This window comes from Nicotiana attenuata, unplaced genomic scaffold (assembly GCF_001879085.1).
Source record: "Nicotiana attenuata strain UT unplaced genomic scaffold, NIATTr2, whole genome shotgun sequence".
NCBI classification, from domain to species: Eukaryota; Viridiplantae; Streptophyta; class Magnoliopsida; order Solanales; family Solanaceae; genus Nicotiana; species Nicotiana attenuata.
Window position 1 is genome coordinate 106616 of NW_017670886.1, and position 72089 is coordinate 178704.

At 41.3% G+C, this 72089-nt stretch overlaps 2 long non-coding RNA genes across 2 annotated transcripts; one reads left to right on the forward strand and one right to left on the reverse strand.

Annotated features, from left to right (window-relative positions):
• The first annotated feature begins 25194 nt into the window (after positions 1-25194).
• LOC109244214 lies at positions 25195-27228 on the forward strand. The gene is made up of 2 exons (XR_002070678.1): positions 25195-25728; positions 26939-27228. It is a non-coding gene; the product is annotated as an uncharacterized LOC109244214 (long non-coding RNA).
• A 10989-nt stretch (positions 27229-38217) lies between these two features.
• On the reverse strand, positions 38218-39096 carry LOC109244210. Its single transcript, XR_002070677.1, has 2 exons — positions 38873-39096; positions 38218-38775 (listed from the first exon to the last, which is right to left on the reverse strand). It is a non-coding gene; the product is annotated as an uncharacterized LOC109244210 (long non-coding RNA).
• Positions 39097-72089: the final 32993 nt, after the last annotated feature.

Genomic DNA, 72089 nt, shown 5'->3' on the forward strand with positions numbered 1-72089 from the left:
CTCAATTGTTGTCTTAAATAAAATCTATCTTCATAGCACTTGAGCCCACAAGTCGTTACTAACTTTAAACCTTTCCGAAGATCATCTTTCTCGAACCATCACACTAGGAACACCAGTTCCATCCTGAACCACTGCATCCCGTGATCTATGACTGTCGCTTCTTCATTATTGACCCGCAATATCCTGCCCCAAAGGCGAATTGAAGAAAACTATAACACTGGAAACTTAACATATCCAATCGATGACGATGATACCACGTTGCTGATGAAAACTCCACCACACTTGAAAATACCAAGTCTCGATACATCATCAACCCAAACCTGAACATTCTCTGTCCGATTGCCTTTCCCTTGCCGGGAACAAAACACCGAATCTCTAGATCATGCACTGAGTGAACCTCCCTTCAAGTCATTCACTGCCTCTACAAGTAGGCAAACATCCTACCATCATAACAATGCCGCGGAAAATTGTTCATAAGCATCATGGCAATATGTGCCTAACCTCAAAGCTCCCAGAAGTACCGCTATTGAGCCAAAACAATAGAACATTCTTCCATAAGGCGACGATAATAGTCCCATCAACGATACCGGGGGAAAACATCCCACACCACATCTGTAGTACCATTACAATTCTCCATCTCTCGATTTCCAACAAGCGATTCACGTCGCGTAAGATTGAGTAGGAAGGAATCAAAGGCATAAGCCTCACAGGAATCAAATCACACGATAGGGAATCAAGAAGGGAAGTACTCCTAACATCCCTGTAGCCTCCCGAAGATAAGTGCAGACGTCTCCGTACCGATCCGCTGACTCTACTAGACTTGCTCATGACTCGTGAGACCAACGCGAACCTAGAGCTCTGATACCATGTTGTCACGACCCAAAATCAACTAAGGGTCGTGGTGGCGCCTGACACCGCTGTTAGGCAAGCCAGCTGAAATACTTAATCAAGTTCTTGTTTCAATGATTTTTGAAAACACGTCTTTTATACGATTTAAAACAACACATCAGTATATTTTTCAGAATTAATAATGAAATATTTAGTAACTCTAAAGTTTCTGAATTTAAACCCAAATACCTATCCCAAAACCCGGTGTCACAAGTACATGAGCAATTTCTAAGAGATAATCAAATAAGTGCAATAATTGTCCGGAATACAGTTGGACAGAAAATAAATAGAACTCTGAAGGAGACTATACTAGCTGCGGAATCGCCTCGGGAAATACAGCTCACCTAGTCTCTGTGTCAACCATGCTATTAAGCCACTAAGTCACTGGCCACATGTAGACCTGTGCAACAAAAATGCACAGAAGTGTAGTATGAGTAAGTAAACAACGTGTACCCAATGAGTATCCCGCCTAATCTCGAAGAAGTAGAGACGAGAGGTCGACTTTAACACTTACTAGTGGTCAAATAATAATATCCTAAATATGAGGAAGTCATGGATTTATATAGCAGTTTTAACATCCCAAAGCGGGTAAATTGGTAAGCACCTTTTACAAGTAATAAGGGATTTTCATGATTTACTTTTCATTTATCTTAGCAATTTATGTCAGGTTAAAAGACAATATCAACATTTGAATATTTCAGGCGAGCAATATAAGCATGTGCAAATCATGCCGAGGTCGACGGCCCGCTCCAACAGAAATGTAAACTGTGCACTGCCGAGGGTCGAACGGCCCGTACCATAGATGCATCTATTTAATCTGCCGAGGCGTTCGGCCCGTTCCAAAAATAAACTCATACCCTGCTCGCGAATCATGCATGCGACGCAGGTACACATCGAAAATCATGCGCAAATAGCCAATTAGGAATTTATCCTGGAACAATTATTCAATTAAAAGCAATTCTCCCTTAATCAATAAAAGAAGTTTAACCCTTTTAGAAATTCCTTTACAAATTCTATATGATTTAAGCAAATTCAGGATGTTAATAAGTTTACAAATAATCCACGTATAACATGCTTTTGGGTCCTAGACTACCCGGACAATAGCATATAGTAGCTACGCACGGACTCTCGTCACCTCGTGCGTACGTAGCCCCCACAAATAGGACACATAACCAATTAACTCACCTATGGGGACAATTCTCTCTTACAAGGTTAGAACGGAGACTCACCTCGCTCCAAAGATCCATAATCGGCATTCTACATTCTTCCGAAGGCTTGAACCAACGCACAATGCTCAAAAACTAGCCAATGATCGTATAAATCCATTAATATGTGCTCAATTATACTTTACAACCCAATTTATAATAATTCCTAACCCCGAACGAAAAGTTGACAAAAATGCCCTCGGGCCCATGTGCCCGGAATCCGAAATTTCTTGAAGATAAAGCTTACCCATGAACTCACAAACTCAAATATATGATTTTCTCTTAATTCCATATCCAAAATTGTGGTTAAATTCCAAGAACAATAGTTTTCTAGGTCTTCCTCTAACCCTCCATTTTCTACCCATTTACATGCTAAAATTTATACATAATCAATGTATTTAACTCATAATAGGTAGGATTAACTTACCTCCAAGTTGCTAGGTGGAAGCCCCTCTCAAAAAGCTCCAAAACCGGCTCCCATGGAAGAAATGAAGTGAAAAATGAGCCTAAGCCCGATTTTAAAAGAACACAGCCGAGGCGACCCTTCTATGCGATCGCAAACAAAGCCCCGGGATCGCGTAGACCAACTCTGCTGCCTCCCTAATTCCTTCTGTGTGTTCGCATGCAAGACCCGCATTCGCACAGACCAAATGCCTCACAGCCTCCAAATGCACACTGTGCGATCGCATCACTAGCCCTGCGATCGCATAAGCCCCAGCCTTCCTCCTTCGCGATCGCATTGCACCTCTCGCGATCGCATAGGCCAAATTCCATCTCCCTCACTTCTGCCCTATGCGATCGCATACCCTCTCACGCGATCACATAGGGTAAAGGCCTGCTGCACTTATACCAGAAAACCAACAGTCCTCACAAGGCGAAAATCGATCCGTTGAGCATCCAAAACACGCCCGAGGCCCCCGGGACCTCAACCAAACCTACCAACCAGTCCTAAAATACATTACGGGCTTGCTCGAGGCCTCAAATCCAATCAAACAACGCTAAAAATATGAATCGACCTCCAATCCTAGCTTTATGAACTTTAGAACTTCAAAATTCAATATTTGATGCTGAGACCTATCAAATCACGTCCGATTGACCTCAAATTTTGCACACAAGTCATATTTGACATTACGGACCTACTCCAACTTTCGGAATCGGATTCCGACCCCGATATCAAAAAGTCCACTTCCGGTCAAACTTCCCAAAAACCTTCAAATTTCTATCTTTAGCCAAATGACTTTAAAATAACATACGGGCCTCCGAATTCACTTCCGATCGCACTCCCAACTCTAGAATCACCATACGGAGCTACTCCCAGACTCGGAATCCCAAACGGACATCCATAACAATGAAATGCACTTCAAGCCAAACTTAGGAAATTTCTACCAAAATGCTGACTTCCACAATAGGTGCCAAAACGCTCCCAGTTCATCCAAAACCCGATCCGGACATACGCCCAAGTCCGAAATCATCATACAAACCTGCTGGAACCTTCGGATCCTGATTCCGAGATCATTTACTCAAAATTCCAATCCTAGTTCATTTCTTCCACTTTAGGCTTTCAAAATGAGAATTCTCTTTCCAAATCCACTCTAAACTTACCGAAATTCAATTCCGACCATGCGTACAAGACATAATACCTGAAATGAAGTTGCTCATGGCCTCAGACTGCTGAACGACGTGCTAGAGCTCAAAACGACCGGTCGGGTCGTTACATGGTAATTATAGTAACTACATTCCTTCTGTTGTCCAGTAATTCCTTGACACATGTACCTCTAACCTGGGTCGTGATTCAAAATTTTTAGGTTCAACCAAAAGCTTGGAACTATCTAATATAGAAGTTATGGGAATTTTTGCATTTGAAATCTAATATTTGGCTAGCAATTGCCTATTTTGCAATTGAAATGGATAAAGAAAGTAGGAATGGACAAGGATTTTAACAAGGAAAGAATCAATAGCACACCAAGAGTGATTCAAAGAGGAAACCATTAGCAATGGTTTCAAGGCAGTCTTTAACAAGGGCTCATTTAGCTTGGGACTAATACGAGATACAACAACAACAACACTCAGTAAAATCCCACGAGTTGGGTCTGGGGAGGGTAGTTTGTACGTGATATTACCCCTACCCCGAAGGAGTAGAGATATCGTAGGAAATTCCAACATAACATAAAAGTAAATATCTTCATCATGAAAGATGCATAATAACACTCCAAAGTTTCTAGCCATTTCTAGCCTCGCATTCTCCTGAGCGTCAGCCTCCTTAACACTGCACCAAATAGTAGAGACAGAGTATATCTCATCGAGAAGACTGCTGGTTGGGTATTGGTGCCAGTGGCGGAGCCACATTCAACCTAGGGGTGCCAACCGACACCCCTTTGCCGGGAAAGTACACAACATTGCTAGATAAAAAAATTTATTTTATGTATATTTACTATATATTTACTCCCCTTCATTTTACGGTGTATTTAAATTCTGATATATTGATACCCCCTTAGTGAAAATCCTGGCTCCGCCACTGATTGGTGCACCTCCCACTCAACTGCTTAACCAACTTGTCTATGCCTACACCAACACTTCCATGGAATATAGCTTGAAAGATGTAGGCAGGTACTATTGCAGCAGATTTAATAAAAAATACAAATGATCATGTTAATAGTGTTCTTCTTCTTCTGATAAGTCTGTTCCATAATGTTGATGCCATAAGCATATCATACTTTGAATTATAGGTCTAAAACGCAAGTTTTCTAAAGGACATAGGGTGTGTTTGGTAGGAAGAAAAATATTTTCCGAAAAATATTTTTCAATTTTCCCATGTTTGGTTGGCTTAAATGTTTTGGAAAATATTTTCCTTATGAACTCATTTTCCTCATTTTCCTCCAATTGGAGGAAAATATTTTCCTTATCAAGAGAAGGGAAAACATTTTCCAAAACTCCTTCTCAACCTTCCCCACCCTATTCCCTACCCTCACCAACCCACCCCACACCCCCATACTCACCCATCCAACCCCATCCCACCCCCTCTCTCCAAAAAGACTGTTTTTTTTCAAATTTCAGTTTTTTTTCCATCACCACCCACCCTACTTACCCCGCAAAAAAAGTTATTTTCTTTTATTTTTTTTATAATTTGAAATTTCTATTTTTTTCGTTTTTCTGCACCCCGCCAAACCCCACCTCCACTGCTCCCCCACCCCCCTCCCCCACCCCGCACAAAAAAGTTTTATTTTTTTGTAATTTTCAAATTTCTATTTATTTTTGTTTTTCTGCACCCCCACCCTACCCCACTGCCCCCACCCCGCATAATTTTTTTTTACTTTTATTTTTATAATTTCAAATTTCCATTTTTTCGTTTTTCTGCATTCCCCTTCGCCCCAAAAAAAATTTATATATTTTCAGTTTTAATTTTTTCATCTTTCGGTTTACAGGTTCGATATTTTACAAGTTCCAAAGTTATGAGTTCGAAGGTTTATATGTTTGGAAGTTTATGGGTTTAGAAATTATAAAGTTTACGAAGTTCGAAAATACGTATTTTCGAAATTTTAGTGGTTCAAAAGTTTATGAATTTGTGGTTTCGGAATGTTTATTGTATCTAAATTATTTATGAATACTCTTGAGAAGTTATTGTCCTTAATTTGCGTACCAAACCTCGAAAATTGAATAAAATTACTACTTGTTTTTCAAGAAAATATTTTCCAAGAAAATATTTTTTTGGAAAATATTTTCCACGGAAAATATTTTTCGTTATGCCAAACACACCCATAATCTTCTAACTTAAAACACTAGAACATGATTTCTCATAAATCTCAAGACATAGAAACATTTAAAAACTAAATATATACAAAGCCTAGTAACATGCTTTCTACGACATCAAATTTAAAATGGACTATAGCTCGAAGTCATTAACCTTTTGCAAGGCAGTAAATTGGGGTTAGGGTCTTTGATCATCTATCGCACTCTGACCTCGAACTCGCTACTTCGGGCGGCGTCAATTACCAGTATAAAATAAATTGCCTTTGTTCAGGATTGGAAACCAACAAAAAAGCAGAGAAAAGGAAGAGCAAACTATAGTTTTGGAGAATCAATGAGTTATGAGAAAAGGGAGGCGGCTGTGAGGAAGGTGCGCGGTGGCTCCGAGTTCCCTGAATTCTTGCCAATATGAGTATTTATAGGCAGATTTTCGAACCTTAGGGTTTTTGAGGTGCGGTTTTTATTAGGTCAAAGTAGCCGTTTGAAAATAGAGAATCAAATCCGTTGATGTCAACTTCCTTAGTACCAAAAGTTAGAATTTTTCTCAAGAGCAACTTTGGCTCTTTGTGTCAGGAGCTTCATTTGGTAGAGATGAGAAGAATATCACACGAAAATGGAGGAAACAAGGTTTGGCATAGTTGATGAAGAGTTGGATTTTTGTCTCAAAAGGGAAAAGGGATGTGGGACGCAACTTTTGAGATAGACGTAGTGTTAGGTTTAGGGGTTGAAATTGAGAGGGATCTGGATAGGGGAAAGTGCACGGTTAGCCACTAATAACACATGCATTTACTTTTAAGCCACTGTTTAAAATGTCTTTAGTCTTTAGCTGTGACGACCCAAAGAGTCATTACCGGTTTTCTCCCTTTTTTCGCGCTTCCGAGGCCTTGGAAACCTCACTTTTAGTCACCTCGATTTGCTTGCGCAGTCCGGGCGCGTAGCCGGAAAGATTATATGTTAAATTATGTGAAATTTGCTAAATTGTGGCTTTAAAATGATTAAAGTTGAATTTGGTCAACATTTTGGATAAACGGACCCGGACCCGTAATTTGACGGTCCCGGAAGGTCCGTTGGAAAATATAGGACTCGGGCATATGCCCGGAATCGAAATCCGAGGTCCCAAGCCCGAGAAATGAAGTTTTGAAAGAAATTGTTTTTCTGAAATTAATATGAAAATTTGAAAAGAAAATGGATTAGAAAGTATTGGTATCGGGCCCGTATTTTGGTTCCGGTGCCCGGTACAAGTCTTATATGTAGTTTAAGCGCTTTCTGTGAAATTGGGTTGAAATCGGACGTCATTTGACGTGTTTCAGACTCAAAGTTCTAAAGTTGAAGGTTTATGAAACTTGGAAGAAAATCATAGATTTTAAGACTTAATTCAATGTTTTTGATGTTGTTTTGGCGATTTGATCGCACGATTAAGTTCGTAGGATGTTGTTGAGTTAGTGTGTGTGTTTCGTTAGGAGCCCCGAGTGCTCGGGAGTGATTCGAAGGTGGTTCTGGGTGTTTTTGGCCTTAGGAAGTGTTGCAGAATTTCTGCAGTCAGTGGTCCAGTTGTTCCTTCTATGTGATCGCATAGGCCTTTCTGCAATCGCATAGTGTGAGTTTTCCAGGTGCCATGTTTTGTTCTATGCGATCGCATAGCTTGATCCGCGATCGCATAGCTTGGCCAATCCCTTCAATGCGATCGCATTCCTCATTCTGCGATCGCATAGCATTAAGCCCCATCCGGAAAGTTAGCCCCTTTTTCTTCTATGCGTTCGCACCAGTACCCATGCGATCGCAGTGCTTCACCCCCTTTCCCATATGCGATCGCAATCCTCCTTCTGCGATTCCATAAAGCATTTTTGCCCAGTGATTTAAATTGTCCAAAAAACAGAATAGTCGGGATTATTTCACAAAAGCTCACGAGTTCACCTTCTCCACAGCCCATAGGTGATTCTTAGAGCTCTCCATCACCAAAGTTTCTTGGGTAAGAACTATCTAACTCGTTTCCTTCATTTTCTATCATCATCTATTGAAATCTTAGGCCTAAAACATGTAATCTAGGGTTGAAATTGGGGGAAATGGGTAGAGTTAGGGCTTTTTAATTTTCTTTTATTTAGACCTCGTTTTGGGGTCGAATTTGAAAATAAATTGTATATTCGGGCTCGTGGCGGAATGGGTAACATGGAATTGGTTCGAACCTCGTGTTTTGACCAAGCGGGCCCTGGGTCGATTTTTGGAGTTTTGGGAAAAAAGCTTAGAAATCCATATTTAGGCTTTGGGTTTAGTTTGTTTAGCTATTATTGATATTATAAAGTTATTATTTCATAGATTTGATTGAGTTGGAGTCGAATTCGAGAGGGAAAGCGGTCGTTATGGATTGATTTAGCTGTGGAAGTTGAAGTAAATATTTGATCTAACTTTGGCTTGAGGGAATAGGATTAGAGTATTGTTTGCTAATTGCTAAATGCTGAGTACGGTGTATAGGTATGGTGACGAGTATCTATACGCTGGTGTCTAGCATGACCGTGAGTCCTTATTTGTGCTTATTCGGATTTTGTTGTGACTTTTTCCTTGTTTAATAGATGTTTTCTATATAATGTGAAGAGTATGAGAAAGAATTATGAATTTTAAATTCTTGGAGCGCTGGCTCGAATGATAAAGTAATTATGGAGTAAGAAATGAAAGAAAGAGAAAGAGATGTGATTATCTCCCTTGCCGGGATGTGAAAGTTGTTGTTGTTGTTCCCTTGCCGGGATTTAACTGTTTACTTGTGCTTTCCCTTGCCGGGATTTCCATTACTGTTGTCTATCCCCTCGCCCCATTGTTTGTGATTGCTGTTTGGGTAAGGATGAAGGATAAAGCACGATGGGTGATGCCGTGCACGATTGTGATGCTTACGAATGCACGAAGGAACATTCCGTGCCATGACATATTTACTAATGCACGAAGAAACATTCCGTGCCGTGATATTCTTACTAATGCACGAAGGAACACTCCGTGCCATGATATGTTTACTAATGCACGAAGGAACATTCCATGCCATGATATAAGTGTTTATGTGAGGAAAAGCACGAAGGTTTATTCCGTGCACTTTATATGATTGATTGTGTGAGGAAGAGTGATAAAGCACGATGGGTGATGCCGTGTACGATCATGATGATTATTAGTGCATGAAGGAGCATTCCGTGTACTTTATATTATTGATTGGGTGAGGAAGAGTGATAAAGCACGATGGGTGATGCCGTGTAACTGTTGATTTTTCTGCTCTCGTTGATTATAGTAGTTGTACAGTTTCATTTCCTACTTGTTGATTTTATACCCGGACTGTTACCTCCCCTATAGCATGCTCCCCTCCCTCTTGACCGGTTAATTTCTGTATTCTTTTCTGTTGCATATGTATATATTGAACTGCACAGGTTTGTTTGGTAGCCATGTCTAGCCTTGTCATTACTTCGCCGGGGTTAGGCCAGGCACTTACCAGCACATGGGGTCGATTGTGCTGATGCTACACTCTGTGCATCTTTTTGCACAGATCCAGGTGTTGGAGCAGCATTTGAGTAGCAGTCTAGGAGCGAGCCTTCTGTTCAGAGACACCGAGGTAGCCTTGCAGGCGTCGGCATGCTGGAGTCTCTTCTATTTTCTCTTCGTTTGTTATCCTTGTACCGGAACAAACAATACTATTTTTTTATTCAAACTTTGTATTTAGTATTCTATAGACGTTCATGAGTTAGTGACTCCAGGTCTGGGTAGAGGTTGTATTTGAAATTTCGCATTTGTTTTCAGTTACTTATGATTTAAGATTTCCACTTCTTATATTAAATGTCTCGTTTTCGTTATATTGTTGATGTAGTTAAAAGAAGTTTTTAGTTAATTGGCTTGCTCAGCTCCTAATAGTAGGCGCCATCACGACTCCCTATGGTGGGAAATCTGGGTCGTGACAAGTTTGTATCAGAGCACTAGGTTACATAGGTTTCACAACTTACGGACAAACTCAGTAGAGTCTGAGGGATCGGTACGGAGATGTCTTTATTTATCCCCCAGAGGCTACAGAGTTAGGAAAACTTCACATTTGTTCTTTCATGTCGTGCGTTCTGTTTCTCAAACACCGATTGAATTTTACTCTATTCTTTCGTAGATGGCGAGAATACGCGCTTCCTCTTCTACCGCTCAGCAGGCCGAGCCCCCAGCAGCAGTTTCCACGAGGGGCAGAGGCCGAGGCCGTGCCAGAGGTAGAGGCAGGGGCAGAGCTTAGCCCCTAGCAGTAGTCCTAGTGGCGGAGCCTCAGATTGATCATGACGAGGAGGTTCCAGCCCCAGCAGTTCTGGTGGGCCCAGCTCAGGTCCTAGAGGGGTTCATAGCCACCCCAGTCTTCAGGACGCTTTGGTCAGGTTGGTAGGCTTTGTGGAGAGCGTCATTCGAGTGGGTTTTCTTCCAGGGGTTCAGCCAACGGTGGCAGGTCAGTCGGGTACAGTGGCTCAGGCCGGGAGTGAGATCACTTTTCAGGAGGCGGCCAATGTGGGCCGTAGAGTTGAGGTGGTACTGCCACAGGGAGGCGGTCATAGGTCGGATAAGAGGCCCCGTCATGCAGGCAGATTCAGTGGTACCTCGTCTTGAGGTAGATGTACTTATGGTAGAGGCCATCCTCCCAGGCCCTTTCAGTCAGCTCCCCATTTAACTCATGGTACTTCAGGTGGTTATTCAGGTCGACAGGGTCAGCCTCAGTTTCCTCAGCTGCAGCGTTCGTGTAGATGTTATGGGTGTGGTGAGTATGGTCACAACAGGAGGGTTTGCCCGAGATTGAGGGGTGCACAGCCGCAGCAGTCGAGGACTTGCCATACTTGTGGTGACCCGAGGCACATTGTCAGATTTTTCCCTCGAGCTTCGAGCAGCTCTCAGTATCAGAGTTCTCGTATTAGGATTCTGGCACCAGAGATTCCTCAGCCTGCCCAGCCAGCCAGATGTGGAGGTAGAGGTCATAGAGGTGGAGCTCAGACCGCCAGAGGTAGATGCCAGCCAGTAGCCGACCGCCCTAGAGATGTGATTCAGGGAGGTGGGGCCCAACCCCGGTGTTATGCTTTGTCAGCCAGGCCAGAGGCTGAGTCATCAGATGCTGTTATTACAGGTATTATTCTGGTCTGTGATAGAGACGCTTCAGTGCTATTTGACCCTGGGTCTACGTATTCATATGTGTCGTCCTATTTTGCACCCTACTTGGTTATGCCTAGCGATACCTTGAGTATTCCTGTTTATGTATCTATACCGGTGGGTAATTCTATAGTGGTCAACCGAGTTCTTTGTTCCTGTGTTGTGGTGTTTAGGGGTCTTGAGACCCGTGTTGATTTGATGCTCTTAGATATGATGGATTTTGACGTTATATTAGTGATGGATTGGTTATCCCCGTATCATGCTATCTTGGATTGCCATGCCAAGATCGTGACATTGGCTTTACCAGATTTGCCCCGTTTGGAGTGGAGAGGGACCCCAGGTCATACCACTCGCAGTGTTATTTCATATGTGAAGGCTCGACGCATGATCGAGAAGGGGTGTTTAGCTTATCTGGCGTATGTTCGCGATTCCAGCGCAAAAGTCCCTTCTATTGATTCTGTCCCTATTGTTCGGGAGTTCCCCGAGGTTTTCCCTTCAGACCTACCGGGTATGCCGCCCGACAAGGATACCGATTTTTGTATTGATCTGGCTCCGGGCACTTAGCCCATTTCCATTCCGCCGTATCGCATGGCCCCGCCAGAGTTGAAAGAGTTAAAGGATTAGCTGGAGGATTTGCTTGAGAAGGGTTTCATTATACCCAGCGTTTCGCCTTGGGATGCGCCGATGTTATTTGTGAAGAAAAAGGATGGTTCGATGAGGATGTGCATTGATTACCGGCAATGGAACAAAGTGGCAATAAAGAACAAGTATCCACTGCCGAGGATCGACGATTTATTCGCCCAGCTTCAGGGTGCCAAGGTGTTTTCAAATATAGACTTGAGATCTGGTTACCATCAGTTGAGGATTAGGACATTCGGTGTCCCTAAGATAGTTTTTCCGCACTCGGTTCGGGCATTATGAGTTCTTGGTTATGTCATTCGGGTTGACAAATGCCCCAGCAACTTTTATGGATTTGATGAGTCGAGAGTTAAGGCTTTACTTGGAACCGTTCGTGATAGTCGTTATGGATGATATTCTGATATGCTCCCGTAGCCAGGAGGAGCACGAGCAACACCTCATAGTAGTTCTTCAGACTCTGAAGGATGGTCGGTTATATGCTAAGTTCTCAACATGTGAGTTCTGGTTGAGTTCGGTTGCATTTCTGGGTCACGTTGTATCAGCACCGGTATTGGTTTTGCCCACAGGATCAGGGCCTTATACAGTCTATGGTCATGTTCCCCGTATTGGGCTTGGTGCAGTATTGATGCAGGACGGCAGGGTCATTGCCTATGCTTCGAGGCAGTTGAAGATCCACGAGAAGAATTATCCGGTTCATGATCTTGAGTTGGCAGCCATCGTTCATGCTTTGAAAATTCGGAGGCATTATCTATATGGTGTGACGTGTGAGGTGTATACCGGTCACAAGAGTCTTCAGTACCTGTTCAGGCGGAAGGAGTTGAATTTGAGGCAGAGGAGGTGGTTAGAGCCGTTGAAGGATTATGATGTTACTATCTTGTATCACCGGGGAAAGGCCAATGTGGTGGCCGATGCATTGAGTAGGAAGTCCGCCAGCATGGGTAGTCTTGCTTATATTCCAGTCAGCCAGAGGTTGCTTGCTTTGGATGTTCAGGCCTTGGCCAAATCGTCTTGTGAGGTTTGATATTTCTGAGCCTAGCAGAGTGTTAGCTTACACGGTTGCTCGTTCTTCATTATTGGAGCGTATTCGTGCTCGGCAGTTTGATGATCCCCATTTGTGTGTCCTGCGAGACACGGTGCAGCGTGGAGGTGCCAAGAAGGTGACCTTAGATGATGATGGTGTGTTGAGATTGCAGGGGCGAGTTTGTGTGCCCATTGTTGATGGGATTCGAGAGTTGATCTTAGCGGAGGCCCATAGTTCTCGGTATTCTATTCACCCGGGCGCCGCGAAGATGTATCAGGATCTGAGGCAGCACTATTGGTGGCATAGGATGAAGAAGGATATAGTTGCATATGTGGCTCGATGCTTGAACTGTCAGCAGGTTAAGTATGAGCACCAGAGACCTGGTGGCTTGTTTCAGAGGATTGAGCTTCCCGAGTGGAAGTGGGAGAGGATTATCATGGATTTCGTTACTGGACTTCCGATGACTCGGAAGAAGTTTGATGCAGTTTGGGTCATTGTTGATAGGCTGACCAAGTCAGCGCATTTTGTTCCTGTTGCAGCCGCCTATTCATCCGAGAGATTAGCTGAGATCTACATCAGGGAGATTGTTCGCCTTCATGGGATGCCGCTATCTATCATTTCGGATTAGGGTACGCAGTTTACCTCGCATTTCTGGAGAGCAGTTCAGCGAGAGTTGGGCACCCAGGTTGAGTTGAGTACAACATTTCATCCCCAGACGGATGGTCAGTCCGAGAGGACCATTCAGATTCTAGAGGATATGCTCCGAGCCTGTGTCATTGATTTTGGAGGCTCGTGGGATCAATTTTTGCCGTTAGTAGAGTTCGCCTACAACAACAGCTACCAGTCCAGCATTCAGATGGCTCCATATGAGGCATCGTATGGTAGGTGATGTCGGTCTCCAGTCGGATAGTTTGAGCCGGGAGAGGCTCGGTTATTGGGTATGGATCTGGTTCAGGAGGCCTTGGATAAGGTCCGGATTATTCAGGATAGTCTTCGTACAGCTCAGTCCAGGCAGAAGAGTTATGCATACCGCAAGGTCCGAGATGTTGCTTTCATGGTTGGTGAGCGAGTATTGCTCTGCGTATCGCTTATGAAGGGCGTGATGAGATTCGGGAAGAAGGGCAAGCTTAGCCCCAGGTTCATCGGTCCATTTGAGATTCTCGATCGTGTGGGAGAGGTGGCTTATAAACTTGCCTTGCCGCCTAGCTTGTCAGCCGTGCATCCAGTGTTTCATGTATCTATGCTCCGGAAGTATCACGGCGATCCATCGCATGTATTAGATTTCAGCACTGTCCAATTGGACAAGGATCTGTCTTATGAGGAGGAGCCGGTGGCTATTTTAGACCGGCAGGTTCGACAGTTGAGGTCAAAGAGTTTTCCTTCAGTGCGTGTTCAGTGGAGAGGTCAGCCTCCTGAGGCATCGACCTGGGAGTCCGAGTCTGATATGCGGAGCCGTTATCTCCATCTATTTCCCGACTCAGGTACTTCTTTCTTTTGTCCATTCAAGGACGAACGGTTGTTTTAGAGGTGAAGAATGTGACGACCCAAAGAGTCATCACCGGTATTCTCCCTTTTTCCGTGCTTTCGAGGCCTTGGAAACCTCACTTTTAGTCACCTCGATTTACGTGCGCAGTCCGGGCGCGTAGCCGGAAAGCTTATATGTTAAATTATGTGAAATTTGCTAAATTGTGGCTTTAAAATGATTAAAGTTGACTTTGGTCAACATTTTGGGTAAATGAACCCGGACCCGTAATTTGACGGTCCCGGAAGGTCCGTAGGAAAATATGGGACTCGGGCGTATGCCCGGAATCGAAATCCGAGGTCCCGAGCCCGAGAAATAAATTTTTGAAAGAAATTCTTTTTGTGAAATTAATATGAAAATTTGAAAAGAAAATGGATTAGAAAGTATTGGTATCGGGCCCGTATTTTGGTTCCGGCGCCCGATACAGGTCTTATATGTAGTTTAAGCGCTTTCTGTGAGATTGGGTTGAAATCGGACGTCGTTTGATGTGTTTCGGACTCAAAGTTCTAAAGTTGAAGGTTTATGAAACTTGGAAGAAAATCATGGATTTTAAGACTTAATTCAAAGTTTTTGATGTTGTTTTGGCGATTTGATCGCACGATTAAGTTCGTATGATGTTGTTGAGTTAGTGTGTGTGTTTAGTTAGGAGCCCCCAGGGCTCGGGAGTGATTCAGAGGTGGTTCGGGGTGTTTTTGGCCTTAGGAAGTGTTGCAGAATTTCTGCAGTCAGTGGTCTAGTTGTTCTTTCTATGCGATCGCATAGGCCTTTCTGCGATCGCATAGTGTGAGTTTTCCAGGTGCCATGTTTTGTTCTATGCGATCGCATAGCTTGATCCGCGATCGCATAGCTTGGCCAGTCCCTTCAATGCGATCGCATTCCTCATTTCGCGATCGCCTAGCATTAAGCCCCATCCGGAAAGTTAGCCCCTTTTTCTTCTATGCGTTCGCACCAGTACCCATGCGATCGCAGTGCTTCACCCCCTTTCCCTTATGCGATCGCAATCCTCCTTCTGCGATCGCATAGAGCATTTTTGCCCAGTGATTTAAAATGTCCAAAAAACAAAATAGTCGGGATTATTTCACAAAAGCTCACGAGTTCACCTTCTCCACAGCCCATAGGCGATTCTTAGAGCTCTCCATCACCAAAGCTTCTTGGGTAAGAACTATCTAACTCGTTTCCTTCATTTTCTATCATCATCTATTGAAATCTTAGGCCTAAAACATGTTATCTAGGGTTAAAATTGGGGGAAATGGGTAGAGTTAGGGCTTTTTAATTTTCTTTGATTTAGACCTCGTTTTGGGGTCAAATTTGAAAACAAATTATATATTCGGGCTCGTGGGGGAATGGGTAACATGGAATTGGTTCGAACCTCATGTTTTGACCAAGCGGGCCCGGGGTCGATTTTTGGAATTTTGGGAAGAAAGCTTAGAAATTCATATTTAGGCTTTGGGTTTAGTTTGTTTAGCTATTATTGATATTATAAAGTCATTATTTCATAGATTTGATTGAGTTGGAGCCGAATTCGAGAGGGAAAGCGATCGTTGTGGATTGATTTAGCCGTGGAAGTTGAGGTAAGTGTTTGATCTAACTTTGGCTTGAGGGAATAGGATTAGAGTATTGTTTGCTAATTGCTAAATGCTGAGTACGGTGTATAGGCATGGTGACGAGTATCTATACACTGGTGTCTAGCATGACCGTGAGTCCTTATTTGTGCTTATTCGGATTTTGTTGTGACTTTTTTCTTGTTTAATTGATGCTTTCTATATAATGTGAAGAGTATGAGAAAGAATTATGAATTTTAAACTCTTGGAGCGCTGGCTCGAATGATAAAGTAATTATGGAGTAAGAAATGAAAGAAAGAGAAAGAGATGTGATTATCTCTCTTGCCGGGATGTGAAAGTTATTGTTGTTGTTGTTCCCTTGCCGGTATTTAACTGTTTACTTGTGCTTTCCCTTGCCGGGATTTCCATTACCGTTGTCTATCCCCTCGCCCCATTGTTTGTGATTGCTGTTTGGGTGAGGATGAGTGATAAAGCACGATGGGTGATGTCGTGCACGATTGTGATGCTTACTAATACACGAAGGAACATTCCGTGCCATGATATGTTTACTAATGCACGAAGGAACATTCCGTGCCATGATATGCTTACTAATGCACGAAGGAACATTCCGTGCCATGATATGTTTACTAATGCACGAAGGAACATTCTGTGCCATGATATGAGTGTTTATGTGAGGAAAAGCACGAAGGTTGATTCCGTGCACTTTATATGATTGATTGGGTGAGGAAGAGTGATAAAGCACGATGGGTGATACCGTGTACGATTATGATGATTATTAGTGCACGAAGGAGCCTTCCGTGTACTTTATATTATTGATTGGGTGAGGAAGAATGATAAAGCACGATGGGTGATGCCATGCAACTGTTGATTTTCCTGCTCTCGTTGGTTATTGTAGTTGTACAGTTTCATTTCCTACTTTTTGATTTTATACCCGGACTGTTACCTCCCCTATAGCATGCTCCCTTCCCTCTTGACTGGTTAATTTCTGTATTCTTTTATGTTGCATATGTATATATTGAACTGCACAGGTTTGTTTGGTAGCCCTGTCTAGCCTCGTCACTACTTCGCCGGGGTTAGGCCAGGCACTTACCAGAACATGGGGTCGGTTGTGCTGATGCTACACTCTGTGCATCGTTTTGCACAGATCCAGGTGTTGGAGCAGCATTTGAGTAGCAGTAGCAGTCTGGGAGCGAGCCTTCTGTTCAGAGACACCGAGGTAGCCTTGCAGGCGTTCGCAGGCCAGAGTCTCTTCTATTTTCTCTTCGTTTGTTATCCTTGTACCGGAACAAACAGTACTGTGTTTTTATTCAAACTTTGTATTTAGTATTCTATAGACGTTCGTGAGTTAGTGACTCCAGGTCTGGGTAGAGGTTGTATTTACTTATGATTTAAGATTTCCGCTTCTTATATTAAATGTCTCATTTTCGTTATATTGTTGATGTAGTTAAAAGAAGTATTTAGTTAATTGGGTTGCCTAGCTCCTAATAGTAGGCGCCATCACGACTCCTGATGGTGGGAAATCCGGGTCGTGACATTAGCCACTGCTTTAGTAAACTTTACCTGACCGGAAGAAAATACCCTTCTGCTCATAAAGTTCAGGACCAAGTGTCCTTAACTTTTGAACTTGCAACTCTAAGTTCAGGACCTCAGGACTACATGTCTTTAACTTTTGAACTTGCAACTCTAAGTTCAGGACTTCAAGACTACATGTCCTTAACTTTTGAACTTGGAACTCGAAGTTTAGGACCACATGTCCTTAATTTCTATGCTTGTAACTCTAAGTTAAGGACTACCTATCCATAACTTTTGAACTTGTAAGTCTAAGTTCAGGACCTATTGTCCTTAACTTTTGAGCTTGTTAGTCTAAGTTTATGATCAAGTGTCCTTAACTTTTGAACTTGTAAGTCTAAGTTCAGGACCAAGTGTCCTTAAATTTTTAGATTGTTAGTCTAAGTTGAGGACCTATTATCCTTAATTTTTGGGCTTCTTAGCCTAAGTTTAGGACCTATTGTCCTTAACTTTTGAGCTTGTTAGTCTAAGTTCAGGACTTCAGGACCTATTGTCCTTAACTTTTGAACTTGTAATTGTAAGTTAGGACCTATTGTCCTTAACTTTTGAACTTGTTAGTCTAAGTTCAGGACCAAGTGTCCTTAACTTTTGAGCTTGTAATTCTAAGTTCAGGACCAATTGTCCTTAACTTTTGAACTTGGAACTCGAACCTGACACTTTTGAGCTTGTTAGTCTAAGTCTCGTATAAAAAGAGACTCATTTATCTGCAGTTTTCCCCTTAGGACTCATGTATACTGTATATCAAATTTCATCAATCAAAGATCATCGGTGCTTGTAATCCTGAAAGCCACCCATTCTGTTCATTTTCATCCACAAGCATTTTGTGAAGGAAATCCCAACTACCAACAGTTTTAGCGACACTGGTAGTTATTTATATCACTTGGAAAAATATAAAGAGGAAGAATTAGTTGAAATTACTCTATAATGAGAGATCACAATTTGAGAGATCAATAATGGGTATCGAACTTGAGAGAGAGAAGTGAGGGTTTGGGAAAAAAATAATGGAAGACAGGGTAAAAATATCTTTTCAAATTAATTTTAACAGAGTAGTGGCTATTTTTGCTCAACATTAAAATTGCTGGATAAAAAATAAATACCACCTTAAATAGTGGCTACCTCACGCCATTTGTATTCTGGATAGTCCTATGGTTGGGCTAAAAGGGAGGATTTGGGCTGCTAGTTAGGCGGATTTGGGCCGGTAGCTTAGTCTGGATTGATATTAAATGGATTAAGTACTTGTTAAGAGCAAACTTCATTTATGGCCATCCGCTAGAAACTAATATCAGCTGCTAGCCACAAATTGTAATATGTATTTTATATCCTCAAATGAATTATAACGACTAGCTACCGAATTATACATCTGACCCACAAGCACAAACATAGGTTCATTGGAGAAAGAGATGATTTTCTGCCCAAAATGGTCTAGCCGGAAAACTTCATCGGAAATTTCACAGTCACCGGAATTCAAATAGCATGCAAATCATCTTTTAGATCTAGATTTTCATAATATCAAAATCCCCAAAACAAATAAATAAAACGCGAAGAAAGAGTCGCCGAATTTAATGGAGGGTCGCCCGTGTTTGAGTTTCCATCCAGATCTAAAGCCAACGAGATCGAGCACAGTGGGGTATACTGACTGAGTTTTGATTTCGATTTCATGATTTTTGGTGAGGTCGAAGTTGGATCATGGGCGCCATTAATACTAATACTACAACGGCTGAGATTTGACAAATCTTGTGTTCAATTCTTGAAACATTCCATTTCACCGTGGAAGTCAACAATGTCTTTTCTAATCATTGTCATTTCCTCTTTGTAATCTGTTTTAGAGGTTTGGCTCCCAAGTATCAATTACTCTCCCTATCCTATGTTGCAACTCGTGCATATTAAATATGAATATTTTATCAATCTCTTTTTTTGACCAAATTTTTTATAAAAAATTGAATATAAGGCTAATATTTAAAATTAATTTTAGATTATGTATTAAACTGGAGAGTATTTATTTTGAATATTGGTATATTACAAAATATATATACAAAATAGGCTATCACTGTAACGACCCGACCAATCATTTTGAGCATTTGCACTTCGTACGGTTTTTTGAGGGCATAGGTAGCTCTCTATGGTGTATTATGGATTATGTGAATCATCGGTTTTGGTTTTCAGGTTATTCGAAATTAATTTGGAAGAATGATTCTCAGCTAGAAGCTTTAAATTTGAAAGGGTCGACCAAGTTTGACTTTTAGTATTTGACCTCAGATTGGATTTTTGAAGGTTCCATTAGCTCCGTTGGGTGATTTTGGACTTAGGACCGCGCCCGTATTGTGATTGGAGATCCGTAGTAGAATTTGGATTGAAATGGCGAAAGTTGGAATTTTGGAAAGATTGACGGGAGTGGACTTTTTTGATATCGGGGTCGGATTTTGATTTGGAAGTTGGAGCAGGTCTGTAATGTCAAATGTAACTTGTGTGCAAAATTTGAGGCCAATCGGTCGTGATTTGATAAGTTTCGGCATCGGTTGTGGAAGTTGAAGTTTCAAAGTTCATTGATTTCGAGTTGAGGCGTGATCCATCGTTTCGGTGTTATTATGTGTGTTTTGAGGCCTCGAGTATGTCTGTATTATGTTATGGAACTTGCTGGTATATTTTGATGGGGTCTCGAGGGGCTCGGGTGTGTCTCAGATTGATTTCCGATCATTTTTTCCTTCATTCTTCACTACTGATTCTGCTGATGTCTGGTGCACCCAGTATTCTTCGTGATCGCGGACTATGAGATGCAATCGCGTAAAGGAAAAATTGAGGCTGAGTGTTTCTTCATCGCATTTGCTTATATGGGTCTGCATTTGCAAGGTTACTGCAGATCGAACATCGCGTTCGCGTAGGTGTGCACGGGTTCGTATTGTAGAGCTGAGATGGGCAGGTCTTCATGGCTTCTTCATCGCGTTCGCGATCCTGGGGCCGCATTCGCGTAGGTTCTTTTCAAGACTGAGCAGTTTGTGCTTCACGATCGCACAGCTTATTACGCGACCGCATAATGTATTTTAGGAGCAGTGCATTTTCTTCTTCGCGATCGTGATTCGCCCATTGATTATAAAGTACTCTATTTTGAGGGTTTCAGCTATTTTTGCATTTTGGGAGCTATGGAGCTCGGATTGAGGCGATTCTTGAAGAAAATTTCATCATGTGAATGGGGGTAAGTGTTCTCTACTTGGTTTTGATCTTATTTCATGAATCTATCTTAAATTTTAGCTTTTGGTTGATGAATTTTAAAGAGGAAATTGAGGTTTTGGCCTAAAGTTTCATAATATAAATTGTTGAGTTTTGAACATCGAATTAGAGTCAGAATTGAGAGAAACTAGTATGGTTGTACTCGTAATTGAATGGGTTATGGGATTTTGTGAGTTTTGTCGGTTTCCGAGGCGTAGGCCCGGGTGCGATTTTTGGCCGGATTCGGGATTTGATTTGGGATTCGATCTTTATCATTTGGAATTGTTTCCTGGGGATTTATTTGATGTATTTGAGTTGATTTTGGCTAGTTTTGAGTCGTTCAGAGGTTGCCACGCGCGTGCTGGCCTTTTTGGAGCATCGCTTGGCTTGCTCGGTATTGAAATTGGCTTGTTCCAGATAAGTAACTCTTCTAAACTTAGTGTTGAGGGTATGAAACCCCAAATTACGTGCTAAGTGATTAGTGTTAAGGTGACACACATGCTAGGTGACGGGCGTGTGGGCGTGCACCGTGCGAATTGTGATTCCGTTATTTCTGTGGTACTTGTGTAGTTACCTGACCTTACCTGTAATCATGGAATTTCCACATGCTTGAGCTATTGAGTTGTGATCCATGTTAGACACCATGTCTAGGCTTCATGTTTATCATGTTGGGGCCCAACGAGGTCATTTCTGCTGTTGAAATATTTGCTTTCATTGTTTTATATACTCATTCATACGCATTCATATACATATCATATCTCAGTCTCTGTTGTTATTTATTGATACATCATATCATCATTTTCGAGCTATCTTCATGACATTGTGAGCCCGAGAGAAAAAGACTAGAGAGATTGATGACTGAGTGAGGCCGAGGGCCTAATTGTGAGGTTATTGATACTATAGCACGTGAGTTGTCCATGCGAATTCTGATATTGATACTATAGCACATGAGTTGTCCGTGCAGATTATAGCGCTTGGGCAGTAGGAGCCCCTCCGAAGTCTGTACACCCCTAGTGATCGCGGTTGATTATATTGAGGGATGGATCTTCCCTAGACATGGATCTTGTCCGAAGCATTATATACTTGGAGATGAATCTTCTCCATGGGGCTGGATTGGCCTTCCTCGGTACTGGCGACTGATGGTCAGTGATGTATATATTCCAGGATAGATCTTCTCTAGGACGTATGGGACATATACAGTACCGAGTGGTTGAGTATTCATTATATACCCGGGGATGGATCTTCTCCATGGGGCCGACATGTCCTTCCTCGGTACTGAGTGACTGATGGTCAGTTGAAGTATATATTCCGGGATGGATCTTCTCTGGGCTGAATTGGTCATATACAGTACTGAGTGGTTGAGCATGATGAGTAGAAAGTTTGAGCCAATGAGATTGAGTACTCTGAAAGTGTGAGTGCAAGATTCATCTCTAAGATACATATCATTGGCATGCACACATGACATATTTGCACAGAGATGCATTTTTCCTCATGTTGTACTGTATTACGTCATTCATTATTGACTTTAGACACATTGATATGTGGGCATAGAAAGGTATTTCACACTTGCTATTTGGCAAGAAAATAAAACATTTTAGTTATTGGGGAAAGGATTTTTAAAAAAATTACAATTTTCAAACTATCTCATATTCTCAAGGATTTCGGTAAAGGATTTGGGTTTTCACTGATATTCATGAAAAGCAGAACTATTTTCGAAAAATTGTGAAAAAGATGAGCATTTTATCTCTGAGTTACTTCCTTATTTATATGCTTTACGTTGTTATGAATTGTTGTTGGTTATTGGTGTCGGATCCAAACTTGTTCCAGCTCGTCACTACTGTCAACCTAAGATTATGTTTGTTACTTATCGAGTACATAGTGTCGGTTTTACTCATACTACACTTCCTGCACTTTGTGCATGGCGGGAGCTAGCATTGAAGGTGTACCTGCGATCCAGACTCAGTTGCCTCTTGTTCATGGTAACTTTAGATTTTAAAACTCTTTTTATGTACTTTGCAAACAGAAGATGCATTGACTTCATATCGGCTTTGTAGATTCCATTCTTAGAAGCTCATGATTTGTACTACCAGTCCTCGAAAAATGTAATAGATTCAGATAATTCCTTTTGTCTAATTGTCTTACTAATATGATTGAAGTTGGATAGTTATTAGTTAGCTTACCTAGCCGGTTGGGTTAGGTGCCATCACGACTAGTAGATTTTGGATCATGACAGATTGGTATCAGAGCTCTAGGTTCATAGGTTCTACATGTCATGAGCAATGTCACGACCCCAAATCGGACCCGGTCGTGATGACGCCTCTCGTGAAGACAAGGCCAGCCGACACAACTCCCAATTCAATTCAATAATTTAAATGAGTCAATTTAATGTCTTTTCAATAAATCAAATATTGTATAACGTAAGTTTAAAAGAAACAGTGCGGAAAGAAATATAGCCCGACATCGGGGTGTCACAATTCACGAGCATCTATCAAGATCTGTAATACAACTAAGTGCTAGCTGAAATAGCCTAAATACAAACTAATGAGAGAAGGAGAGAGAAGGGCAGTGCTGCGAACGCCGGCAGCTACCTGGCAAATCTCTGATGACTCTGCCTCCGATCAGCCAAAACCCGCTACCGGGTGTGGAAATACCATATCAACATGTTGTATAGAAGCAGTTCAAAACCAGTGAGAAAGCAGAGAAATTGTAGAATCTCTTTAAAATATCTTAGCTCAGTTTAGATTTCTTTAAAAATGACTTTTCAACAGTTACGCAAATGAATTCCAAAACAGTTAGTGCATATAAGCATACAAATCCGCCTCTCGGGCTCAAAACCATAGTTTAACAGATAAATGACAGTAAATATGAAAGATAAACACATAAAGATTCACCCCTCGGGAACAATGTCAACAACCTCGCCCCTCGGGCAATATCTCAGAACAATATCAGCCCTTCGGGCAATCACAAAGATCGGTACCAGCCCCTCGGGCAATCACACAGAACAATACCAGCCCCTCGGGCTATCAAATAGAATAATGTTAGTCCCTCGGACTATATCTCACCTCACAATGGGTACCCCCGCTCACTGGGGTTGTAGAGACTCCGGGAGGGGCCCCTTACGACCCACGCGCAATATCAAGCCATCTCATGGTATCAAATCTAGGCCCTCGGCCTCATATTAGTCAAGCCACCTCGTGGCGTATATATGTATCTCAGGCCCTCGGCCTCATAAGCAATATCAGCAATCTACATCGTGGCGTACATATCTCAATCCCTCGGCCTCAATCAGTATCAGTGTTTCCTCACAACTAGGCCCTCGGCCTTACTCAGTCAAAAATACTCACAAGCCCCTTGGGCATTAGTAAAACAGTATTTCTTAGCCCAAAACATCATTTGAAATATCGTTTAAGTCTCAAAAAGGAGTAAAAACGGCTGAGTGGTAAAACAGTGGAAAATAACATGCGTGGGTTCCATTAATAAGTCAAAGCAGTGAGGAAATAGTAATAAAAATCCCCGAAGGGTTCAAATAGTTGGCACGAAGCCCAAATATGGCAATCAGCCCAAATCATGATGACAACAAATAAGTTTCAGTCAAATACGCGGTAAATCATCAATCGGGACGGACCAAGCTACAATCCCCAATAGTACACGACCCCACGCTCGTCGTCAAGCGTGTGCCTCACCTCAATATAGCACTACGATGTGCAATCCGGGGTTTCAAACCCTCAGAACATCATTTACAATCATTACTCACCTCGAACCGGCAAAATCTCTAGCTCGCGACGCCTTTGCTTATCAAATCGGCCTCCACGCGCGTCGAATCTCCAGGTGATTCCCTTGAATCCCTCTTCAATCCTCTTCAAAAAGCTTCAAAATCGACCAACAATGGAGGAACTTAGCCTCAAATTTGCGGAAATGAGTGTGAGCACGTGATTTTTGCCTCACATGAATTACTCCCACAAAATCAAAACAAAAATGTTTGTTTTATTGTGTGCAATTTTGTGAATTTTCGTGATATTTTTGTTATTGTTTGCATTTGCGTGTGCACGTTTATTTGAGTAAAATTAATAAGAAAATACAAAAATAAATTGCATTTTTGCATTTAGGATTTAATTTTTACAATTAGGGTTAATTAAGAAAGTGTTTGTTTTTACAAAAAATGAAAAAATCACAAAAAATAACATACTTCGCATTTTAGTGTTAAAATGTCGAACTGTGTAATTTTGTTTTAAATTTAACATGTAGTTATTTTGTGAAAATTACTATTTAGAGTTAATTAGTTTAATTTAGGTTTGTATTTTTATTTTAATTAGAATTTTAGAAAATGAAAGGAAAACAAAGGGATCCGGATTTGGGCCAACAATCCAAAGCCCAAACCAAATTTACCCCAAACCCGGTCAAAACCGACCCCTTACTCGGCCCAATACCTGTCCCAACCCAGCCTGCCACCAGCGAAACCAAACGACGTCGTTTGGGCGTGATGTGATCTGAACCATTCATTTCGTCTTGATCCAACGATCCAAAGACGTTCTCATAACACGGTCCGCGCCCAACCCATTCCCATCAAGGACCGATCCGGTCTCAGAGACGTCTAAACGACGCCGTTTCGTTAAGTCAAATGATCCTGGCCATTGATCTTAATTGATCTAACGGCCTGGATTCATTCCACCCCTTCATATATATATATATTTCCAAACAGACCCGCCCCCCCCAAACCAAACCCTCCCTTTTGCCTTCGTCTCTAACCTTCAGAGACGAAACCTAACGCCACCGCCCACCACCGCGTCGGGAATCGCCTATGGCGGTGGTCGGCGTCCAAACAGCCCCAAAATTACACCGTCGATTCACCTCGACCTCCCCATCCCCGATCCACCCTTATCTTCCTTCGAATCGACTCAGAACCCTTCAAATATTAGTTTAAGTCCAGAAACCCTAGCGCCGCCACAAAATCCCCTGGTGGCGGCGCCACCTCCCCTTAGCCTCAAATCAACACCAGATGATCACCACACTACCCTCACCCCAAGTCCCTTACCAGCTCTCCCCGAACCCCCCTCAAATTGCTCGAATATCAAATCTGAACCCTAAGTTCACGAACCCTAAAATACAAAAGGTCTATAAGGATTTTTTCGGCCAGATTGGACCTTATTCTTGGGTTTTCACTTGAAAATACAAGCTTAAGGTCTAGTCCGACCGGAAATTAAAGACCTACCAAAGTTTTGATTCGAGTCCAGTTGAATTTCTGAGGTATCCCTTCCCCATCCTTTCATTATTAAATTTTGTCTGCCATTTTTGTTTGCCCTTGTCAATTATTTCTTCCTTCTCTTTCGGACTTTTTATTTGGTCCAGTTTTATCAGTTTTTTTTAAGCATGTATTATAAACTGTTAAATTAATGAATAGGTTTATCTATTAGTCCGAATTTTGTAGTTATTTGGACCTTTGTTTGAGATTACCCGAATTCCCTGTATTTCTTAGTTACCATGTTGAACTGTTGGTTTGTTTTGGAATGTGTTTGTTGGTTTAATAGGATTAAAAAGAGTCAATAGATTGGGTCGATTAGCTGTAAACCTAAACTTGGTTAGCTTTGGGTCAAAACTAACCCAGGCTAGTTCTGGAATTAAGTAGCAGGGGCTTATTGATTAAATGAGAAGCTTAAGGGCTAATTAATAGAATTAAGGGAATTATAACTAGGTGGCATGACAGCACTGTTGTCAGGGCACGCGTGGATTAAAAACAGGCTGCCCATACCATGTTTGAATTTAATAAAAGGAAAAGGGAGTTAATGGGGCTGACAGTCTGGGCGGGAAATCAGGGAATATGATGGGGTAAGGGATTTTTAATTAGAAGTGGGAATGGCAGGTTTGTGAAGTGCTCTTAGGAGCTGGAAATTGGAAAAAAAGAGTTTTATATAGAATGACACTTAGAGAGAAAAAGGGGGGATACGAAATAGAGAGAAAGAGAAAAAAGAGAGACGGAGATAGACACTAGAAAAGAACCTGAGATACACCTGAAAGAGAACACTTGGAGAGCTAGAGAACACCTTAGGAACACTTCGAGAGCTAAAGAACACCTGAACACCTTAACACTTGAACATCTTAAGACCTGAGAAAACACCACTGTTTTATTGAGATTTTGGGTTCTGATTTCAACTGGTATTGGCTGTTTTGCACCTGAAGTTTCCTGAGTATCCTGGAACCAATTTCTAGTTTGTTTGAGTCTGTTCAAATTATTTTCAGTTAGTTTATTGGTTGATTTGGGTTTCAAACACTTCCTGGTTTGGTTTCAAGTTTGAATTTGGCTTGTTCAAGTCAATTTTGGGCTGTCTATTGGCTGTTTCATTGCTGGGATTCCAGACTTTGCTGTGGTTTTCTTGGCTTGTTGAACTGCTACTTTATTGCTGCTGAACTTGTTGTTTGCTGCTACTGACTGCTCCTTCTTCATTATTGTAACTTCCAGGTACTCATTTGATCTACCATGGCCTAAGAGCTAAGGAACTTGTAGCTAAAGTTTTGATTGAAAATAATAGGCTGACTTAAGGGCTCGAGATGCCTACGTCTCTATTTGTTCATATATTCTTATTCTGTTTTGCTTGTGTATACATTAGTCTTCATGTTAGGTCGTGTAGTAGCAATATTTAGAACTTGACAAATTGGAACTCTTGATGTTTGGTATAACTGGACTGTATAATTGGGCTGGACTACATCGGCTACGAACTGTAGATCATGTTAGCATTTAACATTTAGTTATTGTAGTTGAAGCGGTCTAGTTATTGTAGCATATAAAATAGCATTCAACATTTAGCTGTGTTAGTATAGCTGTTAGTGCAATTAGATTTTAGATGGAACTCTAATACTAAGGCAGAGTTGAATCCATGGCCACTGGATTTAGAAATAATTCGCATAGGTTTAAACGAAGTGCTGAAATTAGGCCTGAAACCATTTTTTAGTATATAAATCCACGTCCAGGTTTGGAAAATAGATCCAAAATCAGTATTGTGGTTTAAACTATTCAATAGTTTAATCGATACATCATATGATCTCACCTTGGCTTTCAAAAAATGATCTCAACTGGTTTAGTGGTATAAATAGTTTCACTTTTTATCATTTGATTCTGCTAATCATCAGATTACTCGCCTTTGTCATTTTATAAGTACTGCATATGATAATCTTCCTGCTTTAATCTCATTTCCTTGTGTGAATGACGGTAGAACTGGTATCCAAACCAGCGTAGGCAGTTAAAAGCTGGTTCTGAAATCGAAATTTCAATATTGAGTTAGTAACCATGTTAGTTAACCATCTTGGGCCTCCAGATAAATTCTCAGAATTCATAGTATTAATCCATTAACTTAATGAATCTGATTGCGTGTCCACAGTCATGGGCCAACCATTGAGGCCCAACAAAATCATTGGAGGCTGAAAATATTTTAAGATCATGGGGATTAATTTGCAATATAAATTTGAGTTAGGTAGCGGGTTTTCGAGTTAGGTAGCGGGTTCAAATTAAGAGGGCCCTCCCTTTTGTTTGATTTCGAACTTGAACTCGAGGCCCGACTTTATAAATGCAAATTAATTAGGCCCGTTTTAGAGACAAAGAAATAGAAAACCTTAGTTTGCTTTAGGTTGGCCTTTAAATAAAAAATGAGATGAGCCTCGCCAAATTGCGGGGGCCCTCATTAAATGCTTATATTAAAATACTTAGAATTCGGGACGTGCCGTTTAGCCAATTTTCACGGCCTCCCGCAAAGATAAAAACACGTTAGTCGCTTTAGGCGCGTTTTTAATAATTTTACCTTCCTTAATATGGGTGCGCATTTCATGCGACCCAAATCCAAATCCCAAAACGTTGAGTGAGAATGTGTTGAGGATCCGGGTGCATTTCATGTGACGTGATCCAAAAATACGTTTTTAAACGACGTTCATTTTCTTAAAAAGATCCAACTAAAAGCGGTAATAATGTTAAAATTGCACCATAAGGATAACATATATGAAAAATAAGATTTTAGCCAAATATAGTAGTTGAGCGACCGTGCTAGAACCACGGAATTCGGGAGTGCCTAATCCCTTCTCCCGGGTTAATAGAATTCCTTACTCGGATTTCTGGTTCGCGACTGTAATACAGAGTCAAACCCTTTCCTCGATTCGGGATTCAAACCGGTGACTTGGGACACCATAAATCTCCCAAGTGGCGACTCTGAATCTTTTAAATAAACGAATCCCGTTTCGATTGTCCTTCAATTGGAAAAACCCCTTTTATTATACCCTTGCGGGGTGTAGGTAAAAAGGAGGTGTGACAATGAGCCTTTAAAACATTCTGCCCAGCTCTCACTTTTGCTTACTCGCGATCGCGGAAAACGCCTTGCGATCGCGAAGCATAGCCCACATTTTACACTACGCGATCGCGTATACCCTCACGCGAACGCGATGCTCAGAATCTTCCAACTACGCGATCGCGACTGATACCACGCGACCGCGCTTCACAGCAACATAAACCTACGCGACCGCGACCCTATTTATGCGAACGCGAAGAGAAACCTGGATGCCCCCTGAAATAACTCTACGCGATCGCGAGCCTCCTCACGTGATCGCGAAGAGGAAACACCTGCAATAGAGCTGGAGCCAAAACCTGCAATTTTCTGCAATTTTTCCAACATGAAATGGTCCGATTGACTACCCGAAACTCACCCGAGGCCCTCGGGACCTCAACCAAACATGCCAACCTATCCCATAACATCATTCAAACTTGTTCCAACCTTCGGAACGCTCAAACCGACATTAAAACACCAAATTCGTATCGGATTCAAGCCTAAGAATCCAAAATCTCCTAGATTACGCTTTTGATAAAAACCCCAACCAAACCACGACTGAATGACCTGAAATTTTGCACACACATCCCAAATGACACAACGAAGCTACTGCAACTCTCGGAATTTTATTCCGACCTCTATATCAAAATCTCACCTATCAACCGAAAAATGCCAAAATCTCAATTTTGCCAATTCAAGCCTTAACCTTCCACGGACTTCCAAAACGCATACCAATCACGCTCCTAAGTCCCAAATCACCTAACGGAGCTAATCAAATCATAAAAATTCCAATCCGAGATCATATACAATCAAGTCAAATCTTGGTCAAACCTTTCAAATTTAAAGCTTCAAACTGAGAATTGTTCTTCCAAATTCGTTCCGATTTCCCTGAAAACCTAAACCAACGATTTACACAAGTCATAATACATCACACGGGGCTAATCATGCCCGAAATCTGGCGATCAAAGTGCAAAATCTCAAAATTACCGGTCCGGTCGTTACATCCTCCCCCACTTAAACATACGTTCGCCCTCGAACGTGCCCATATTTGTTCTAAAAGCCAACCAATCGCTGAATAACCTTACCATGCATATACCCGGGGGTGATCCCACATCACCCTATCTCATATAGGTACGATAACATATTGTAACTGAATTTACACAATCCAATCTTGCCCCTAAACCATAGAACCACATTTTCACTTCTGAAATCATCAATACGATCAGAACCTCACACCTATACTCTGAATAGGCCCGAACCAGCTGTAATAACCCATGCCTGCAACCTCAGGTGCAATTTTCGGATATACCACATAATTCAAACACATGTAGTGATAACTTCCATTCACAGCAGCGGCACACAACACTCGAATACCGGTAGAAAACCTCTTATCAACTAAAGTTTCATTCCAACACTTTTGTATACTGCCAATGATGACTAAAACACGCAGTAAGCCATAACCATTTCTCAAATCAACCATTCATGAAGCACTTCTCCTTGTCAATTACCATAGCAAATTTTCGAGCCGAACCTCGATATTATCCTTCCAACATGCTGCAATCGAATCCGTTCGCATTCATTAGTGATCCAATGATCTCCTCTAATCCGACACACTACTCTGGTGACATGTCACATCAATACAGGCCTAAGACACAACTTGTACAATACACGCACCAATAGGCAACAGTCCGAACATACTCAAATCATGAAAATAACTTAAATGAAAGAGCTGTACCTCAAGCTCACCAGGACCACCACAACACAAGGCTGAGGACCCGCCCTACATCATAGAAATAGAACACACGAATCTAACCCGAAGGATAATACCTCCACATAATCTTCGCTGTAATGCGCACACGGCTCCACATGAAACACCTCAAGCCACTATGCGCGAAATCGACAACCACGCACAATTTGGTGTCTAGAACCAAAGCAAATCATTACACCCACGGTGAAACAAATAACATATACCACGCAAACCCGATAGGACATAACCGATACGCCATTCACCGAGCAACACCCAATTACTCTCCCCGCTCGACTTCCACTATGAACCCCAATAGAACCGCACCATGTGTGCCCACAACCAACAAATCATAACGTCTCGCAACACAGAAAGGTATCTCATAGATCTCTCCAGTTCACTAATAAGCTCAATAACGGTCGAATCAAAACATCCCTCAATAATACAATTTGGGGCCAACCAAGCCGACTCAAGCTAGAACATGCATCCGCACCGGCCTGCCAACGAACTCCCCATCGAGGAAATCCCGACTAAGAAAGACAATCCTTCCTAGCCATCCGCTGGGTCTTCGAGATACAAAGTCACTCCACCAGGACACTATCCGTCGAACCTCGCCACTCAATCCGTGGCATTTCCGGCATGGCCAACAGCGCCGCCTTAGCGCAATAGTCCAGAATGGCACAACACGGAGACAACCAGTCTAAACCCTAATATCACGTCCAAAATCTAGCATACCAAGCAACAAAAGATCCACTCGGGCCTACAAATCTCGATAGTCGCTAAACAGTGTCGATAACACGCGACCCACAACCACAACATAGCCTGAATATGAGAACTTACGTCTCCAAATCCATACAGCACATGAATCACCATATCTGATCCCTAATTTCGCCGTCCGAATACATGCCACACCTCTAATACTCAATCATTTCACGAGGGATACTCTAACATTCTTCTGTGCCACCAAGCAACCTCGAACATCAGCAGTCGATCTAGCCAGAAAGTGCCGCAATACTACCGAGTGCCATCAACTTAATCACACTGCCCTTTTTCTGAAACATATACTCTCGTCAAATCACTTTCAATTCGCACTACCATTTCCTTAGTCATCTGAGGCTACCTGCTGCCTAAGAGTTTTATGAACTTCCTTTCAGAACTGAACTGCAACCTAACACACGTAAATCTCAATCCTCCACAACGCACCGCATATACCATACCATCCTAGGATAACATGAGAACTTCATCTCCCTTCCGAACCACAAACATCTACATACTCAACTAGTTAAGAACTTTCCATTGGTCCCATCTAGAAGAAAATCACTATACATCCCATGCTCCGCATGCCCATAGAAAATATACATCTCCAAACCGCGATAAAGCCCATCAAGAACTCTCCGAGTCCCCCTTGCAAAAATCAGACCTGACAGGACTGAATCCTTCTAACTCGACCAAGCTAAGCAAGCCATCAAAACCTAAGAGCATTGCTACAAAATACCTGTGAGAACTCATTACCTCGAACACGCACAAGGAACTAATCATATCCTTACCATACCGGTCCGGTCTACTATCAAGCTATTCCATCTATCTAAGTTTCCTCCTGATTCATCTTCAACTCGATATTCCCTCTTGCTGTAGCACCACAATTCCTCAACCCAGTCTTACCACACGAGACCCAAGCATATAACCACACTGTCTAAGACCCATAAGCCGCTGAATACTCTCTTAAATATTCCCAAAAGCACCACATTCCAAAATACTTTACTCTGAAGAACTTCCTGCGAATCTAAATCTGCTACCTTTACCTTCCTGATACTGATACATAGAATCCCATAACTAATAGAAATACCACAAGTCTTGACCTCTTCCAATGAAAACTCAGTTTCTAACCACATATACAACTTAAAGATATCCAATTGTTACATGTAGAATCTTGAACACATTAGAACCATTCTCGAGAGCCATGCACTCTATTCAAACTGCAATTAGTCCGATCAAATGAGCCGAACAACCCGTGCCTGATTGGCACTCCGACACCGCAAAATGTAATCTCATCCCAATACAACCAAGCAACTTCCTACTCCATGCATCGAGCATTCTTGCCAGCAACAACTCAAGACATCCCGTGATTCTCACACACCTATGAAGCATAATATAACCTTTTTCAAAAAATTTCCTTTACTCGAGCCATCCTCGGCCTCAATTTCCGCAAGTCATAACTGACTCACTGCACGTCTCAAACTGGGACCAACATAGCACCTAACTGTGGAATCAACTAATCAATAGCGGACTCCCCCACTTGGCTCGAAGCGATAGATCAACACACACTCAATAACTCATAACGCATATACTCTATTGATGCCATAATACTGTAGTGAGATTAAACTCAAATCCTTTGTAAGCTTGTGAAAACACAGATCATCTAGTACTTTAAATCTTCTGCACATCTCGCACTCACTCTCGGAACCGTTAAGCCCACTCTCTCAAGCGACCCAATTTATATTCTGATACATATACTTCACTTGCAAAAGAGATCTTCTAATAAACGACATAAGGATCACACAACCTCAGGATACTCCGCAGGAGATAACCCACCTGCTTTGCCTCCAACTAACATTCCTGTATACCTTCCACCGTCATAAACCGTACGCAGTCAACTTGAGTCTGAACTCATTCCGCAACATGAAATTTTTCTTCACTCACAACTAGAAAACATGAAAAGATTCTTCACACGCCTATAATTCGTTCATAAGATTACATCTTGCAGTCACAACATACTCATCACATAGTTATCCAACCGTCACTCGCACTAATAGGGACACTACCGAATATATAAGCTCAAAAACACTTGCTCACACAATCAGCACCTCGGTGCTCAAGCCATAGGCAAAGATCCGACCTCGAGTCCTCCAGATTGGACCTACATCAAACTCACAGAGATCACATCTCGCCCCTCGATCAGGGAATCACAAGCCATCAAGGCACATCTGATACTGAGCGCTCACGCGCGTATACGAACGCGTGGAAGGAATTCGAAGAGTTACATTTCAAGCAGAATCAAGGTCGTACGATAAGAATTCAAGAATGTGAGGCTTTTCCTAAAGGTTCTGCAGCCTCTCGAGGATAAATACAGACGTCTCCGTATCGATCCGCAAGACTCTACTAAACCTGCTCATGACCTAATCTCTGATACCAACTTGTCACGACCCCAAATCGGGCCCGGTCGTGATGACACCTCTCGTGAAGACAAGGCCAGCTGACACAACTCCCAATTCAATTCAATAATTTAAATGAGTCAATTTAATGTCTTTTCAATTAATCAAATATTGCATAACGTGAGTTTAAAAGAAACACTACGGAAAGAAAAACAGCCCGACATCAGGGTGTCACAAGTCACGAGCATCTATAAAGATCTGTAATACAACTAAGTGCTAAAATAGCCTACAGACTAATGAGAGAAGAGAGAGAAGGGCAGTGCTGCGAACGTCGGCAGCTACCTGGCAAATCTCCGATGACTCTGCCTCCGATGAGCCAAAATCCGCCACTGGGTGTGGAAATACCTGGGTCTGCACACAGAGTGCAAGGAGTAAAGTGAGTACTCCAACTCAGTGAGTGATAAAGGTAAATAACAACTGAGCAGTAAGAAATCACGTAAAACATATCAACATGTTGTATAGAAGCAGTTCAAATCCAGTGAGAAAGCAGAGAAACTGTAGAATCTCTTTAAAATATCTTAGCTCAGTTTAGATTTCTTTAAAAATGACTTTTCAACAATTACGCAAATGAATGCCAAAACAGTTAGTGCAGATAAGCACAGAAATCCGCCTCTCGGGCTCAAAACCATAGTTTAATAGATAAATGACAGTAAATATGAAAGATAAACACATAAAGATTCGCCCCTCGGGCACAATGTCAACAACCTCGCCCCTCGGGCAATATCTCAGAACAATATCAGCCCTTCGGGCAATCACAAAGATCGGTACCAGCCCCTCGGGCAATCACACAGAACAATACCAGCCCCTCGGGCTATCAAATAGAATAATGTCAGTCCCTCAGACTATATCACACATCACAATGGGTACCCGCGCTCACTAGGGTGTAGAGACTCCGGGAGGGGCCCCTTACGGCCCAAGCACAATATCAAGCCATCTCGTGGCATCAAATGTAGGCCCTCGGCCTCATATCAGTCAAGCCACCTCGTGGCGTATATATGTATCTCAGGCCCTCGGCCTCATAAGTAATATCAACAATCCACATCCTGGTGTACATATCTCAATCCCTCGGCCTCAATCAGTATCAGTGTTTCCTCACAACTAGGCCCTCGGCCTTACTCAGTCAAAAATACTCATAAGCCCCTCGGGCATTAGTAAAACAGTATTTCTCAGCCTAAAACATAATTTAAAATATCGTTTAAGTCTCAAAACGCAGTAAAAACGGTTGAGTGGTAAAACAATGGAAAATAGCATGCCTGGGTTCAATTAATAAGTCAAAGCAGTGAGGAAATAGTAATAAAAATCCCCGAAGGGTTCAAATAGTTGGCACGAAGCCCAAATATGGCAATCAGCCCAAATCATGATGACAACAAATAAATTTCAGTCAAATACGCGGTAAAATCATCAATCGGGACGGACCAAGTCACAATCCCCAATATTACACGACCCCACGCTCGCCGTCAAGCGTGTGCCTCACCTCAATATAGCACTACGATATGCAATCCGGGGTTTCAAACCCTCAGAACATCATTTACAATCATTACTCACCTCGAACCGGGGAAATATCTAGCTCGCGACGCCTTTGCCCCTCAAATCGGCCTCCACGCACGTCGAATCTCCAGGTGATTCCCCTTGAATCCCTCTTCAATCCTCTTCAAAAAGCTTCAAAATTGACCAACAATGAAGGAACTTAACCTCAAATTCGCGGAAATGAGCCTTTAAAACAATCTGCCCAGCTCTCACTTTTGCTTAACCGCGATCGCGGAAAACCCCTAGCGATCGCGAAGCACAGCACACAATTTACACTACGCGATGCGTATACCCTCACGCGAACGCGATGCTCAAAATCTTCCAACTACGCGATCGCGAATGATACCACGCGACCGCGCTTCACAGCAACATAAACCTACGCGACCGCGACCCTATTTACGCGAACGCGCAGAGAAACCTGGATGCCCCCTGAAATAACTCTATGCGATCGTGAGCCTCCTCACGCGATCGCGAAGAGGAAACACCTGCAACAGATCTGGAGCCAAAACCTGCAATTTTCTGCAATTTTCTCAACATGAAATGGTCCGATTGACCACCCGAAACTCACCCGAGGCCCTCGGGACCTCAACCAAACATGCCAACCTATCCCATAACATTATTCAAACTTGTTCCAACCTTCGGAATGCCCAAAACAACATTAAAACACCAAATTCGCATTGGATTCAAGCCTAAGAATCCCAAAATCTCCTAGATTACGCTTTTGATCAAAAACCCAACCAAACCATGTCCGAATGACCTGAAATTTTGCACACACATCCCAAATTACAAAACTAAGCTACTGCAACTCTCGGAATTTCATTACGACCTCTATATCAAATTCTCACCTATCAACCGAAAAACGCCGAAATCTCAATTTCGCCATTTCAAGCCTAAACCTTCCACAAACTTCCAAAATGCATTCTGATCATGCTCCTAAATCCAAAATTACCTAACGGAACTAACCAATTCATAAAAGTTCCGATCCGAGATCATATACAATCAAGTCAAATCTTGGTCAAACCTTTCAAATTTAAAGCTTCAAACTGAGAATTGTTCTTCCAATTTCGTTCCGATTTCCCTAAAAACCTAAACCAACGATTTGCACAAGTCATAATACATCATACGGGACTAATCATGCTCGAAATCTGGTGATCAAAGTGCAAAAGCTCAAAACGACCGATCGGGTCATTACAAGCAAGTGTCTAGTAGAGTCTTGTGGATAGGTATGATGACGTCCATATCTATCTTCGAGAGGCTACAGGGCATTTAGGATATACATCTCATCTTTATTTCCTTATCGTGCGACATTGATTCAGCTTGAAGCATAACTCTTTGAATTCCTTCCATGCATTCCTATGCGCACATAAGCGCTTGGTATCAAATGTGCATCAACGCTTGTGATTCTATGGATGAGGTACGAGATGTGATTTCTATGTGATGATGATGGGCCAGCCTGGAGGACTTGAGGTCGGGTTTTGACTGTAGCTTGAGCATAGAGATGTTGATTGTGTAACCACATGCTTTTGAATTTATATGTCCGGTAATGTCCCTATTAGTGGAATTTGTGGCTGGATGGCTACGTGATGAGTATGCTGTGACTGCGAGATGTGTTCGTATGGTTTGAATGTGACGAAAAGAGCTTGATTGAGATATAAATTGGGTGATTGATTTCCGTCTTGATTTAACGTATAGTCTCGAGTTATGGGTGTGTTGAAGGATCTTTCATGTTGTGTAGTTGTGGAGTGAAGTGGATTTTCATGTCGTGATATGAGTTCAGACTCAGGAAGATTAGGTGATTGCGTAATAGTTATGACTGTGGAAGGGTATAGAGAGATGTCAGTTTGAGGCAAATCAGTGGGTTATATCCTGTGGGGTGTCCTGAGGTTGTGTGATCCCTATGTTGTTTTTTAGTGAGTTCTCTTTTACCGGTGAATTATATGTGTAGCAATCTGGGTTAGGATCGCTTATGAGAGTTGGCTTGACTGTTACAAGGGCGAATGCAAGATTTGCAGATGATTTGAGATATTAGATGGTTTGTATCACATGAGCTTATGAAGGATTTAGTTGAATCTCACTACGGTATCATGGCAGTAATAGAGTATGGGCATTGTGAGTTATTGTGTGTTTTGATCTATGGCTTTGATCCAAGTGGGGGAGTCTGCTATCGATAAGTTAATTTCATGGTTATATGTTGTATAGGTTTCAGTTTGAGGTATACTTGTGGATAAGTTATGATTTGTAGAGGTTGAGATCGAGGTTGACTCGAGTAAAGGAATTTTTGGATATGAGTTGTATTGTACTTTATGGGTATATGGAAAACATTGAATGATTGAGTTGTTATTAGTAAGGGATGTAGTCTGCATGGAGTAAGGATTCACTCAGTTTCTTAGAAGTGTGGATTACTCCTTAGGGTGTTAGTGTGCACATGGGGCACGGGTGATCATTCGGTCCGTGTGATCGCTTTAACTGAGATTCGAGCAGAGTGGATGATTCTCGAGAAGGTTATAATAGATTCAAGATTTATATGTAGCAATTGGGAATCTTCAGGATTTGTATATGGCTAGAATCAGAGATTTAAGTTGGATGGTGTCGAGACTTGTGGCATTTCTATATCCTTATGGATTCTATATTTCAATATCAAGAAGGTAAAGAAAATGGCTTTAGATTCGCAGAAGGTCTCTTCAGAGTAGGTGTCTCGGTTGTGGTACTTTTGGGGGTGCTTAAGAAGGAATGTGTGTGTGTGTATTGGTATGTTTTACTCACAAGCTAGTTTAGTTTCATTGTTGTGCCTCATAAATTAAACCTTAAAATTAAGTTTGTTGGAGAATTGTTTCATAATTAAGATGATGAAATTAATATGCTGAATTAGGAGAAATGTTATTGGAAAGATCGGCCTTTCACATGCATGCATGCATACCGCAGCATATCATTTGGTAAAAACACTTGCTACTAAAGTTAAAGATGGGTTCTAAAATTCATTAAATTGAAATCAAGCATGTTACAAGAGAATTATACTCCCTAATTCACGGTGCCTTTAATAAGACTAGAACTTAGGAATTATAATGTTGGACCCCTGGATACAGCCTCTTTGATCGCTACTTGGTGGGCATGAAACGAACTGCTTCAATGTAGTGTCCATACATAAGTATATCTCATGCAGAAGAATATGATTGCCATTCTTCTTGCATGAGATGTAGATATCGTTGTTGTTACCAACCAGTTTATGAAGAGCACTGTTTATGTCCGTTTTTGTGCGAACAGTATTGTTTGATGGTATAATGTTTGCATCAGTCAAGTAAACGAGCAGATTCTTCTTGTTATTTATTACAATCATATTGGCATGCACTGTTACCGCTCCCTTGAAATAATCCACAAGTGAGAGAGACTGAATTGAACATAGTCCATGTTTCCTCCACTGGTATTTCCAGAAATTTCGGTTCGTATTGCCATATTTCAAATTTGGCCAAATAACTCCGAGATTTGCTTTCAAGGTTTGGTCATTAATCAACTACGCACGCAAAACATAAACAAGTACAAAATTATACTCATTATACAAAAAGATAATTACGTATAAAAAGAAAATTAAAAGAAAACATATAGCATACCATATTATCTACTTTTCGGTTTTCAATTGAAGGTAAATCACCTTGACAGAATTCTATGCTTTTTCCTGTAACGGTTTATGGTACAATAAGTTGGAGGCCACTGTAACACGTACATCATATAGTGATATTGGCCATTCGTAACTTCGGGGGTGCACACAAGGGTAAAAAGCAAGAGTATTGTAATCAACTCCATAATTAAGTGAGTATGAAATATAATGATTTTTGCTGAATGATGTGTGGTTCAACTCATCACATCTGCTATTTATAATGGATTGGGGCTCAGCTAATTCTTATTGCGCCCTTTCGGTCTATTAACATGTTATACAACAACAACAACAACAACCCAGCATAATCTGGAGAGGGTAGTGTGTACGCAGACCTTACCCCTATTAACATGTTATCTTGATCAATATTACTTCCTTGTTTCACATTTTTGTTTTACTATATAACTTCTTTACAAAATTCTACAAAATAAATATAATATATTTGACGTTCATAAAATAAAAGTATTACATGATCTCTTATCAGTTGAATAAAAGAAATAATCCTATAAAAATATGTTTTATTTAATTTACCGATCTATTACAAAATCATATAACTGAAATAATAATATTTACAATTAATCTTAAAATTGAATATATATCGTAAGCAATTAGAGTGTTTTTCCATATGCAATGGTATATATATGTATCAAAGAAAAGGGATTTGGTAACAAGAAACTTTTATTAAAGAGAGCTTGTCTTTTTATTCGGCTACTAGGAGTAGGAGTGTACATGGATCGGTTGGTTCAGTTTTTTATCAAAACCAAACTAACTATATCAATTTGGATTAGTTCGATTTTGTTGGATTTTTAGATCTTTTTTGTTATATGAATATTATTTTAATTTCATTTTGTTAAATTTTTGATAAGTAACTATATGTTTAGTAAAAATTAAAAAAAATAACAAATATATAATCTATTAAAATATTCTTATGGAAGAATTTTCTTGGTGACACATGAAAGTTATTTTTTTAATCGTCTGACATAATTTTACGTTGATGTACACTTTAAAGGTTAACCGAATTTAATAATTAAAAATAAAAATAAATATGAACCTATATAATGATACGTTCTATTTAATTTTAAATTATCGAAATACCATTTCAAATTCGAAAAAGATAAAAGAATTTAATAGATCTTGACATATGAATATGGAATAACAAAGAGATTGATATATTTCACCAATACTTGATAAAAAAGTGATTATACAGTCCATTATTTAAAGTTAATATATATGGTTGCTCTGATAGTAAGCAACCTCCACTTCCAACCGAGAGGTTGTGAGTTCGAGTCTCCCTAAGAGCAAGGTGGGAAGTTCTTGGAGGGAAGGATGCCGAGGGTCTATTTGGAAATAGCCTCTCTACCCCAGGGTAGGGGTAAGGTCTGCGTACACACTACCCTCCCCAGACCCCACTAAGTGGGATTATACTGGGTTGTTGTTGTTGTTGTATATATGGAGTACTTCATATTCAACTAAATATTACATCCCATAAGAGAATCGCAAATATTTCTAGATATTTTTATAAAAAAATTATATAAAAAGTCTTAAAAGTATATATAAAAATAATATATTTAGATATCGTTTTGATTCGAATTTTTTACTCAATACCAAACCTAATTGGCCTTTTTACTTTATTTGGTTTGACTTTTCGATTCGGTGAGTTTCGATCAGTACACCCTACCAATGACATATATGAAATTAATGCAGTATATTTAAAAAGCTTTTCGAGTAATGCTCCTTTTTCGTTCTTTACCAATTTAGTCCCAGAAATTTCACATGCTGCGGTATGCATGCATGTGAAAGGTCGATCTTTCCAATAACTTTTCTGGTAATTCATCATATTAATTTGAACATCTTAATTTATGTAATAATTCTCAAACAAACTTAATTTTAAGGTTTAGTTTAGGGATTTTTTTATACTTCTACAAAATTAGAAACTTTATTATCAAAAATGTCCATATTTACATAATTACCCGACCTACCCGTGTTTAATTTACAAACATATATACATTCCACCTTAAAAGACTCTCAATTCATTATTAATGCCTTTAATCAAGGATTTAGTAAAGGCATGTTAGACTTAGATACCTTTTTAATCAGCTGTTTAATCAATAGCAAACAAGATTTTCTGCTCCGAACTCGTTTTCCTTTCACAGTTTCTTTTCCAACTCATATGCTGTGTTTACTCGTCTAACTAGGCGAAGAATCACAGACTCGACAACATCTGCATCCTTATAACAAAATTATGTGATAATGCTTTTGGTATTTCGGTACTGGCACTGAACATGGTTGTCTTTTTATCCTACAAGTTGCTTGCAAAATGGACAGTTATACCTAAAGAAAAAAACCTAAATAAGAAGTGATACTGGAACTGTTAAGTTGTAGAAGCATTGGTTGCTAAGAAAAATCAATTTGTCGAGAAAATTAACTGGAAATGCGTGAGCAAACTGGAAATCATATCTCTATGCAATAAAAGTTCCGATAAGTTTGAAATTAAGATTGGGCTACCGAGTTATATACAACTACAATATCATACCATTTAAACACAATTTTTATACAAATTTTATACAATACGTTTTTTGTATATTTTTTTTATCTAATTTATACATAGTAAAAATAAATTTCATATAAGTAATTATATATAATACAACTTATCTACAACTTTCATACATTATTTCTACCCAGTTATATACAACTACAATATCATATAACTTAAATACAATTTTTATATAATATTGTTCAACTTTCATACAATATTTCAATTTTATATATATATATATATATATATATATATATATATATACATACATACATACAATTTTACTATAATTTCTGCAATATAATATATGTCATGTCGTCTTCTTCTTCTTCTTCTTCTTCTTCTTCTTCTTCTTCTTCTTCTTCGAGTTTCAATCTGAAATTCAGCCAAAATCAAGTCTAATTGTTTTTCAATCTGTATTTCTATAAAACCAATAAAACGTTAAACTTTCTGAAATAAAATCAGAAATAGTAAAATAAGTAGAACTAGTTTAACGAAATAAATTCTGAAAAGATAATATAGAAATAAATCGAGCCCACTTAATATACAGTGTGTTCTTAAGGAAATTATTCTCCTCAAGTACCCAAGGTTCTGGAATATATCCTCCCAGGATAGAACAATTTAACTCACCGGAGTGTTGGTACCAAAAACGCCGATGAACAACGAACCACTCGAAGGCTATAAAACACACTGGAATTTTTATGAGCAGAAGAAGAAGAAGAAGATCAGAAAATTTCTTAAGTAAATATTCTGGGATTTGAAGGCATATTTATAGCCAATTTGGCGTTGTTTCTAAAAAGGTTTGCAACCTTTTAGAACAGCCATAGTTGTTGGAACAGGTGGGAAAAATTGCGGGAAAAACAAACAGATTTAAAATTAATCCAGGAAAAAGAAGGGACCTGGACCGGACCGGGTCGCGGGTCATGGATTATTTTGGATTGAATTTACCATAATTAATTTAATTAATTAATTAAAAAGAATTTGTCCAAAAAGATTAATCAATCAATCTTTGACTAAATTCGAATCCGAATCTGAAGCCGAGCCGAGCAAGCGATAACGACGACGGCGCGAGGCTTGCCTTCTTCTTAACTCTTTAAGACCTAAAAGAGCTTCTCTATATATACACAAAGGTTTTCTTTCCTTCTTCCAATGAGGTACAAAGTGCATTAGTAAAATGAACTAATTTAAAATTTCACTTCCCTCCATTCCTTTTCCCACCATTTTCCATTCACACCTCTTTTGTTATTAATAACAAAATCCAACAATCCCCCACATGAATGAGGAATGTCTATAAAATAAAGGAATGCACGGACGCGCGTGTGTTTTACTTTTAAGAATTATTGCATCTAGATAACTAGGTTTCCCTTTGAACTTTTCGTAGTGAACTTATATTGGATATACTTGGTCAATCGGTAGATTTGATATCTTTGAACCGTCAAGATTTGTTATATACCTAGACAACATAAGTCACACAATCAATCCTTGACCATCTATGGTCCTCACGGTTGTGTTTGTTTCAGCCATGAACACCGCCTGGTTTGATGAGTGCTTAGAGAATGGGCCTTTACTTTCATTCCCCTTGAAGCAGCTTACACTTCACACTCACATAGGTGATTCCTAAACGTGTAATCCTCAAGACACACTATCTGGATATATCCTGCCAGACTTAGCAAATCATTAAAAAGCTTTAAGCTTTATTGACTCATCAAAAAGCCTTAATGCTTTACCTCGATTTTGAACATTGTCTTCATCACGAGAATGGGTTGAGTTATTTGATAGTGTCGAACCGCCATTCATAAATTTGTTTGATCTCATTGAACCTAGCTCTTGGGATCTCCAGTCTGCTAGGTAGAGTTACCGCCAAGATGACTTGTCCTAGGCCTTAACCCCATTCCGTTTGATGATCTTTCAACTACCTCTCTAGATAGGCCTTTTGTAAGCGGATCCGACATGTTATCTCTTGACTTTGTGTAGTCAATCGTGATAACAACAGTAGAGAGTAGTTGTCTAACAGTATTGTGTCCCCGTCGTATATGACGAGATTTTCCGTTATACATAACGCTCCCTGCCCTGCCTATTGCCGCTTGACTATCATAATATATACAAATAGGTGCTAAAGGTTTGAGCCAAAATGGAATATCTTCCAAGAAATTCTGGAGCCATTCAGCTTCTTCACCGGCCTTATCAAAAGCTATGAATTCAGATTGCATTGTAGAACGGGCTATGCACGTTTGTTTGGATGATTTCCAAGACACTACTCCACCCCCAATCGTGAAAACATATCCACTCATGGATTTAACTTCAGATGATCCTGTAGTCCAATTTGCATCACTATATTCCTCAATCACGGAGGGATATTTTGTTATAACGCAAAGCATAATTTTGGGCATGTTTCAGATACCACAAAACTCATTTCATTGCCATCCAATGTATTTGGTTGGGATTACTTATAAACCGACTCAGTTTTCTAATAGCACATGCTATATCTAGTCGCGTACAATTCATGATATACATTAAAATTCCAAATACTCTTGCATAGTCCAGTTGTGAGTCACTTTCACCTTCATTCTTTTGAAGTGCATAACTCACGTCAATTGGAGTCTTGGCAATCTTGAAATCTAAATACTTGAACTTGTCAAGTACTTTTTCAATGTAGTGAGACTATGATAATGCTAGACCTTATGGAGTCTTATGAATTCTGATTCCTAAGATCACGTCAGCAGCTCCTAAGTCTTTTATGTCGTAATTTCTAGCCAGCATGCGCTAAGTAGCATTTATATCTGCCATATTGTTGCTCGTTATCAACATGTCATAAACATATAAACAAACAATGACTTCATGACCTGGAGTGTTTTTAATGTAAACACATTTGTCACACTCGTTGATTTAAACCCACTTGCAAACATTGTTTGGTCAAATTTAGCATACCATTGTTTTGGTGCTTGTTTAAGTCCATAAAGCGACTTAACAAGTTTGCACACTTTCTCTTCTTTACCAGGAACCCCAAAACCTTTAGGTTGTTCTATGTAAATCTCTTCCTCCAATTCTCCATTTAAGAAAGTTGTTTTAACACCCATTTGATGGATTTCAAGATCATACATGGCCGCTAGTGCCACTAACACCCTAATAGAGTTATCCTCGTTACTGGCGAGTAAGTGTCAAAGTAATTAAGGCCTTCATCTTGTCTATAACCTTTGACTACAAGTCTTGCCTTATATTTGTCAATAGTGTCATCAACTTTTATTTTCCGTTAAAAGATCCATTTCGAACCTAAAGGATTATTTCCTGGAGGAAGATCAACCAATTCCCATGTATGGTTATCCAAAGTTGATTGAATCTCACTATTTACTGCCTCTTTCCAAAACGATGAATCAGAAGATGACATAGCTGCTTTAAAAGTTTGAGGCTCATTTTCAAGCAAGAAAATCACAAAATCTGGTCCAAAGGAAGTAAATGTTCTTTGACGTTTGCTATGCCTTGGATCTTCTATACTTGGAGTATTTTCCTTTGGTTCTTCCCGAGGTCGTTTAGGTCTTTCACTTAACGACTCACATTCAGTTTTATACGGATAGATGCTTTCAAAGAATTCGGCATTATCTGATTCCATTATCGTATTAACATGAATTTCTAGATTATCGGATTTATGAACCAAAAACCGACATGCTTTACTGTTTGTAGAATATCCATTAAAAATGCAATCTACCGTTTTTGTCCGATTTTAACCCTTTTAAGTAAAGGAACTTGTACCTTTGCTAGACACCCCCACACTTTGAACTATTTCAAGTTGGGTTTTCTTCCTTTCCATTTTTCATATGGAATAGATTGCATTTTGCTGTGGGGTATGTTAAGTATTCTGTTAGCTGTAAGGATAGCTTCCCCTCACAAACTCTGCGGTAATCCGGAACTTATTAATAAAGAATTCATCATTTCCTTTAATGTATGATTTTTCCTTTCCGCTGGATTGAGGTGTGTAAGGAGCAGTAGTTTGATGGATAATTCTATATTCCGAACATATTTCTGCAAACGAAGATTCATATTCTCCACTCCTATCACTTCTAATCATTTTGATCTTTTTATTCAATTAATTCTCCACTTCATTCTTGTATTGCTTAAATGCTTCAATTGCTTCATCCTTACTATTAAGCAAATAAACATAACAATAACGAGTGCAATCGTCAATAAAAGTGGTAAAATACTTTTTCCCACCTCGAGATGGTGTCGACTTCATATCGCAAATGTCATTATGAATTAAGTCTAAAGGATTTGAATTCCTTTCAACAGACTTATAAGGATGTTTTATAAACTTAGATTCGACACATATTTGACATTTAGACTTATTACACTCGAATTTAGGCAATACTTCTAATTAACTTCCGCAAGGTTTTATAATTGACATGTCCTAAACGAATATTCCATAAATCATTTGACTCTAATAAATAAGAAGAAGCTAAAATTTTATTCATACTGTCAACAACCATTACATTGAGTTTGAAAAGTCCCTCCGTGAGGTAGCCTTTTCCAACATATATTTCATTCTTGCTTACAACAACTTTATCAGAAACAAATACACATTTGAGTTCATTCTTCACAAGTAAAGAAGTAGAAACTAAATTCTTCCTAATAGTAGGAACATGAAGAACGTTGTTGAGCGTTACCACCTTGACGGAAGTCATCTTTAGGAATATCTTCCTATAACCTTCAATCTTGGCTGTTGCATTATTTCCCATGGAAATCTCTTCTTCGGGACCAGTAGTAAAGTAAGTCGCAAATGCTTCTTTGACAACACAAACATGTTGAGTGCCTCCAGAGTCAATCCACCACTCCTTTGGATTTCCAACTAGGTTGCTTTTCGAAAGCATTGCACACAGATCATCAATTTCATCATTCTTCTCCACTATGTTGGCCTGTCTCTTCTTCTTATCATTTTTCGGAAGACGAGAATCAGGGGATTTATGACCAACTTTTCCACAATTGTAGAAGTTGCCCTTGAATTTCTTTTTGTTCTGCTCCTTAGTCTGTCCAGAAGACCTCTTCCTCTTCTTACTTTTTGGAGCAGTCTCCTCAACGATATTAACTCCCATGATTGTTGAATTTCCACGAGACTTCTTCTCGGCTGTTTTGTTGTCTTCCTCAATCTTGAGACGAATCACAAGATCTTCCAACTTCATTTCTTTGCACTTGTGCTTAAGATAATTCTTGAAATCTCTCCACGAAGGAGGCAATTTTTCAATCATTGCAGCCACTTGAAATGCTTCATTCACGACCATACCTTCAGCAATAAGGTCGTGAAAAATAAGTTGAAGCTCTTAAACATGGGTTCCCACATTTTTGCTGTCTATCATTTTATAGTCTAGAAACTTGGAACCCACGAACTTCTTCAAGCATGCATCTTCTGTCTTGTACTTCTTGTCAAGTGCGTCCCATAATTCTTTCGAAGTATTCATCGCATTGTACACATTGTACAAGTAATTCTCTAAAGCGCTTAAGATATAGCCTTTGCAAAGAAAATCTACCTGCTTCCACGCCTCAACAATTATGAACTTCTCATTGTCCTACATGCCCGTAGGAGGCACCGGAGGTTTTTCACTAGTGAATTTCTGTATACCAAGTATGGTAAGCCAGAATAACACTCTTTACTACCATCCTTTGAAGTTGACTCCATCAAATTTCCCCGATTTTTCGGCCGGAGGAACAATAGTGCGGCTTGACGAGGCTATCATCGTTGCAACAACAGTTGCAGAAAGATTTCCGTTATCAATTGCCATTTCTCACTGTCAACAACAGAAGACTTTAATTAGGGGCAAAACCAGAACAGCAGACAATACTGTAATTAACAATAAACAATACGTATAAAAAATAAAAACCAAAGTTTTTATATACTGTTTTACAGAAAAGGATGAGGTTTTTATGTTTTTTAAGTCGTTTTTTGAATTTCAATACTCTGATGAAGTTTTTATATCTTCAATTCAGAATAGTAAAATTCAGAAGGAGTAGAAAAACACGCAAGTTTTAATCTGCACAAATAGAATACAGAATATAATAAAATAGTTTCCTTAAGACTGTTATCCAATCTGTATTGCTGTAAAACCAATAAAACGTTAAACTTTCTGAAACAAAATCAGAAACAGTAAAATAAGTAGAACCATTTTAACGAAATAAATTTTGAAAAAATAATATAGGAATAAATCGAGCCAACTGAATACACATTGTGTCCTTAAGAAAATTATTCCCCTCAAGTAACCGAGGTTCTGGAATATATCCTCCCAGGATAGAACGATTTAACTTATATAGTGTTGGTACCAAAAACGCCGATGAACAACGAACCACTCGAGGTCTGTAAAACACACTAAAATTTTTATGTGCAGAAGAAGAAGAAGATCAGAAAATTTCGTAAGTAAATATTTAGGTATTTTGTGACGACCCGGCCGATCGTCTTATGAATTAACTCTCTTATCCCCTATTAACTGCTTTCCCGAGTTTATTTCTGCTATTTTAAATTGTCGGGATGTTCGATTTTATGTTTCGGAGAGTTTTGGGACACTTAGTCCCTAAATGAGAGCTTATGTGTTGGAAAGTTGACCGTAGTTGGAACAATGTGAAGACGACCTCGGAATGGAAATTTGATGGTTCTGTTAGCTTCGTTGGGTGATTTTGGGCTTAGGGGTGTATTCGGATTGTGTTTTGGAGGTCCGTAGCTAATTTAGGCTTGAAATGCCGAAAGTCGAGTTTTTGAAGTTTCCGATCCGATAGTGAGATTTTAATATGAGGATCGGAATGGAATTCCAAAAGTTGGAGTAGCTCCGTAATGTTGAATATGACGTGTGTGCAAAATTTCAGGTCATTCGGACGAGGTTTGATAGACTTTTTGATCGAAAGCGTATTTTGAGAAATTTGAATTTCTTAGGCTTGAATCCATGGTTAATTCGAGGTTTCGATGTTGTTTAAAGTGTTTTAAGGATTAGTACAAGTTTGGATAGTGGCTTGTGACTTGTTGGTGCCTTTGGTTGAGGTCCTGGAGGCCTCGGGATGATTTCAGATGGTTGACAGAAAAATTTGGGATTTAAGTTACAGCTTCAGCTGTTGGTTCTGTCATAACCGCACCTGCGGTTTGGGTTCCGCAGGTGCGGAACCGCAGAAGCGGCTAAGTGGCGGCAGAAGCCGAATTTGGCCATCTCTTCAGTAACCGCAGATACGGGTAGTTAACCGTAGAAGCAGTACCGCACCTGCGGAAGGGTAACCGCAGATGCGAAAATGGGTCTTTAAGTGAAAGTCGCAGATACGACCTAGTCTCCATAGAAGCGGGACCGTAGATGCGGTCCCAGGGCCGCAAATGCGAAAATCGCTGGGCAGAACATATAAATCCTTGCCTTCGCGAAATTTAGCCATTTTCATCTTTTTCAAAACAAGAAGAAGCTTGGGGAGCACTTTTTAAGAGGGATTTTCAGAGGAGTTCATTGGGGTAAGGTTTTTGGTCCCTAAACTCGTTATTGGAATGATTTTTTATCAATTTAAGCATGAAAAATTAAGGAAAATCAGTGGTAATTGGGGGTTTAAGGCTTGACTAATTGGAGACCTTTGAGTGATGATTTGAGAGACCATTTGAGGTCCGATTTTGGTACTTTTGTTATGAATGAACTCGTGAGAGTGCGAGGCTTCTGGAAATATAAATTTTACCTGATTTCGAGACGTGCGCCCGAGGGGCGTTTTGGTCATTTTACATAACTTGCTTAGACTTTAATTGTAGAATCAGTTACTTGAAGTGTTATTTACATTATGCAACCGAATTGAATAGATTTGGGTCATTTAGAATCGAGTACTCGTGGCAAGAACGTGGTCTCGGGTTGATTTTTGAGCCGGTTCAAGGTAAGTGGCTTATCTAACCTTGTGTGGGGTACCTTCCCCTTAGGATTGGTATATTTGGTAATTGAAATGCCTTGTACCTGAGGTGATGAGTGCGTACTTATGCAAATTGTTGAAAAATCCGATTTTCATTAAGTATTTACTAGTATGTCCCTTTCTCCTATTTTCATCACTTGTACTATTAAACCTGTTGTTAGTTTAGGAAAGCATGTCTAAGTGATATCATCGCCTTATTTGCTCAACCTGCTTTACCTGAACTCTGTGCAGCATGCTAGGATAGAATTATTGGTTGCCTTAATATGAAATTTCCATTTCTAAATAATTTCCTGTTGCTGCTGCGTATTTATTTTCGGACTACGGATGTGGGATTCCGGAAGCTCCCCATTGTCTGTTTATTTTGGGATTACGGATGTGGGATTCCGGTAGATGCCCTTGCACAGTTATATGGAACTACGGGAATGCACCCGGTAGATTCTCCAGTACTAGGTATTTACATTTGGGACTACGGAACAGGATTCCGGTAGATCCCCGCGCACTATGAGTTGGACTATGGGACCGTATCCCGGAAGACTTATCGGATATGTGTATTTGGGCCTACAGGACCGTATCCTGGAAGATCCCCGATTTGATTATCATTGGTGCTGAGCTGTATTTCCTTCTGCGTTTATCTTGTTTCTGCATAGTTGTTGATGTCCTGTATATCCTATTTTATTTTCACTGCTGTACTTATTTATAATGTTCTGTTCTATACCGTTGAACTTTATATTTTTGGTTTAACCTCAGTAGGGCCCTGACCTTCCTCGTCACTACCCGACCGAGATTAGGCTTGGCGCTTACTGAGTACCGTTGTGGTGTACTCATGTATCACGACCCCAACCCCGGTCGTGATGGCTCCCAACACAATGCTAGGCAAGCCCGACCAATTCAGCACTCTCAATCCCTCATATAGAGTTCACTACCAACTAGCAGGGTTTAAATACCAAATTAACATGAATAGAAACTTGCAACAGAAGATAAAATGTGCGGAAATCAAAGTAGCATCACTATATAGCCCACCGATCCGGTGTCACGAGTCAAGAGCCTCTAATACAAGTCTGAGAAATAGCCTAAACAAGAGATAGTCTAAAATGCTGAAAGTAAAGAGGATAGAGGGAGAAATCGGGTCTGCGGACGCTATGCAGCTACCTCGATGACTCCGGTGAAATCTGGACAGCAGAAATAGCTCGAACTATTCCTCAGGGATACCTGTATCTGCACACACGGTGCAGGGAGTAATGTGAGTACTCCGACCCAGTGAGTAATAGTAATAAATAATGGCTGACGAAAAGAAATNCAACTGGCTGAGCTGGAGGTGCCTCTGGAGTCTGTAATCCCTGCACTACCTGCTCAGGTGTGCGAGCAGCGGGGGTCTGATTGCCTCCCTCGGCCTGTGAAGTAGTTACTGCTGCTGTGGTGGCTGAAACCACCTGAGCCAGGCCCGTGCACACTGTCAAGATCTGAGCTAATGTCTCCTGAAGGCCAGGAATCACTGTGGGCACAGCCGGTGCCTGAGCTGGTACTGTTGGAGCCTGATCCGGAACTGGGGTAACTGGTGGATCAACAGGTGCTGCCCTCGCTACTCTGCCTCTGCCACGACCACGATCGCGTCCACGGCCTCTGGTGGCCTCAGTAGGTGGCACTGGTGGTCGTCCGCCACGTCCGGTAGCTCGAGTCCTCACCATCTATGAGAGAATAGAATAAGGAGAAGTTTAGTATTCGGATCAACAAGTTCGCACGAAAAGAATTTTCAAGAATGTGGAATTTTCCTAAAGGTTCTGCAGCCTCTCGAGGAGAAATATAGGTGTCCCCGTGCCGCTCCGCGAGACTCTACTAAACCGGCTCATGACTCGCGAGACCTAGTAACCTAGGCTCTGATACCAACTTGTCACGACCCCAACCCTGGTCGTAATGGCGCCCATCAACACAATGCTAGGCAAGCCCGACCAATTCAGCACTCTCAATCCCTCATATAGAGTTCACTACCAACTAACAGGGTTTAAATACCAAATTAACATGAATAGAAACTTGCAACATAGATAAACTGTGCGAAAATCAAAGTAACATCACTACATAGCCCACCGATCCGGTGTCACGAGTCAAGAGCCTCTAATACAAGTCTGAGAAACAGCCAAAACAAGATATAGTCTAAAATGCTGAAAGTAAAGAGGATAGAGGGAGAAATCAGGTCTGCGAACGCCATGCAGCTACCTCGATGACTCCGGTGAAATCTGGACAGCAGAAATAGCTTGAACTATGCCTCAGGGATACCTGTATCTGACGGAAAGAAATCTCGTAAAAAGCACTAAGCAGTTCTATATCAAAGTAGTAAGGGCAATTAAACAGGAACCAAAATGAATAAGTCAGGTAGAATCCTTAAACCAGTACTCAACTCGTATACTTTTCACAATAACCAAAATCATAAATATACCGCTGCGGTGTGCAGCCCGACCGAATAATAAATGCATTGCTGCGGCGTGCAGCCCGATCCAATAATAATAGTCGACTGCGTTCACTGGGGGTGTGCAGACTCCGGAGGGGCTCCTACAGCCCAAGCGCTATACTGTTGCGGCGTGCAGCCCGATCCATGTAAGTATGCTGTTGCGACGCGCAGCCCGATCCAATAATATACTCCTGCGGCGTGCAGCCCGATCCATAACATATCAAATACCCTCTTTATGGGGTTCTCAACCCCTCTCAGTCACTATAAACTTAGCCTCTCTGGCATACTAAGATAAGATAGGGATCCCAGCCCACACATTACTCTCCTTCTAGATTAGCTATTTCAAGCCGGTTCATATTGGATTAAATAGTTAGGAACATGACTGAGGGTATGATTTTAACTAGTGAAGTGAGGTCAATCAGTACAAATGCCCTTAAGGGTTCTACAGGTCGGCACAAGGCCCTAAACATGGCAACTAGCCCAAACTATAATGATATCAGTTAAGTCTCAGTCAAAAATACAGAAGAAACATCGATCGGGATGGACCAAGTCCAAATCCCCAGTAGTAATGGACCCCACGCTCAACATGCAGCGTGTGTCTCACCTCAATATAGCACTACGTTGTGCAAATCTGGGATTTCAAACCCTCAGGACATCATTTATAACCATTACTCACCTCAAGCCGGCCAAAATCCTAGCTCGCTATGCCCTTGCCTCGCAAATCAACCTCCTCGCGCGTCGAATCTGATCAAAACCACAACTAATACGTTACAATAGGCTAAGGGAACATAATTCAATCGAAAAGACTTGAAAAATATCGAAATTCACGAAATTTGCAAAACCCGAGCCCCGGGCCCACTTCTCGAAAAATCAAAAAATTAACATCACCGGATTCCTTATCTCGACACGAGTCTATACATATCAAAATTACCAAAATCGGAGTCCATTTGACCCCTCAAATTCCACTTTGAAATACCAAATTCCCAAGCCCTAGCTTTACCCTCTTTTGATGAATTTCCACAAATTTCAATGTACTTTCTACCATTAATTCATGTATTTAGGCCAAGGAACTCACCTCCAATCACACCTCATCGAAATCCCCTTCAAATTCCGTCCAAGAGCTCTCAAGGTCGATCAAAAATGGTGAAAATGGACTTAAGCTCGCAGAACAAAATGAGCTTTAAAACCCTTCTGATAACAGTGGCTTTCGCATCTCCGGTCCCATTACCGGATTTACGGCTACCGCTTCTGCGGTTAAAACTCCGCTTCTGCGGATCTTCATTAGACCAACGACCCCTTCTGTGGTCCCATATCCGCATATGCGGACCCCGCTTCTGCGGATGATTGTCCGCCTTTGCGAAAACACCAAAGCTTCCATTTTTCGCACCTGCGACTCTGCCACCGCATCTGCGGTGCCGCAGAGGCGTCTTCCCTTCCGCATCTGCGAAATCTGCCGTACAAGCCATAGACCGCACCTGCGAACCCCCTCCCGCACCTGCGCAACCGCATCTACGGTTCCTTTTCCGCAGATGCGGAAATACCAGATACCAGATATACACAGCAATCTCCTAACTCCAAAATTCATCCCGACGACCATCCGAAATCACCCGGAGGCCCCCGGGACCTCAACCAAAAGCACCAACCCATCCTAAAACATCATTCAAACTTGTTCCAATCATCAAAACACATCTAACAACGCTAAAATCATCAATTCTCTCCGAATTCAAGCCTAAGTTTTCCCAAAACTTCCGAATACGCATTCGATCAAAAACCCGACCAAGACACCTCCGAATGACCTGAAATTTTGCGCACACATCCCGAATCACCTAACGAAGCTACAGAAACTCTCAAAATTCCATTCCGACCCTCGGATCAAAATCTCACCTATCAACCGAAATTTGCTAAAATACTAACTTCGCCAATTCAAGCCTAATTCTACACCGGACCTCCAAAATCAATTCCGACCACGCTCCTAAGTCACAAATCATCCCCCGAAGCAAACCAAATCTTCAGAAATCACATCTGAGCCCTCTAACTCACAAGTCAACATCCGGTTTGACTTTTGTAATACAAACCTTCCTTTAAGAGACTATGTGTCTCATTTCCATCCAAAACCAATCCAAATCGACTCATTCACTCAAGACTCTTATAATAAACATAAGGAAGCAGTAAATGGGGGAAACAGGGTGGTAAATCATGGGACGACGGGCCAGGTCTTCACATCATGCCCTTTCTGCGCATGTTTTTCATGTGTAGATCCAGGTACTTCTACCCAGTCCTATCATACCTGAGGTGAGGCGACTGCCCTAGAGACTTCGAGGTATATCTGTTGCGTCCGCAGACTGAGGAGTCTCTTTCTATTCCTGCTTTTAGTACTTAGCCCTTCTGTATTTTCTGTTCTTGTTAGACATTTCCAGAGTTAGAGCTATGTAGTATTTTTCTTAGCTTGTGATTCGTGGGTTTTCGAGTCTTGGATTTATATATTGGTATTGAGAGTTAAACATGGTGTATGTCGAGCGGCATATTTAAACACTGTTATTACATTATTCCTGTTTTAAATTGTTTAACTTCCGCAAATTTTGGTTTTTCTTCCGCAATTTAGGCTTACCTAGTCGTAAAGACTAGGTGCCGTCACGATGGTTCACAGAGGGCGAACCGGGGTCGTGACAAGTTGTTATCAGGGCTCTAGGTTCGTAGGAGTCCTGGACCACAAGCCGATTTATTAGAGTCTCGCTGATCGGTATGGAGACATCTGTACTTATCTACGAGATGCTATGTAACTGTTAGGAAAATTTCCACTTCATTTGATTTCCTTGTCGTGCAATATTTTGACATCACAATTCTAAACTTTTGTCTTCTATTCTCTCACAGATGGTGAGGACACGTGCTACCCGAGATGATCAGGCACTCGCGCCCCCTACTACAGGCGTCAGAGGCCGGGTCCGGGGTAGAGGCCGAGGATGCGCACGTAGTGTAGCTAGAGCACCTGCGCGAGCTGCCGCCGAGGTACCACCCGCAGTTCCAGCCGGAGTCCAGGCACCTGACACGCCTACCGCTACTACTACTCCAGCACTTCAGGAGACTCTGGCACAGTTCATGAGCATGTACACCACATTGACCCAAGCAGGGTTGCTTCCCCTTGCCGCAGCCACATCCCAGGATGGGGGAGGACCACAGACTCCCACCGCCCGCACTCCTGAGCAGCGAGTGCATGTCGAGTAGGTCCCTGAGATTATTCATGTGCCGCCTGCAGTGCCAGTTCAGCCCGAGGACAGGGCAGCGGCTTCCGAGGATGAACAGCTGAGGGTTGAGAGGTTTAAGAAGTACAAGCCTCCTGTATTCAGTGGTCTAGCATCGGTGATGCTCTGGGATATCTAGATGAGTGTTACCGCATTCTTCGTACCATGGGTATATCAAGATCGAGCGGGGTTTCCTTCACTACCTTCCAGCTTTGAGGGGCCGCCTATGAGTGGTGGCGCACCTATGAGTTAGACAGTCCGAATGAGGCTGCTTCACTGACTTGGGCTCAGTTTTCAGATCTGTTCCTGAGAGAGTATGTTCCTCAGAGCCTCAAGGACGCATGGTACGCAGAGTTTGAGCATTTGCGCTAGGGCACTATGACTGTCTTAGAATATGTTGTCCGTTACACTAGCTTGGCTAGACATGCACCAGCCTTGGTTTATTGAGGGCCTTGTTCCCAGCATCAGGTCTAGCAAGGCTCGTGAGTTAGAGATGGATATTTCTTATCCACAGGTGGTGAGCATTGCTAGGAGGATTGAGGGTATGCATGCTAGGGAGAGAGAGGAGAGGGAGGCCAAGAGGTCTCGAGAGTTAGGCTATTTCTCTGGTGCCCGTGCTCCAGCTGCAGGTCGTTATGGTAGGGGTTATATGAGTCGCCCTGTTCATACAGCTCTTCCAGCAGCCAGTAGTGCTCCAGCTCCTCCTAGGACCCAGGAGCCTTATAATGCACCACCGGTATCTAGCGCACCTCCTGCGCGGGGTGCTTTCAGGGGTCAGTCCAGCAGACCTGGCCCCAGCCAGTCACAGCCACCACGTCCTCCCAGATCTTGTTTTGAGTGTGGTAACATACGTCATGTGGTGAGGGATTGCCCCAAACTTGGGAGGGGTGCACCTCCACAGACTTCTCAGCCACAGCGTGCCCCGTAGAGTTCTCAGGCTATGGTTACAGCTCCAGGTTCTACCCCACTTGCTCAACCAGCTAGAGGTGGAGGTCGGGGTGGTAAAGGTCGCCGTAGAAGGGGAGGCCAGGCCAGATACTATGCCTTTCCTGCCCGTACCAAGGCTGTTGCCTCCGATTCTGTCATCACAGGTATTGTACTGGTTTGTCACAGAGATGCATCAGTTCTATTTGATCCAGGATCCACTTACTCTTATGTGTCTTCTTATTTTGCTCTGCATTTGGGTGTACCTTGGGTTTCTTTGAGTTCCCCTGCTTATGTTTCTACTCCTGTGGGAGATTCTCTTATTGTGGATCGCGTATCGATCGTGTTTGGTTACTCTTCGTGGTTTTGAGACCAGAGCCGATTTATTGTTACTCAACATAGTTGATTTCGATATTATTTTGGGCATGGACTGGTTGTCTCCCCATTATGCTATTCTTGATTGTCACGCCAAAATCGTAACGCTGGCTATGCCAGGTGTACCGCGTGTTGAGTGTAGGGGTACTTTAGATCACACTCCCAATAGAGTCATTTCTTTTCGTAAAGCTCAGCGTATGGTTTAGAAGGGGTGTGACGTGTATCTAGCTTATGTGAGAGATGTCAGTATTGATACCCCTTCAGTTGATTCAGTCCCAATAGTACGGGATTTTCCCGATGTGTTTCCAGCTGACCTTCCGGGCATGCCGCCTGATAGAGACATTGATTTTGGCATTGATCTGTTTCCAGGCACTCAGCCTATTTCTATTCCTCCGTATCGTGTGGCTCCTCCTGAGTTGAAGGAGTTGAAGGATCAGTTAGAGGAATTGCTTAATAAGGATTTTATTCGGCCCCGTGTATCACCTTGGGGTGCTCCTGTCTTGTTTGTGAAGAAAAAGGATGGTTCCATGCGTATGTGCATTGATTATCGCTAGTTGAACAAAGTTACCGTGAAGAACCGCTATCCTTTGCCTCTTATTGATGATCGGTTTGACCAGCTTCAAGGCGTACGGGTGTTTTCTAAGATTGATTTACGCTCAGGTTACTATCAGTTGAAGATTCGGGAGCCAGATATCTCGAAGACTGCTTTCAGGACTCGGTATGGTCATTACGAGTTCCTTGTTATGTCATTTGGGTTGACCAATGCTCCAGCAGCCTTTATGCATTTGATGTACAGTGTGTTCCGGCCGTTTCTTGACTCGTTCGTCATTGTCTTTATTGATGATATTTTTGTGTATTCACGGAGTCGGGAAGATCATGAGCAGCACCTGAGGACTGTGCTTCAAACTCTGAGAGAGAAGAAGTTTTATGGTAAGTTCTAGAAATATGAGTTTTGGTTGGAATCAGTGGCATTCTCAGGCCACGTGGTATCGAGTTAGGGTATTTAGGTGGATCCGAAGAAGATAGAGGTCGTGCAGAGTTGGCCCAGACCATCCTCAGCTATAGAGATCCACAGTTTCCTTGGCTTGGCAGGCTACTACCATCGTTTTGTGGAGGGGTTTTCATCGATTGCCGCCCCTATGAACAGGTTGACCTAGAAGGGTGCTCCGCTCCAGTGGACGGAGGAGTGTGGGGTGAGCTTTCAGAAGCTCAAGACAGCTTTGACCACAGCCCCAATTTTGATACTGCCTATAGGTTCGGGGTCTTATACGGTCTATTGTGATGCCTCGAGGATTGGCCTCGGAGCGGTGTTGATGCAGGACGGTAGGGTGATTGCCTATGCGTCCAGGCAGTTGAAGATACATGACAAGAATTATCCTGTTCACGACCTTGAGTTAGCTGTCATTTTTCACGCCTTGAAGATTTGGCGCCATTATTTATACGGGGTTCCCTGTGAGATTTATACTGACCATCGGAGCTTGCAGCACCTGTTAAAGCAAAAGGATCTAAATTTGTGCAAAAAGAGATGGTTAGAGTTGCTGAAGGTCAATGATATCACTATTTTGTATCACCCAGACAAGGCCAATGTGGTGGCCGATGCTTTGAGTCGCCGAGCGGAGAGTTTGGGGAGTTTGGCTTATTTACCAGCATCGGAGAGGCCTATGGCGATGGATGTTCAGGCCTTAGCCAGCCAGTTTGTGAGATTGGATCTTTCGGAGCCCAGTCGGGTTCTAGCTTGTGTGGTTTCTCGGTCTTCCTTATTTGATTGAATCAGGGAGCGACAGTATGATGACCCTCATTTGCTTGTCCGCAAGGACAAGGTTCAGCACAGTGATGCCAGAGATGTGACTGTTGGTGATGATGGAGTATTGAGGATGCAGGGTCCGATTTGTGTATCCAATGTTGATGGGCGAGAGTTGATTCTGGAAGAGGCCCATAGTTCGCAATATTCCATCCATCCGGGTGCCGCAAAGATGTATCAGGATTTGAGGCAGCACTATCGATAGAGGCAGATGAAGAAAGATATAGTTGGATTCGTAGCTCGGTGTCTCAACTGTCAGCAGGTGAAGTATGAGCACCAGAGACCGGGTGGATTGCTTCAACAGATAGAGATTCCGGAGTGAAAGTGGGAGCGGATCACCCTGGACTTTGTAGTTGGGCTCCCACGGAATTTGAGGAAGTTTGATGCTATTTGGGTGACTGTGGATCGGCTGACCAAGTCCGCTCATTTCATTCCTGTGTGTACTACTTATTCTTTAGAGCGGTTGGCAGAGATTTATATCCAGGAGATTGTTCATCTGTATGGTATTCCAGTGTCCATCATTTCAGATAGAAGTACTCAGTTCACATCACGGTTCTGGAGGGCCGTTCAGCATGAGTTGGGTGCTCGGGTGGTTGAGTACAACATTTCACCCTCAGACGGACGGACAGTCCAAGTGCACTATTCAGATTCTTTAGGATATGCTCCGTGCGTGTGTGATTGAGTTTGGAGGGTCTTGGGATCAGTTCTTGCCATTGGCGGAGTTTGCTTACAACAACAACTATCAGTCCAACATTCAGATGGCACCGTATGAGGCTTTATATGGTAGGCGGTGTAGATCCCCGTTGGGCTGGTTCGAGCCAGGTGAGGCTAGATTATTGGGCACAGACTTAGTTCAGGATGCTTTGGAGAAGGTTAAGGTGATTCAGGATAGACTCCGTACAGCCCAATCCAAATAGAAGAGTTACGCGGAACGAAAGGCTCGTGATGTTTCCTATATGGTTAGAGAGCGGGTTCTGCTTCGGGTTTCGCCTATGAAGGGCGTTATGAGATTTGGGAATAAAGTGAAGTTGAGTCTGAGGTTTATTGGCCCTTTTGAGATATTGAGGCGTGTTGGGGAGGTTGCTTATGAGCTTGCCTTACCTCCCAGTTTGGCAGGAGTTCATCCGGTATTTCATATTTTGATGCTCCGGAGGTACCATGGCGATCCGTCGCACGTGTTGGACTTCAGTTCAGTTCAGTTGGACAAGGATCTATCCTATGTTGAGAAGCTAGTGGCAATATTGGACAGGCAGGTTAGAAAGCTGAGGTCAAAGAACATTGCATCAAAAAAGGCTCAGTGGCGGGGTTAGCCGATCGAGGAGGCGACCTGAGAGACCGAGCAGGATATGCGCAGCCGTTACCCTCATATTTTCACTACTTCAGGTATGTCTCTATGCTCGTTCGAGGATGAACGAATGTTTAAGTGTAGGAGGATGTGACGACCCGGCCGGTCGTCTTAAGAATTAATGCCCCGATCCCCTATTAACTACTTTCCCCGAGTTTACTTCTGCCATTTTGAATTGTCCGGATGTTCGGTTTTAAGTTTCGGAGAGTTTTGGGACACTTAGTCCCTAAATAAGAGCTTAAGTGTTGGAAAGTTGACCGTAGTCGGAACAGTGTGAAGACGGCCTCGAAATGGAAATCCGATGATTCTGTTAGCTTTGTTGGGTGATTTCGGGCTTCGGATTGTGTTTTGGAGGTCCGTAGCTAATTTAGGCTTGAAATGCCGAAAGTTGAGTTTTTGAAGTTTCCGGTCCGATAGTGAGATTTTGATTCAAGGGTCGGAATGGAATTCCGGAAGTTGGAGTAGCTCCGTAGTGTTGAATGTGATGTGTGTGCAAAACATCGGGTCATTCGGACGAGGTTTGATAGACTTTTTGATCAAAACCGTATTTTGAGAATTATGGAGTTCTTAGGCTTGAATCCATGGTTAATTCGAGGTTTCGATGTTGTTTTAGTTGTTTTAAGTATTGGTACAAGTTTGGATAGTGGTTTGTGACTTGTTGGTGCCTTTGGCTGAGGACCCGGAGGCCTCGCGATGATTTCGGATGGTGTGACGGAAAGATTTTGGAATTTAAGTTGCAGCTTCAGCTGCTGGTTCTCTCATAACCGCACCAGGGGTTTGGGTTCCGCAGGTGCGGCACCGCAGAAGCGGCTAAGTGGACGCAGAAGCCGAATTTTTCCATCTCTTCAGGAACCACAGATTCGGGTAGTTCACCGCAGAAGCGGTACCGCACCTGCGGAAGGGTAACCGTAGATGCGAAAATGGGTCTTTAAGTGAAAGTCACAGATGCGACCTAGTCTCCACAGAAGCGGGACCACAAATGCGGAAATCGCTGGGCAGGACATATAAATCCTTGCCTTCGCGAAATTTAGCCATTTTCATCTTTTTCAAAACGGGAAGAAGCTCGGGGAGCACTTTTCAAGAGGGATTTTCAGAGGAGTTCATTGGGGTAAGGTTTTTGGTCCCTAAAATCATTATTAGAATGATTTTTATCAATTTAAGCATGAAAAACTAAGGAAAATCAGTGGTAATTGGGGGTTTAGGGCTTGACTAATTCGAGACCTTTGAGTGATGATTTGAGGGACCATTTGAGGTCCAATTTTGGTACTTTTATTATGACTAAACTCGTGAGAGTGCGAGGTTTCTGGAAATAGAAATTTTACCCGATTCTGAGACGTGGGCCCGAGGGGCGTTTTGGTCTTTTTACATAATTTCGCGTATTAGCTTAGAATTTAATTGTAGAATCAGTTACTTGAAGTGTTATTTACATTATGCAATTAAATTGAATAGATTTGGGCTATTTGGAGTCAAGTACTCGTGGCAAGAACGTGGTCTCGGGTTGATTTTTTAGCCGGTTCGAGGTAGTGGCTTGTCTAACCTTGTGTGAGGGACCTTTCCCTTAGGATTGGTATATTTGGTAATTGAAATGCCTTGTATGTGAGGTGACGAGTGCGTACTTGTGCAAATTATTGATAAATTCGGTTTTTATTAAGTATTTACTAGTATGTCCCTTTCTCCTATTTTCATCACTTGTACTATTAAACCTGTTGTTAGTTTAGGAAAGCATGTCTAAGTGATTTTATTGCCTTATTTGCTCAACCTGCTTTACCTGAACTCTGTGCAGTATGCTAGGATAGAATTATTTTGCCTTAATATGAAATTTCCATTTCTATATAATTTCCTGTTGCTCCTGCGTGTTTAATTTGGGACTACGGATGTGGGATTCCGGTAGCTCCCCCTTGTCTGTTTATTTTGGGACTACGGATGTGGGATTCCGATAGACCCCCCTGCACAGTTATATGGAACTACGGGAATGTAGCCGGTAGATTCTCCAGTACTGGGTATTTACATTTGGGACTACGGAACGGGATTCCGGTAGATCCCCGCGCACTATGAGTTGGACTACGGGACGGTATCCCGGGAGACTTATCGGATATGTGTACGGGTCTACAGGACGGTATCTTTGAAGATCCCCGATTTGATCATCATTGGTGCTGAGCTGTATTTCCTTCCGTGTTTACCTTGTTTCTGCATAGTTATTGCTGTCTTGTATATCCTATTTTATTTTCACTGATGTACTTATTTATACTGTTCTGTTCTATACCGTTGAACTTTATATTTTCGGTTTAACCTCAGTAGGGCCCTGACCTTCCTCGTCACTACCCGATCGAGGTTAGGCTTGGCACTTACTAAGTACCGCTGTGGTGTACTCATGCCCTTTCTGCGCATGTTTTTCATGTGCATATCCAGGTACTTCTACCCAGTCCTATCACACCTGAGGCGAGGCGACTACCCTAGCAACTTCGAGGTATATCTGCCGCGTCCGCAGACCGAGGATTCTCTTTCTATTCCTGCTTTTAGTACTTAGCCCTTCTGTATTTTCTGTTCTTGTAAGACATTTCCGGAGTTAGAGCTATGTAGTATTTTTCTTAGCTTGTGATTCGTGGGTTTCCGAGTCTTTGATTTATGTATTGGTATTGAGAGTTAAACATGGTGTATGTCGAGCGGCATATTTAAACATTGTTATTGCTTTATTCCTGTTTTAAGTTGTTTTACTTCCGCAAATTTTGATTTTTCTTCCGCAATTTAGGCTTACCTACTCGTAAAGACTAGGTGCCGTCACGATGGTTCACGGAGGGCGAACCGGGGTCGTAACAGATTTGAAGGCATATTTATAGCCAATTTGGCATTGTTTCTGAAAAGGTTTGCAACCTTTCAGAAAAATTAATTCGGGAAAGAAAACGGACCTGGACCGGACCGGGTCGCGGGTCATGGATTATTTCAGATTGAATTTATGTTAATTAATTAAATTAATTAATTAAATAATTGAAAAGAATTTTTTCCAAAAAGATTAATCAATCAATCGTTCTTTGACCGAATCCGAAATCGAAGCCAAGTCGAGCCAGCGACGACGACAATAATGGCATGTTCTTTGCCTTCTTCTTAACTCTTTAAGAGCTAAAAGATGAGCTTCTCTATATATACAAAAAGATTTTCTTTTCTTCTTCCAATGAGGGACAAACTGCATTAGTAAAATGTACTAATTCAAAATTTCACTTCCCTTCATTTCTTTTCCCACCATTTTCCATTCGCACCTCTTTTGTTATTAATAACAAAACCCAACAATCTTCACCAAAACACCCTCAAAATTGAGATATAAACTTCAAATCATATTCCTAATTGTTTGCAACAATACCCAATCCAAATAAATAAAAGGATTTTAAAAACTCAAATTCTAATTCAAAGCTTCAAAGCTTTTTAATGGCTGTCAATGGTGGAATTGCTACTCTTTTTTCCTTTGCTTTACATTACTGAAATTAGGGATTGAGAAATAGAGAGATGCGTAGAGAGAATCCCAATTCTTTGCAACAACACCCAATTCAAACAAATAATATTTTTTAAAAATCCAAATACGAATTCAAAGCTTCAAAGCTTTTTAATGGTTGTCAATGGTGGAATTGCTGCTCTCTTATGCAAGATGCGTGAAGGAGGGGGTGGGATGTGGAGAGAGAAACGTGGAGAGGAGAGGGATACGGAGAGAGAAATGTGGGGACAGTGGGATTTGTACGTTGCAGTGATTGTAGGAATTGATTTATTATCCTTAAATCCTAAAAATGTACATAATTGATAATTTTGTATATATGAGGTAATTAAAGTGAAACCTGAGTAGGGAGGGTAATAAAGTTTCCAATAGTGGTATGTAAAAATATCAAAATGGGATAAGGGGCAGAAATCCGGACTTACTAATCAAGGATCAAAGCTCGATTAGTCGCAAATTTACTTTAATTAAGATAATAATAATAGAGCTGCTAAACCGCCACATTAATATGGCCCAAATGTGGCCACACTCGTAAAAAGACTATCATAACCTTATTCAATTGTGCAATATTTCCTCCAAATAATTTTCCCTCCGAAACACACTAATAAATACAGTAACTTATCTCTATTCCCAAGATATATTGAGCAACTAAAATTGATTCATGTTTCCATACATATGAAGATGAAAAATCTCTATATACTTTGTGTATTTTATGTGTATAGCAAATTATACGGTTTATTTAATTACAAAGTAATTATATACTTTATTTACTAAAAAATATACGATGTTTGAATTTAATATGTATTGCAGCACACTCATTGTAATATAATACAAATAAAAAACAAAAAATTATTTTAAAAGAAACTTTGACTCTATTGCTCATATATCCAAAGAGAAAAATCTCATCTCTAATTCAAATAAGTCTTATCCTTTTATTTTTTAAATTGGACCCATTTTTAAAAAAAAATTATCTTATGCTTTCGGACTTAAATTAATCGCTTTCAATTAAGATATTAATCATAAAAGACTATTTTCTTATTTTTTTAAACACATTATACACAATATTGTAACAATTGTCCTACTATTATTTTGTTTCTTTATATAGTGTTTTTAAAAATTAAAAAAAAAAGGTGGAATGGAAGAAAACGGATCACATGGTTAGTGAATAACTATTAAAATAAGAATATTATTTTTTGAAAGCTTGCAAAAGCTATTTACAATAAAATAGGAGTCAATCATAATTAGTTTTCACCATAAATTAAATTTGATCAAAACTTATTTTCTTAATTCTTATTAGATTTGTCTAATTTTTCTTAGTCAATGGACTTATATGGTTGCTATGAATAACTAATGACCAATACGTATGATCTTAATGAATAAAATTATATATTGGCTATTATATAAATGGTCAGTTCAATATAAATAAATCGCAACGAAGTAATTAACATAGGTTATGTGACTACCTTAGTCAATTGACTTATATGGTTGCTATGAATAACTAGTGGCCGATACGTATGACCTTAATGAAAGAAATTATATACTGGCTATTATATAAATGCTCAATTCAATATTAGTATGAAGCGCAACTATGTAATTAACATAGGTTATATGACTATGACCTTAGTCAGTGGACTTATATGGTTGCTACGAATAACTAGTGGCCGATACGTATGACCTTAACAAATGAAATTATATATTGGCTATTATATAAAAGGTAAATTCAATATAACAATGAATCGCAATGATGTAATTAACATAAGTTATATGGCTAAGACCTTAGTCGATGGACATATATGGTTGCTATGAATAACTAGTAGGCGATACATATGACCTTAATGGATGAATATAAATGGTCAATTCAATATAACTATGAATCGCAACGATGCAATTAACATAGGTTATATGATTACGACTGTGACGATCCAAAATCCACTAGCGGTGATGGTACCTAACCCAACCCGCTAGGTAAGCCAACTAATAACTATCAAATTTCAATAATGCTAATAAGTCAATTAAACAAAATAAATGATCTGGATCGATTAAAATCCCGCACTGATATTCTGCACTGGAATTTAACTAAATCCTTCATAAGCTCATGTAACACAAACCATCTAATATCTCAGATCATCTACAAATCTCGCATTCGCCCTTGTAACATTCAAGCCAACTCTCATAAGCGATCCAAACTCAAGTTACAACACATATAATTTACTGGTAAAAGAGAACTCTCAACAAACAACATAGGGATCACACAAACCTCAGGACACCCGGCAGGAGATAACCCACCTGCTTTGCCTCAAGTTGACTCTCTATACCCTTCCACAATCATAACTATTACGCAACCATTTATTCTTCCTGAGTCTGAACTCATATCACGACATGAAAATCTACTCCACTCCTCAACTAACAACATGAAAAGATCCTTCAACACACCCATAACTCGAGAGTATACATCAAATCAAGATGGAAATCAAGCACCCCAATAGTTCTTTCTACACCTCTAGCAAATCTTTCTTGTCACATTCAAATCACACGAACACATCTCGCAGTCACATCATACTCATCAAGTAGCCACCCAGCCATAAATTCCACTAATAGGGACACTACCGGACATATAAATCCAAAAGCTCGTGCTCACACAATCAACACCTCGGTGCTCAAGCTACAGTCAAAACCCGGCCTCAATCCTCCAGACTGGCCCATCATCAACACACCGAAATTACATCTCGCACCTTATCCAGGGAATCACAAGCCGTCGATACACAACTGATACCGAGCGCTCATGCGAACATATGAATGCATGGAAGGAATTCAAAGAGTTACGCTTCAAGCTGAATTAATGTCGCACGATAAGGAAAGAAAGATGGGAAGTATATCCCAAATGTCCTGTAGCCACTCGAAGATAGGTATGGACGTCATCATACCAACCCGCAAGACTCTACTAGACATTTGCTCATGACTTGAAAAATCTATGAACCTAGAGCTCTGATACCAATCTGTCACGACCCAAAATCCACTAGTCGTGATGGCACCTAACCCAACCTGCTAGGTAAGCCAAGTAATAACTATCCAATTTCAATAATGCTAATAAGTCAATTAAACAAAATAAATGATCTGGATCGATTACATTTTCCAAGGACTAGTAGTACAAATCATGAGCTTCTAAGAATAGAGTTTACAAAGTTGATATGAAGAAAATACATCTTCTGTATGAAAAGTACATAAATAGATTTTTAATAATCTAAGGCTACCATGAACAAGAGGCCGCTACAACAGGAATGCAGGTACGCCTTCGAATCTAGCAACCATCGAGCGCAGCAACATTGGCATCCGGGATCTGCACACAATCTCAAACAAGCCAATTCCAAACGCTGACAAGCCAAGCGATGCTCCAAGAGTTCTGTGATGACCCAAAAGGTCATCACTTGTTTTAGAAACAAATTTAGTGTTCCGAGGCCTAAAAACCTCCTTTTTACCTCACCTCGATTTGCGTGTGCGGTCCGAACCTATATCTGAAAAGCCTTCTATGTGAAATTATGAGAAATAGAAATTTCTAGAGTTAAAATTTGATTATGGTTGACTTTGGTCAACATTTTGAGCAAACGGACCCGGATCCGTATTCTGACGGTCCCGGGAGGTCCGCAGTAAATTATGGGAGTTGGACGTATGCTCGGAAATAAATTCCGAGGTCCCAAGCCTTAGAAATCAATTTTTGAAAGAAATTGTTTTGTTGAATTATCTAAGAAATGAAGAAAAGAATTAATGCTTGAAACCATTGGTATCGGGCCCGTATTTTGGTTCCGGAGCCCGGTACAAACTTGTTATAGTATTTAAATGATAACTGTGAAATTTTGTGAAAAATGGAGTTTATTTGACGTGAGTTGGACTTCCGGTTGAAGAGTTATGAACTTTAAGTGTTCTTGATGAAAATGATGAGTTTTGAGGTTTAATTCATGGTTTCACATGTTATTTTGATGATGTGATCGCACGAGTAGGTCCATATGATATTTTTGAGTTAGTATGCATATTTAGTTTGGAGTCCCGAGGGCTCGGGTGAGTTTCGGGTAGGTTCCGGGATGTTTTAGACTTAAAACATAGCTGTTGCAGGTTCAGAGAAGTTGCAGATCTCTGAACCCGCCGGTGCGGTCCGCAATGATTTTGTGTGACCGCGGAGGGGCCTTTGCGGCCGCAAAAGATTTCATGCATTCTGATCGCTGCCAACTCCGCACTACTATAAAGTAGGAAGAGAGGGCCGCAATAGCTTTTACCCGATATAAGGGTCGGGATCGAATTCCTCAGAGAGCTAGAAATGGAGCTAGGTATCTATCTGGACTAGAGTCGTGTAATTGTTCTAAATGTCACTTCTAACATTTTTGGGTTTTTCAATTATAAACTACTATTATCAAACTACTAATTGAAACTAGATTATGCTACGAGATAATTGATAAAGTTGTATCTAATGGGAAGAAGGGTACTAGGGTCGTGACATCACCTAGGTGGCTAATTGACGGGTAGATGTTACTAAGGTTCCATTGACATAATTGGGGCTTATGCTATAACCGTTGCACAATTTTACCCACTCTCACACCTCTCGGTAGAGAGAGTGATTTTGCCCAATTGACTCTCTCGAGACCAAATGGGTAGGCAAATTAGGACAAGCAACTAGGGTTCAAGTAGGGTGATTACTCTCTCGAGATTTAACCCGTTAATTGGGACTATCATTTCTCTTGAGTCCATCCCAATTCCTTGTTGGGTCAATTTTGGGGTCATAGACTCTCTTTCTCAAGAAAAGTTAAACCCACAAAGATTGAATCAGTGTTTGCAACCACCAATTCTAAATTAAAACAAAAAGTCAACCCAAATAGCAAACACCCATAGTCAATCTAACCTTACATGGCAACACCCATCAATTACCCACACTAGGGTTGAGCCACAATCCTAGCTAATGGGTTTAGCTACACATGCTTGGAAGAGAAAATGAAGAAATAGATGAAGAACAAGACATAATCACTAAATACTAAATTAAAATGCAAGAATCTATCGTTAATTTGAAGCTAAGATGCCAAAAATGGTTACAAAAGTTGTTCCCACGAGCGCAGCTGTGTTCTGAAGATAACAGATGACCTAAAAATGGTAAAATGTCCTATTTATACTAGGCTGGAAAAACTGGACAAAAATACCCCTGAGGGGTCAGTGCGGGCCGTACAAAATGGACCGCGGCCGCACAAGGCTCTTGAAATTCCAAATTTGGCTCTCTGAAGTTGGGTTCCGCGGACCGCGTAAAATGGACCGCGGCCGCGGAGGGAGTTGGCGCGGTCCGCACAGTAACGACCGCGGACCGCATGGCATTGTCTTGGCAAAATTGTAGTCCTCTGAATCTCTTGACCGCGGACCGCACAAAAGAGTAGTGCAGCCGCGGAGCCCTGACAGCGGACCGCGAGATATAGACCGCGGCCGCGTTGCCTCTAGCCTGATTTTACCAACTCTCTGAACCTCCTAGTGCGGCCGCAATCCACTTTGCGCGGTCCTCACTAGGTCTTCTTCCCTTAGATTTCTTGGTCTTTGATACTTGCACAGGTTTCACTCCTTTTTGAGCCGATCTTTGACATTTCGTCACTTTGTCGATCAAACCTGCAAACAAGCACAACCTGTGAGCCTTTTGGGACTATTTTGTACAAATATATGATCAAAGCATAGGTAAGTAGGGGCATAAAACATGTTAATATCCTAGCTTATCAACTCCCCCAAACTTAAACCTTTGCTTGTCCTCAAGCAAACAAAATAAGATCCATCCCTTAAAGGAAAGTCCAAGTATTTCCAGCTGTCCTAAAGTATCCTCAACAAGCATAAATTTGGACTAGCAATTGCCCTTAATACGAATGAATCATTATCAAATTTTAACCTTTGACAAACCATGGATCAAGTGTGACACAAGAGCATCAAGAATTGACTCATTACATCAAAGAACTCTCTCAATTACTTTGGTCGCTGAGGAATCCAAACTCATACATCCTCAACTCTCCCTAAGCAAACCTCACCTTTTAGAGTATAGGCACACAAACCGAGGTTAATGGGAGTTCACTCGTCTCTCTCAAGGAAAGGTCACAAGTCCGGCTCTAAGTACCATATGCTTGACCCTCATGTAAGTATCCACTAATGCGAGCGTCATCCGACTCAAGATCATATAGGGCTTTTGTGGAGTCAATGTGAAGGCTTTTGGTTGAGGGTAGGAAAAGTTGTTGGTCTATATGGGTTCCATCTTCCCTAAAGCACTTCTTTTGATTCATTTTGGCACAATTCTTTTGACTCTTTTAAGTATTTCACTTCCTTTCAAGGGGTTAGAGAGACACATTGTCACTCTTTCTTATGCGATTCAAAACATTTCTCCTTTTTCTTCTTTTTCCACACCTTTTTCACTTTTGTTTTTCCTTGAATCCCTTTTTATTCTTGTTCACATTGGGCATTCTTTTTGTCTTTTTCTTTTCTTTATTTTTTATTGCCTTTCCTTTTCTTCATTTATGTGCCTCATACCACTTTGTTGTTATCCTCGTCTCTCCCCCAAACTTATGCTTTTGCCATGTGCTCAAGGAAAGATCGGGTGCCAAGAGAGGGTATCCTTTAGAACGGGTATAGGCTTGTAACATGGTTCTTGAAAGAAAAAGGTCTAAGGCTCAAAAGGGTTAACTAGGGATCATATCATTGGTAGGCTATGAAATTTGTTCAACTATCATTTGGATCAAGGAGAGCCTATAATCACTTCTCAAGTCGAATTTCACTCAAAATTTCGCCTCAACAAACATTCAGGGCAAGTTCTAGACCATTGGCTCGGGACTTGGACTCAAAATTCGATTTCTCACCACACACACTCAAGGATTGCTAAAGACTTAGAGTCGAGGGCCCACAACAACCTTAGACACGATTGAGCACACAATAGTCCCGAAAGACCACATGATGTTTGTTTGGTCAACACAAGAGTCTCAAGGTCACTACTTTCACCATCCTAAACACAACCACTTGTCTTTGACCATGGGATCAAAGGCAAATGTGTTAGGCCCAAGTGAAGCTATTCTTGAGGTACCCTTAACTATAAACTACTAAAAAATAAACAAAAGAAAAATCAAAAACGGACTCAAGCCCTTAAGAAGGTTGTCACGCCATCTATCATTGGGAAGAGCCACCCGGTTCACACAAAATTCTACCTTTGGAAAGAACCGTGACATTAAGAAAACCAAAGGCTTATTGAAAATGTCCAAAATAAAACAAAAGGCTACGGGCTTATATAAGAAGCTAAAAACAAATTTTTTTTTGCGAAAATAGAAAATAGAATGAATATTTACAACAGGGGATTAGAATATACAATGGGGGATGAATATATACAATAATGTAACTTTATCTACATACCAAAAGAAAGATCAAAAGTACGATAAAAGTAACTAAATGCAAGATTATATATAGGCCAAGTGAAAATCAAAGAAAGCATAAACTAAGTCAATCTATATATACAGTCGTCCATGGATAAAAGTAGGGCACACCCCCTCAAATAAAAGCTGGCATTATCCCCAATGCCAACTAAAGCAAAAATAAGCACCAAAAAGTAGTGAAAGGATATGAAGACTCCCTAAGCCTCGTCCGTCTGCATAGGAACATGAGTGGTCCCCAGGTCCTCTGTATGCTCGGGAACCTTAGACTCGTTCCCAGTCTCCTACTGCTCAACTGCTGGGACCTGGGATTGGACCTGGACTGGCTGTGGATCTGGTACATCCTGTAGCTGACTGGAGGAAGCCTCCGGAGGGTCTGCCAATAGGATAACCGCATCATCTGCTCTCAGGATAGTCCTCTTCCTCTTAAGAGGCCTCTGTGACTGCTCCGGAACTGTGGCTGCTGCTGGGACTGCTGCTGAAGCTGGGTCCTCAAATAATAAATCTAAAGGGAGCTGATCTGCCTTCAGTCTCTCTACATCCGCCCTAAGCTCCTTCACGGACTCCCTGGAAGCCCGTGTCTTGCGCAACTTCTTGTGCTCCTTGGCAAGCTCTTTGAGATCCTTGCCATGTGATGCCACTGCCTTCACCAACTCGGACTGGGTGCTGAGGATCTTCTCCTGGTTATCAAGCAACTTCTTCAAAGCATCCTCTACAGACTGTGGGACCTGAACTGGCGGAGGAGCCGACTGAGCTGCAATGGTGGAGGTCAAAGTGGACAACTTGGATGAAGCAGTATACATCCAGTTGTTCAGGCTCTGAAGTGTCTGGTGCAGTCTGTTGGCAGTGATAGGATGGGCCCGGGAAGATGGAATCTCCGGGCCAGCTGAGGTGGAAGGACCAGGAGGCAAATCTGCAGTAGTGGACGGTCCGGGAGGCATAACAACAGTTGTGGAGGCAGGCTCAGTGGAGGCCTCTACCTCAACTGGCTCTTCAGACTGGCCAGTTGGGGCAGAAGTCGGGGGCTTGTAGTTCTTGTCCTTGGGGTTGTCTGGCCCCCTCAAACTGTACCAGGAGAATGGAGAAACCAGTTTGGCCTTGACATCATACGACTTCTTTTCCACCTCCAAGTCATGGAAATACATAGAGAGAGTGTTGGGGAAAGGGTAGTTCCGGTTAGCTTCCGCACCCACAAGAGAGATGATGCGGGACATCACATTCCCCACGTTGATGGGGTAACCTGCTATGATTTATGCAACCAACACAGCCCGGGATGATAGGAAGAGTCTGGTCATGTGTGGTAGGGTCTAGCCTGCTGCAAACAAAAGTCTCCCAACCCTTAGCTTCAAAGTTCAGAGTCCCCCTCAAAATTTTTACCCCCGCAGTTAGCCACTCAGGAACGGTACCTGGGATTGCCAAGTACTGAGCTAACCATGGACTGACTCCCTCACCCATCTCTAACTTGCCAAGTAGAGAGACTCATCCTCTTCACTGAACCCCAAATACTCATTCAGAGACTGCCCGTCGAACAACATCTTTTTGTTTCAAACCTTGGTCACCTTAGAACCCTTGACGATATGGGCCACATTACAATAGAATTCCCTAACCATATATTCATTTGCCTCAATACACTTCTCCATGAAAAACTCCCAGCCCAGTCTAGTTCTAAACTCCCTTTGCACGTTCGGGTTGTGGGGAAGTAGATCTTTGTCAATAAA